Source organism: Crotalus tigris, unplaced genomic scaffold (genome assembly GCF_016545835.1).
Source record: "Crotalus tigris isolate CLP2741 ecotype Arizona unplaced genomic scaffold, ASM1654583v1 scf7180000017536.10889498, whole genome shotgun sequence".
NCBI lineage: Eukaryota > Metazoa > Chordata > Lepidosauria > Squamata > Viperidae > Crotalus > Crotalus tigris.
The window spans coordinates 4,489,820-4,561,908 of record NW_024096460.1 but is presented as its reverse complement, the minus strand read 5'-3'; the positions used below and the strand labels follow the sequence as shown (position 1 = coordinate 4,561,908).

At 38.7% G+C, this 72,089-nt stretch overlaps 2 protein-coding genes across 4 annotated transcripts; one reads left to right on the top strand and one right to left on the bottom strand.

The window, feature by feature from the left end:
- Positions 1 to 40,061: 40,061 nt before the first annotated feature.
- ACADSB (acyl-CoA dehydrogenase short/branched chain) lies at positions 40,062 to 58,049 on the bottom strand. 2 transcript variants are annotated; one of them, XM_039339309.1, is made up of 11 exons: positions 57,892 to 58,049; positions 55,364 to 55,523; positions 54,583 to 54,683; positions 53,791 to 53,997; positions 52,401 to 52,571; positions 51,095 to 51,220; positions 50,572 to 50,664; positions 49,439 to 49,528; positions 48,676 to 48,813; positions 47,619 to 47,718; positions 40,062 to 46,334 (listed from the first exon to the last, which is right to left on the bottom strand). In XM_039339309.1, exons 1-11 carry the CDS (start codon positions 57,934 to 57,936, stop codon positions 46,264 to 46,266), a joined length of 1,302 nt encoding a protein of 433 aa, XP_039195243.1. In that variant the 5' UTR covers positions 57,937 to 58,049; the 3' UTR covers positions 40,062 to 46,263. The 2 variants fall into 2 exon arrangements, with proteins under 2 accessions (XP_039195243.1, XP_039195331.1); XM_039339397.1 differs by lacking the exons at positions 54,583 to 54,683; positions 57,892 to 58,049 and having other exon boundaries at positions 55,364 to 55,493.
- Positions 58,050 to 58,386: 337 nt separating this feature from the next.
- On the top strand, positions 58,387 to 71,633 carry IKZF5 (IKAROS family zinc finger 5). Of its 2 annotated transcripts, XM_039339083.1 has the most exons (6): positions 58,387 to 58,512; positions 62,476 to 62,595; positions 66,634 to 66,720; positions 68,140 to 68,303; positions 68,457 to 68,639; positions 69,390 to 71,633. In XM_039339083.1, exons 4-6 carry the CDS (start codon positions 68,171 to 68,173, stop codon positions 70,331 to 70,333), a joined length of 1,260 nt encoding a protein of 419 aa, XP_039195017.1. In that variant the 5' UTR covers positions 58,387 to 58,512; positions 62,476 to 62,595; positions 66,634 to 66,720; positions 68,140 to 68,170; the 3' UTR covers positions 70,334 to 71,633. The 2 variants fall into 2 exon arrangements, with proteins under 2 accessions (XP_039195017.1, XP_039195107.1); XM_039339173.1 differs by lacking the exon at positions 66,634 to 66,720.
- Positions 71,634 to 72,089: the final 456 nt, after the last annotated feature.

Genomic DNA, 72,089 nt, shown 5'->3' with positions numbered 1-72,089 from the left:
ACGCCCATTTTCTTAGCATCTCATGGAAGTATTTTTTTAAATCAAGATAATGAGTAGTGATATTTGGGCAAGGCTAATAGTATGGTCCCATACTCCTAATATATTTTGTATGCTTGGAGAACATATAATGATATTCCTATTGTATATAATAATTCAAATGCATGTACTGTATATATTGTTATAATGTAATGTGTATATTGTATATAATAACTCAAAACATGTTTATATTGTTATAATGTAATGTATACATAGTTGTATATAATAATTCAAGTATAAATAATGTAATGTATATATTGCATACAATAGTTCAAATGCATGTTACCAGCTGTGGTTGTGCATAAAATTGTGTCATGACGGTTACGTGCCTATATTTTCTTGGATGTGCACTGGGACAATGGACATCCCTTTCAACTCCAGAAACTCTAGGAGGGAGCTGAAGTATAAATAGCAATGTTAGAAAATCTTACTAACAATATTTTGCTACGAACCTGTAAAAAAAAAAATCAGGGGTACAGATTTCGCAGTGATCAATGACTGAAAAAGGGATAGCCTCTGTAAAAAGAGACAGGTAAAATGCACGCAAGCTCAAAAGCCAGCCCGTATGAGAAAATATGAGCAGCCTAAGGCCATCTGGTGTGCTTATAACTCAGCAATGGCTTTACTAGCCAAATGGCTCTAGGGGGGACATTTGGCCTTTTGTAAAATGTGGTGGAAAATTTTGACCTAACAGTAAATTATTTGGATATCTACAGGGGCTGCAGCTTGAAGCTTTGGCTTGGACTATGTTTCAATAGTACCCCAACAGCAAGTCCACACACATCCTGGAAAATTTCAGGCTCTAAGTAGACTCTAATCAATGGATTACCAAGTTCCCTCACACACTCATACCTCCCAAATGTAGGCTCCTATATCAAAGCATTCTCGACAAGAGGGGAAAGGCTATTTAGAAGAGACGACTTATAAACCAAACCCAGGTAATTCTCAGAGGATTCCTGTGAACAAAAATACTTTGGGGAATGGAACCTAAATCTCATTGAAATTCATGGCAGCGTTTCCAACAGTGCTCCCCTTAATATTTTTGAAGAGTTCTTTGGGGAAATATAGCTATTTGAAACTAAAACTAAAGGTTTCATCTTATTTTATGGTATCAATATTTCTCATCAGCAGTCACTGCAGAGTGACAATAATTTATTGTTCACAGGGCAGTATTCCGGAAATGTGACTTTTCCTCTGTACAGGTCCCCACAGAACCAAATTTCTAAAACTGTATATTTGCAAGGTGGGTGGAACTGAGCAAAGGAAGGATTTTACTTGAATTTATGTATATACAGTACAATACTCTTCTTTCAGGGCATTACATATAAATTCTCGATGGCCATCTAAGGGATAATCCTAAACATATTTGCAGATGCCACTTGTTTCAGAAGGACTTCTATGAATGCTTTGGGCTCTAGCAACACATTCATATGTATGCACTTAAACCAGAAACACATTAACCTCTGTAATGGAAATTATTAGTGCTTTCTGTCATTTACATCAGGGGTCTCTAACCTTGGCAACTTTAAGACTTGTGGACTTCAACTCCTAGAATTTCCCTGACCAGCATGGTTGGTTGGGGAATTCTGGGAGTTGAAGTCTGTTGAGTCCGTCGCGAAATGGTAAGACACGAGAAACAGTTGTAGTTCTCAGGAAACCTTTATTCTTCAGTTCAGCTTACATTGGAATATGGTGGCAACGCCCAAAACTCTCGGCCTCCTTTTATAGGCCTTTCCTGGGTCAATCTGCTACTTTTGGCGCGCCAGCACCCGCGCATGCGCACACGTACTGGCGACAGCCTGTCTGGTCCCGGGCAGCTTGCACCTGCCCAGAACCGCCTGCAATGCCCCGAGCCTGCTTGCAAGGCTCAGGATATAACACCCCTTTCCCCCGGGCTAAAACTACGACCAATGCCATAATAATACACAACCCATTCTTAGTACAATGCTCTGCTCCCCCAATGTTCGGAGTTCCCCCCGTTTCCATTGCCTTAGTGTTTCTACCTTTCTACTGGCTCTTTTTAGCCAATAGTGTTATGTAATCCTCTAAGTACTTAGGAGATTTCCTTGCTCTCTGTGACCTCCTAAACTCTGGGTGTCTGACAGGTACCCCCTGACTGAGGGGTGATGTGTGCCTGTTCCCCTTGTTATGCCTTGGTGATTCCCAAGGACTGTGCTCCAATGCCTGGCCTGCTTGCTTGCCCACCGGGCTCGTCAGGCCAGGGCTTCTTCTAGTGTATGACCTGGTTGTCCCGCCTAGCTGTAGCCTCTCTGGCCCTTCTAAGTGACTGTCACTGTTGGGCGTTTCTGTAGAACCTCCTAGGTCCGTCCAAGACCTGTCAGGAGGCTGTCTATTCCCTGAATCCCGTTCTGTGTCCGGGCTTGTGTGGGTTTCAGTACTGTCCCAAAACTCAGTTGTCCCCTGAGTGTAGTCAGAGGTGTTGTAGTCGGGATTTGGTTCCTCGACCACCTCCCTGTGTGTTTGCCCGCTTCTAGGGACAGGGTTTAAGTCAGGCCAACTAGGAGGAGTGTGTGCCAGCTCTCTTGCAGGGAATGGATTGTTGGGATGCTCCCGGGTATTTTCTCTGACTGGAGTACTGACTGATACGGGTGAAAAGTGATCATGCCCCCAGGGTGACTCCCTGGCTGGAGTAACAGGTTCTAGAATTCCTTGTTGGATCAGTTTGTCCAACTCAGTGTCAATTTTACTCTTTAAAGCAAAAGAGACCCTTCTTGCTTTAATTCTAATGGGAGTGACCGTGGGGTCTAACTTTAATGACACAGGGGGTCCTTTGAATGTGCCCAGCTGGGGGCTGAAAACGTCTGCAAATTCTTTGCAGACTTCCTGTAGGTCGAGTGTTTGTAAGCTGTTGAGCCCTGTGACGTGTATCCCCAAGGCCTCAAACCACTCGAGTCCTATGAGACTCGTTCGTTCACCCTCTACTACTAGTAGGTCTAGTGGACTCTCAAAATCCTTATACTGTACATTAAGGGTGGCCTCCCCCTTAACACACACTCTGGAGTTTTGAAAATCCGTTAGCACAATGTCAGAAGGCCTCAACTTGGCCTGGGTTCCGCTGCCGGAACAAATCTTCCTAAATGTGTGCATAGAAATGATCGAAAGTGCAGACCCCGTGTCCAGTTCCATAGTTAATGGAACCCCTTGTAGCTTCACCTTAAGTGACAGCTTTTTCTTAATGGGCTTGTGTGTGCCTGTCCTGTAGATGCTTCTTCGCGAAGCACAAAACCCCACCCTATTCTGGCTGGGGACCCTGGTACCTTTCAGGCGCAATTCTTCCTGAGGTTGTACCTTCTGACGGCCCAGGCACACAGCTGCAATGTGTCCTTGTTTTCCGCACGCCCGGCAGATAGCGGAGCGGAACTTGCAGTCGGCTCTCTTGTGGCGACCTCCACAACCGATGCACTTGGGGAGAGCTGAAGAGCTTCCTCTTGGTTTTCCTTCCTTTGTGGGGCGGAGACGGTCCACTTCCTCGTCCGGATCCTCCTCGGAGTTTCTTTGGACTTCTTCCTGGTGCACGGATGCAGCATCTGGACTGTTTCTGATCGGCCGCATGTTCTTGATGGCGCCGCCCGCTGCTTCTTCTGCGGTGACCTCTCTCAAGGCATCTTGGAAAGACAAGTCCTCCTTGGCGAAAAGTCTCTGTTGCAACTCTCGATGCCTTAGCCCGCACACAAATCGGTCCCTCAGTCGTTCTTCGAGGTCCTTGAACTCGCAATGTTTGGCGGCTTTCCTCAGTGCGGCGATGTACTCCTTGGCCGATTCTCCGGGTCGTTGATCCCTCTGCTCGAAGGTGTGGCGCCACGCGATGACGGACATCTTAGGTTGGAAGTGCTCCTTCAGTAACTTCTTTAGATCTGCGTAGCTGACAGACTCTAAAGGAACAGGTGCTGCGAGGTTCTCAGCGATTTCGAATGCGTCTTGACCGCAAACGCACAGCAGGGTGGCAGCCTTCAAGCTCTCTTCCCTCACCTGGTTCACTTTGAGGTAGTTTTCCACCCTGGCTACGTAGGACTCCCACCTGTCTGGATGTGAGACGTCGAATTCCGAAAGCCTTCCAATCTTCGCCATTTCGTATCAGGAAGGGTCTATCAGCCAGCCTACCCCCGAATGCACGCTGGATTGGTGGGTAGCTGCCGAGTCAACACCGTTCCTGCCGCTCCGGACTCACTCGGGTAAGCTTACACCTTCTCTTTTCCGATGTAAGGCATCCCACCTTCGTCACCAGTGTTGAGTCCGTCGTGAAATGGTAAGACACGAGAAACAGTTGTAGTTCTCAGGAAACCTTTATTCTTCAGTTCAGCTTACATTGGAATATGACGGCAACGCCCAAAACTCTCGGCCTCCTTTTATAGGCCTTTCCCGGGTCAATCTGCTACTTTTGGCGCGTCAGCACCCGCGCATGCGCAGACGTACTGGCGACAGCCTGTCTGGTCCTGGGCAGCTTGCACCTGCCCGGAACCGCCTGCAATGCCCCGAGTCTGCTTGCAAGGCTCAGGACATAACAAAGTCCACAAATCTTAAAGTTTTTAAGGTTGGAGACCTCTGATTTACATGATTCCTTTTGACTCAGCAGTATTGCAGCTGTTTTTTGTATTCTACAAGATATTTTTTTGATTGGTTGCAAGGGCTAATAAGCCCTTTATCTTTAATATTAAGAAAAATCAATGGTTATTGGGAGGCAGAATATTACAGTTGTGAAGAGGTAGAAAATTTTCCCAAAGGCCTAGTTTCTTACAAAGCCCAATGGCTGTGAAACCCACTCAGGACAAAGTTAAAGCTTCAGATCCACTGATCTTTCACTTTGGGGCCCTACAGAAATAAGACCTTTCAGAAATCAGTGATGGCCGAAAAAATATAAAAACAAAAAGGGAAGAGGATATAGGTTTTTACTGCAAGCCATACACAAGGTTCCAAGGTTTGGATATGTCGGCCAAATTTTTAAAAGTACAACTGCCTCAAATTTGTAAAATAATTTCCTACTTCTATTCAGGCATGTGAAACTTCTGGCCCGCAGGCCAGATGCGTCATGCCAAAACTGCGCCCACCCCATTGCCAGCAATGGGGAAAAAGTCGTGGTACATCATGCGATGTCACGTGATGTTGTGAGTTTGACATGCCTGTATTAGGTTATCAGATGTTGTCCAAGGTAAGGGCAGTGGGGGAGAAAACAATTCTGGAAATAAATGGGGCAACTTTTTTCCCCACTCTGAAGGAACTGAATAACTCTCTGTAGGCAATTCCACATTTTTATGGATTGGTTGCAATTATGCATCTCCCTAAGCAATTTTAGAGTAGATATCATTCTCACAATGATCACACAAATAGATTAAACTAAGAGATAGATTATTCTTGATTACCTCATCAGTTTAGCATATGAGGCACAATCTAAAAATGGATTTTCTCTTCAAAATCCTATACTAACCATCTGGGTTCATCTCATTGACAGTAATCCAAGGAAATCTGAAGAAGAAGAAAATGCTACTTCATCCTCTATTAATTTCATATTTTTCTTGGGTCTGTCCCCCTTAGTGTTTGGAAAAACTGGATTCAGAGGCATGTTATGATCTCAAAGAGAATTTTATTTAATGATTTATGGTTGGTATATGATGCCAGAGAAATTATCTAGAATTTATAAAGGCACATGAAATGTATATTGGAAATGTGAACAGCATGAAGTTATCATACTTGGTGGACATTTTAAAAAGGTAAAAATACTTGGATCCAAATAGGTATTTTGATACAAAGAATTTTAAAGATTAATATTTAATTGAAGCCAGAACTTTTCCTTTTAGGATTAATGGATAAACAGTTAGAAAAAAAGCCATGGAAATTATTTCAATATATGATCATAGCACAAAATTACTGTATGAACAGAGATGGAAATATTTGACTCCATCCACTATATAGGAATGGTTGATGAAGTTGACAGATTTTGCTAAAATGGATAAATTAACTTTTCTGATTAGACAAAGGACTTTATATTTATTGCAAACTGGGAGCCTCTTGTAGACTTTTTGAGTAAAAATGAAAAAGTGAACTTGTGACTTACGGTTTTGGTGATTAGGCAGTATAGATTATAGAAAGAAGAATAAAATGATGTAACTAGAGAGAGGTCAAAATATATTTGTATTTATAATTGCTGTGAACAGTATTGAAAGCCACTAAAAGCTGCTAAAAGGAATTTGTCTGTTCCTTGAAGGAATTTGATCACAATGAATAACAGGTACATGAATTTAGATTTAGTATGGCCAAAGAACTGTGAAAAAATATCTGCCAATTAATAGGAAGGCTAAAATGTGATGTGGTTTTAATGGCATCTTGTTATGGGAGTTTAAACAATATGCGTCAGGCTGTTGTTTTTTTCCCATTCGACTTGCATTTTTCTGTTAAAACTGTAAAAAAGAAAGCCTTTTCTGAAAAAAGAGGAAGTCACCACATTTGTTGGCTTCTCATATGAAGTACAAGGCATAACCTGAAAGGCCTTTAGTATTTTATCCAAGCACAGAGGAACATTTGCATTGCAGTAGCATACAGACCTGATATAGAAAAATGTTTGTGATCATTTTTACCTGTTCAGAAAATTGGTATCAAAAGACAAATGATTAGTCAGGCCACAGATCCTCAAAACTTTTACAATCTGAAGCAGCTTCATTCAACCTATTTATTTTTAGGAGTTGGAAGGATATGGTATTATATGATACGATTTTTCGGAGGCAAAGGGAGAGATGATTTTTTTTCTTTGAAAGATCGCTGCCAGATACTTTATCTCTCTGTCCATTTTCATTTTTATTGTTTTCCCATTAACTTTACTCATCCATCTGTTCATCTGTGTAAACCCATTTTTTAAAATTTTAATTTTTATTTATAGACTGACCTTAATAAACTCTCCTCAAGTACCCCGTGTTTATCACTGTCATAGATGAAAACATTATTAATGGCAGGCAAATTGAAGAGGGAAGATGACGACCCTTTAAATTCCTTTTCAGCTGACTGGGCTGGAGCAACTCAGCTGGTTGGGGGGGTGTCGGATCAATAAGGTCAGAGATCAGTCACTGTTCCCAGGGCTTCTATCATCCTCATCATTGCCAGTTAACGATGCCTGCAGGTGGACGAATGCACTTTCTACGTTTATGAATTGCCTGGTTTCATACAGAACACTGCAGGACGTGTGTGTGTGTGTGTGTGTGTGTGTGTGTGTGTGTGTGTGTGCGTGTGTGTATGGAGAATCAGGAATACATAAGAAACAAATGTACAAAGGAACTGACAGTATTTGGGGGGATTGCAAGAGATACTATAGCCCTTTCCTAACTCAGTATTTTTCAAGTGATGTTGGGCTACAACCCTCTTCACCCCCAGGCAATAGAGCAGGAGTGTCAAACTGCTGGCCTGCAGGCCAGTTTCATCATACGGAAGCTACGCCCACCCCATTGCCGGCAATAGAAAAAAAGTCATGATATGTTGCGACACGTCACATGATGTGGCGAGTTTAACACCCCTGCAATAGAACTTTTCTCCTTTGTTGATTTCAGAGTGATGGGTAATTTGAGTCCAAAGTATTTTCTTAATGTATAGATTGTACTTGGCCTTGAAGCCTCTTTGCTCCCAAGCAGTAGAGCCTATTTATGTATTTATGTATTGATTTTTATCCCACCTTTATTACTTTTATAAATAACTCAAGATGGCGAACATACTTATCTCTTCTTTATTCTCCCATTTTTCCCACATCAACTCAGTGAGGTCAATTGGGGTAAGAGAGAGTGACTGGCCTAAAGTCATCTAGTTGGCTTTCATGGTTAAGGTGGGACTAGAACCATAGTTTCCTTTTTTCTAAGCCAGCACCTTGATCACTGGGGCAGCGCAATGGCTCAGTGGTTAAAGATGCTGGGCTTGTTGGCTGGAAAAAGGATAGACTTTATAACATCAGGGTTACATCATCAAATGTCAAGGATCCAGAGGGAGTTAATATGGAAATAATACTGAAAATTGCAAGTAAAAGCAGCAGGAATTTGCATGATGGTAAGAGTGAGAATTCTTCCTTCAGGATGCTGATGCTCACTTTAAAATTTCAGTTTGTGAAATTTTATCTATGCATTTTACTTCTTTGTATTATATGTATAATAGAAAAATCTTTCAGCCCTTCCTCTGAAATGAAGAATTTTGTGTGTGGAAAATTGGTGTGCCTTTTGCAATTTATATTTATGCACATATGTAAATACATGTACTGCATATTTCTACATAAATATGTCTAGAAATAAAATGTACCTTTATCTGGTTATTTCTCTATCCAAAACAATTTGCATGTAATAAAAATAATTAGCATGTTCAGCTTAGTTAATGACCTAACAATTTTCTTCCATATTAAATGAAAAGGGCCTGTTTTCATATCCCCAAAAGTATACAGCAGTCCTCGACTTATGACCACAATTGAGCCCAAAATTTCTCTTGATTTGTTAAGTGAGTTTTGCCCCATTTTACAACCTTTCTTGCCACAGTTGTTAAGTAAATCACTGAAGTTGTTAGGTTAGTAACCTGGTTGTTATGTGAATTTGGTTCCCCCATTGACTTTGCTTGTCAGAAGGTCGCAAAAGAGGATCACATGACCCCCGGGCACTGCAACCGTCATGAATATGAGTCAGTTGCCAAGCATCTGAATTTTGATCATGTGACCATGGAGATACTGCAATGGTCGTAAGTCACTTTTTTTAGTGCCATTAGGTCTTTGAACAGTCACTGAGTGAACTGTTGTAAGTTAAGGACTACTTATAATTATTCTATATTGTGGATAATTTCCAGTTCAGTTTACACCTGGTATATTCTCAGACAATCCCTATATTTACTTATTTAGAACACTATAAAACTGTCAAAAATGTGTTAGCTACTATGTCTTACTATTTACAGGCACACTGTGAAGAAATCCATCTAGGGGACTGTAGAGAGTTAGCAAGACAACCTTGAAAGGAATATACAAGAAGCATTACCTAGGCAAAATGGGCTGAAATGTTTTTTAAGTCCAGAATAGTCCAGATAACATTTGGAAATGGCTCAGGCAGACACCTCTCTCATTCATTAGCTTATAAGAAGGTTTGTATTGATGTGTGAGTTCTGTATGTGTGTGTAGGTTTGCGTACAGCACAATCAGACTTGCAAGTTTCTGTTATTGTAGCCTACTTCAATAAAACTAGTTTTAACTTTCCTGTTGAGTTAATTTGGTCTACCTAGTAGGGTAGAGGAGATTTTAAAAAATTGCATAGTCAGCTGGTCTTAAAATTACCAAGATGAAGAGATAAATGAAAACCACATTCCGTTTTCAGCATTCAAAGAAACACTGGAAGAAGACTTAAGAGTGCATTGCTCAAGTATAAGAGTCTATAATACAGCCTTCAATAATTAGCATTATAATTATTGAGCCAATCCTGGTGGTAACAGTATATTTAACAGCACTCAGATCTAGAACATGTAGCAGGTTGTTATCGCATTACATTTATAATTATATTTACATTATAATTATTATAATTCACAAGTTATTTTTTTTCTCCTATAAGCAGCACCATCATCATTGATGTACCTTCCTCTTTTAAGTTTATGACGAAGCCGGATCAAGCAGGGCCAAAATCCTCCTACTAGACATAATTGTACTACTTTTCTGTTATGCATGATCATAAGTTCTAGAGACTCAGTTATCTCATCAATCCAGCAAGTAAAGCATAATTTCTCTCCTTTGAATCAGGTTTTATTAATGTTATTCCCATTATTCAACTCTACCTCTTAAATAAAAAATAGACTGCAAAAACATTAGATGATAAAAGAGTAGGACTGTGTTTCTACTTATTCTTCATTCAGTTTTTGCAATTGGTAGGTCCAGTAGAAACTGATGCAAAGCTTTCAATATGATTTACAAGTAGTTGTCCACTTATAAGCATTTGTTTAGTAACAGTTTGAAATTACAATGGCATTGAAAAAGTGACTTATGACCGGTCTTCATACTTACAATTGTTGCGGCAGCCCCATGATCATCTGATCAAAATTTTGGTGCTTGGCAATTGGCATGTATGTATGAAAGTTGCACTGTCCTGGGATTATGTGATCACTATTTGTAACCTTCCCAGCCAGCTTCCAACAAGCATAGTCAACAGGGGAAACCAGATTTGCTGAATGACAGTATGAGTCACTTAACAACTACAGTGATTTGCTTAACAACTGTGGCAAAAAAAGTCATAAAGTGGGGCACAACTTACTTAACAATGGTCCTGCTTAGCCACAGAAATTTTGGGCTCAGCTGTGGTTGTAATTTGAGGACTAGCTATACTAGATCTCTGAGAGTCCTATAGCACACCTGGCCATTTGCCTGAAACACATTCTGATTTGCTCTGCTAGCCTTCTGACTATATTGCAATTCATTTACGAATATGACTTTAGAAGAATGACATCTTCTGTCACATCCATAAAGCAGACCCATTAATATATTTCAAAATGGAACAAAATATATGTTGCATTTGTGCAGGTTGTGATTGCATTAGGCTTCTACTACTCTTCTCTCCACCTTCAAAATGGACACATGGATATAATAATAGCTTGACTTCTTATTAATCAGCAAACACATAAATAGACTAACTCAATATATAGCATCTATATAGGTGCGTATAATATCATTAGAAGTTGAAAGTCACATTAATTTCAAAATCATATATTTCATGGAGAAAATTGAGTTCAGATTTATGGAAAATAATGGTTTAAAGGTGGCTATAAATGCTTTATGAGTTCAGTAGGTTGACACAAGAGCAAAGCTTGCTGCATAGACAAAAAGGGATTGTTTTATTCAGACAGCTTAAAATAGCCTTGACAAACATTTGGCAAACATTTACCTTGTGCTTTTATCTTTGAATGTTATAGCTATGTCTTTATTTTTGGTTAGTGATACTGTTTGTTCATGATGTGTGTGTGTTTGTCTCTGCATGTTTAAGCCTTGTATTCATAGTGACATTGAAACCAAAGATGGAAAATCATGAGAATGCCGAACTTTATGGCATGCATCTTAATATTCACAGAGTCACATAAAAAAATGAGCCATGGAGATATTTAATCTAATATCTACCATTCTGACAGTGAAATAAGCAACAGAAGTTCATAAGATAGTTTGTGACCCTTTATTTTAACTTCATTCAGTCACTTTGCTCTTGAGCCATGGTTATCTGCAGGAGAGGGCCATAAAACAAAGATGTAGAAGAATATGTCAAACGTAGGGCTTCCCTAAATTACAGTCAAAGGCACAGATTAATACATTTAATACATTCCAGTCATGAGTGAAGTACTTATAGCAGCACAACGTGCTCCTTCAGTGACATCATTCATAGGAATGAACTACAGCTAACAGTGACAAGCTGGAAAAATGCCCCCACTTTTCAAACCGTACAAATGGCATTTGGACACAGTAACTCAAAACTGGACACTTCATTTCAAGTTTAAAGCTAGTGGCCCAGTCAAAAGCTATTACTCCATCTTCTTTATTTGTAGTCCATGCTTTTGTGCTCTTTAAGAATCAAATAAATACTGGTGTAATGGTTAGCAACTGCCACTTCAACGAAAAATACTGTTAAATTCACCAATAAGTCTTCTTTCTACATGTTCAGATTTATGACAGAAGAAGTGGAGCCATTCCTATTACGATGTCTGGATAGGGTTTCCTTTTCTTAATACAGAGGGAGGCACACTTTAGAGAGAAAGGTTTAATCCTGATCTACTTCTTCTTTGTTTCTTTATAATACATCTTTTTTTCTCTTGAGAACTTTGAAGTAAACAATCAGTACCTGGAAACCAAGTCATAGAGAGCTGATCCACTATGCCTCAAGATTTAGTCCAAAGTGCATAATCTCATTGAGACACCAGTGTGATTATCAAAAAGGGTTTATTATTATCCTGAATACAAAGCTTTGAACTCTTCCATTTATTTTAATGACACTAGAAGACTGCATAAGCTTGAGTGGGAGCAGAACGGAGAGAATCTATATATAGACATGGCTGCTTTATTGATTGCTTTTGACTTCAAGTCTTTGATAGCCCTCTTTTCCCATTAGAAAGGTGCAATGAAACTCCATGAAAGATGAAAGCCACGTGCAGAATAACCCATTTTTGAACGTCGCCTTGTATGCATGCCTGCTGTTAAAAACCTTAAAAAACAGTTGTGAGCCAAGAAGGGGAGTGATTGCTTACAGGAAAGAGCTTGTGGATAGTATTTATTGCAATGGAGAAAGAGGTAAGTACTCTAGAGTTAGTCCTACCTTATGACTATTAGTTTTCTTCCACGACCACATTCCTTTACCTGTTTAAAATGCCCTTATTTGTTAGGGGAATTTGGATCATCTCCAATCTTATGCAAATTGTTCGTTCAGTTGATTCAGTTTAGATGATTTGAGATTTAAATGCAAAGAGAGGGAGGCTTTGGAAGTGGGAGAAAGAGAAGAAAAGCCAAATTAGAAGAAAAATCATGGGAAGACTAGCTCATGATGAAAATCCTGTAGTCTTCTAAGGGATTGGCCCATGACTGGCTTTCTTCCATCTCTCCTCTTCACTCTCAGAGATTACATTTACAGTAGTTCTAACGTGGCCTGACTAAAGTTAGTTTAGGATTAGGTTTAGTTAGTCACATTCTTTGGCTTGAGTAGGCCTATAGGTAGTAGTAATTCTCCCCATTGCAGCCCATCATATTAACTATGCTAACTGCTTATTATCAAATTACCACTAATCAGGTTTGGGGGGGGGGGAATCAGAAGTGGCTTATGAAAGAACCTTGCTATGACATTTATTTGATTGAGTAGGTTAGTAAGAATTCAAGGTAGCCAACCAAATTAAAACACAAAGCATAATGCTAAAAAGTTAAAAATGTTAATTAAATTACTGGTGTAATCAAATAACAAATAAAAGCCTGGTAAAGAGATATGTCTTTAAAAATGTTCTGACTTGTTTGAGAGTAGAGGCCAAGCAGCTACCTGCGAAGTGCATTCCTTAATTGAGGAGCAAAACAGGATCTCTTCCATGTTCCAGAAAGATACCCTGCAACGACAGGAACATCTCCAAAAGAACCTCTCCTGTAGATCTTAACAACTAGAGATATTCAGAATGGAGAGGCAGTCCTGCAGATAATCAACCCCTAAACCTTTTAATGTTTGAAGGTTAGTGCTCTGTCTTTAAACTGGACTGTAAGTACTTGGCAATCCATACACAACTTTAAATATCTCTGTACCTTCTGCTGGTATTCAGCCTAACTACTGCATTTTGCATCAACTAAACTTTTGCATGATGTCTATGGTGGTTCTCAATCATCCAAATCATGGTTGTCCCAAAGATGTTTTTTTCAGGAGGCAACTGGACTTTCTTGTTTTTTTCTTTGAAGATGTTTTGCTTCTCATCCAAGAAGCTTCTTCAGCTCTGACTGAATGGTGAGGAATGGAATGGTAGTTGATCGGTTGGAGATTGCAGGCTCCTGCATGAGACAATCTATGCTATGATTGGTTACTGGATGTAAAGGGAGGCATTCCTTCCCCCTCCTGATGATCATTTCCCTGATGATTTACCTCATGATATAGTGATGTGACTGACTATCTTATTTGATGTAAATATAGATGTTAAATATATTTATTTATATAAAACTGCATCTCTGACTTCATTTGGACATCTGCTACACAATTCTCTGACACTCTACATGGGGCTAAAATGCTACTATGGCCATAAGATGATTTTTTTAAAGAAAAATTGAATTGTTATTGGCAACATTTAAAGCTTTAAACAAGGTTACTTATCCAGCACATTATTCTGTAGTTGGTTTATTTGTCCATTTTCCCTGTTATTATTTGTTTTAATTAGCAGCTGTTCTCTAAGCTGGGGTTAGATGTTTCATCTGCTACTTGTAAATTCAAAATGCTGAGGATTGGGGCCTCAATACACTGGACCAAAAGCTGTATGCCTCTAGATCAGGCATGTCAAACTGCAGGCCAGATGCGTCATGCCAAAACCGCACCCACCTCATTGCCGGCAATGGGAAAAAAGTCATGATACGTCGCAGCACGTCACATGACATCACGAGTTTGACACCCGTGCTCTAGATGGTTCTGTTCCACAAAGTTGCAAGTCCATTTTAAATCTCATTGAATAAACTGTACAGATGTTGTAAGTCAGATGTACTTGCAAAAACTGATTTACACTAGGGTGGGAAGAGGGATCTTTCAGCTTCAGCGCCCTTTCTGATTCATATAATATTAGAAGGATAACGCAATACACAAGCACTGGAGAAATTTATAGGCCTCTTTCTCTCTGATGTCACAGGTATTAAACACATTTCTTCTGCTGCTTCTTGAAGGCATGTTGTTGAGCAGAATGACTCAATAAGTTGTTCATAAATTTCCACAGCAGTTTCGCACAAAGATTTGTATATTTTTTAAATATGATATTTCTGAACTTCCTTAAAGAAAACAACCATCAAGTTTTTATGCCAAACATGAGATGCAATTGTTCATTTATTGAACTATAAAACTGGAATGGTTTTTAGACATGATTATGTACAGTTTTGAAAAAAAAAAGGGGTGGAATAGTCAGCCAAATTATACCACTACATTTTTGCAATGTAACTTCTTAAAAATGTAAGCAATGAATTCACACTAGAAATTTAGGTAAAGTGCCTTTATTCAAAACCATGCATTTTAGATTTTTGACAGTTGAATATTGAACTGCTCCTTCGTAGCCCTGATTAATCTAGTGCATAAAAGTCATAAAAGGACTTATGTATTACGATCAACAAATGCTTTTGTAAAAATCATTATGACGCTACTGTCCTTTTAGATTTTCACCTGCTTGTCAAAATAAGCAAATTAGACTAGAATATATTAAACTCTAAAAGTAACTACTTTTGAATTATGATATGCCCAAAATGTGGTTTTAAAGCCTTCAGAGTCATCAGTGTAGTTTCACGTCAAGCAAAGAAATAAACAGTTGCAACTGTGTTAATTTAAATGTTATGCAGCAGTTTTCCATATTGCCAGACATATAATGCCGTACACAAAGATGAGAGACAATTTGGTCTAGTGGTTAAAGTGCTGGCCTAGAAACCAGGAGATCATCAGTTCTTGTCCTGCTTTATGCATGAAAGCTAGGTAACTTTGCATCACTCTCTCTCTCTCAGCCCAACTCACCTGAAGGGTTGTTATTATGGGGAAACTTGGAGGAGGAAAGAATATAGGTATGTTAGCTGCATTGAGTTATTTATAAAAATAATAAAACTGGAATATAAATATAGGTAGTCCTCAACTTACAACAGTTTATTTAGTTACAACAGCACTGGAAAAACAGCACTGACTTATGCTCATTTTTCACCCTTATAGCCATTGCAACATCCCCCTGGTCACATGATCAAAATTCAGATGCTTGGCAACTGGTTGGCCACTGGCTCATAGTTGCCTGCAATGATTCACTTAACAACTGTGACAAGAAAGGTCGTAAAATGGGGCAAAACTAACTTAACAAATGTCTCGTTTAGCTACAGAAATTTTTGGCTCAGTTGTGGTTGTAGGTTGAGGACTACCTATACATGCTGGCTGGGGAGTTCTGGGAGTTGGTCTTAAAGTGGCCAATTTTGAGGACCTCTGGGATAGATAGCATAAAATCCCAGCTGTTTTATATAATTATTCCTTACTACCTTACAAAAAGGTTAGCTCTGGTCCCTAATTATTAAAAAGGTTTCACATCTTTGGTGCTCAGCCTTTCGTATAACTTGCATTTAAATAATATGCAGTGAATCACACTAATAGTTCTCTGTATTATAAAGTCATATTTAGATCTATGCTGCAATTGTTTATAGGCAAGGTAGGTTAATAGACTCCCAATGTAGAGTCTCGTAATTTTAAAATATTTTTTTTATCTTGTTAACAGTTGTTATTGATAAATACCGAGGATATTTCTGTGGTCCAAGATCCTAACAGTTTTTTAACTGCACTAAAGGGCATAGCACATTTTTCTCTATCCTTTTAAAGCATAGAACTCTTTTGTCTTCCTTCAAACATATAGAGTTGTCTAAAAGGCCACTGACTATGAAGCAGTATCTGAGCAGCTTTGATCCCAGACTAGTGAAGGGCAGTGATTTAAAATTACACCATCCTGTTGGACCTTGATGATGCTCTCAGAGCTGTTTTCTCCCGCTTTCACTCTGAATGCCTCCTCTCACCTTCCCTCATTGTCTTCCTCTGTCTTGCCCTGGGGTTAGGATAGTTATTGTGTAAGATTGAGCAAAAGAAGTTCTGGTTGAGTGACTGCATTCAGTAGTTGAGAAATAAGGGATATCTAGGAAAATGAGGAGACAGCTGTCTTGTACTGTGGTGTTATATTATATCGGAAGCTGGAATAAGAGAAATCTAGCCATACTCATAGCATGGACATAGTCTCTGTCTCTCTCTCCCTCTCCCTCTCTCCCTCTCCCCCCCCCCCTTCTCTCTATGTATGTGTGTATACAGACACATAGCTGAGGGGAAAAGAAACAATGGCAATCATTTCCGATTGGAAAGAAATAACTAAGCATAATTAGGTAGAATTTTATTTTTGATTAAAAAAATAGCACAACCGAACAATACTTACATGGTTTCTCACAAACAGATAGAGCGATGTGTATCCACAAAGTCAATTAATTATAGAAGCTACTCAGTGACAACGGCAAATGCTTTCTAATTTTCCATTTCCTGATATGCTTTGATTATAAACAATTCTCCCCTCAAAGTTAATGTGCCATTGCTACCTAATTCATAGGACTGTTTAGAAATACATGATTTATCAATCTCTGAGACACCAGAATGAGTGATCTTTATACATGTGTACTGGAATAGCCAGTATGGTTCATAAAGTATTTGCAATGTTTCTGTATGCTGCCCATTTTTAGGCTCTTCAATGTCTTATCCTTATTCAGGCACTGAGGGAAAAGAAGCAGACCAATAAAACTAAATAAAAACAAAAGCAGTTAGGTGTAGTCTGGTTAAGAAACCAGACTAGGAACTGGGAGATTGTGAGTTTTAATCTTGCCTTAGTCATGAAAGCTGACCAGGTGACTTTGGACCAGTCATGCTCCCTCAGTCCAACTCGCCCACAGGATTGTTGTTGTGGGGAAAATAGGAAGAGGAAGGAGTATTATAGGTATTGTATGTTTGCTGCCTTGAATTATTTATCAAAATAATAAAGGTGGAGTAAAAAATAAATCTAAAAAAACCCTTAGACTGCAGGAAAATGCACAGGAAAAAGTATGTAGAACTATATAGCACAGCTTCTCCTAAGTTTAGTTTATAAAAGTAAAGTTTCCTTCACCAATATCTAACCATAAATAGTCTGAAAATTCCCTCCAATTATATAGTTACATCATTGTTCTACTTCTTGTCCTTGATTGTCCATATATAGGCAGATAGATATAGAGCAGTGGCTCTCAACCTTTTTAATGCCGCGACCCCCAACCGGTCGTAAGTCGAGGACTACTCAACTGGTGCAGCACCGTTTGCAGAATGGGACTTTTCGCGGGCTAAGCAGGGCAGAGACAGCCTGGACAATTCCTATTGGCTTTTGAAAGCCAATAGAATTAGACTCTATTCAAGAGAGTCTATTCTATTGGCTTTCAAAAGCCAATAGAATAAAAGGGAGTAGCACAGCTAAAGAAAAGGGGGAAAAATGGTGGACTGCGTTATTTGGCAACCCCCGTGAAATAGTCGTTCGACCCCAAATGGGATCCCGACCCACAGGTTGAGAACCACTGATGTAGAGAAAGAGCAATAAATTGATAGTGATAGATAGAAACAGGATTGCTTAATTCAGTTTTTGCATAATAATCATACTCATTTTATTTTGCATCCCATTTCTTTCTGGTTTCATTGTTTACAATTTTTTCCTCTCTGTTCATGGATGAAATATGGTGGCATGAATGCTAGACTACCAAGGTTAATGCCATATGTTTTGTTGGTCTTCATGTTTACGGTCTACTTTATTGTTGCTTATGTGTTCTGCAACCTAAAACCTGACATCTTGTTTTCACTGTTTTATGACACAGCTTAGAATCTGAATAACATTAAATTACATTTTTGTTCCTATATGAAATGTTATAAATTTAAGAATCTCAAATCTCATGCTACATTTTTATGAAGTACAGCTGAAAGATCACTGCATTCTTCCCTTTCTCTGACATTCAATCCAAGAATATTCCAGGAATGAGAAAATGGGAGGCAGGAGAGGACAAGCAAACTCAGGCACCAGTCTACATAATCTGGTTTTTAGTTCATAGTAGAATCAATTCAGGAAAAGAGAGAGTGATTGAGTGGCCTTTCAACAGAAATAGCCTGTTCCTCATTTCAACCTGATAAAATCACTTGAGTAGAGCTCAGTCTTTAAATATTGGAGATATAACTATCCCACATATCGACAAATCATATTGCCTTTTTCCCTTATGATTTGGAGAGGAACTGACTGAAAGATCAAAAGGAAAACAAATTAATAGACAACACATTGAAGCTTGTATACCTGGAAAGGGGGCCTTTTAAAATATTCCTTTTTTCAAAGACTCCAGAGAACAGGAATAGAACTGAAATACAGTTATGAGTATTCCTAGAAAGCACAGCCATTGGATAATCATGCATAATAGCAATAGTAATAGCACTTAGACTTATATACTGCTCCATAAAGCTTTATAGCACTTCTTGGGTGGTTTACAATGCAGCATATTGCCCCCAACAATCTGGGTCCTCATTTTACCAACCTCAGAAGGATGGAAGGCTGAGTTAATTGGGACCCGTGTCAGGAATGAACTCCAGACTGTGGGCAGAGTTAGCCTGAAATGCTGCATTCTAATCACTGTACCATCAGGGCTTCTTCATCCAAGGAGGATTAACCAAGTCCATAATAATCAAGAAACAAAGATTAAATAATGAATGTGACCCCCATATATGTTATTAACAGCTGGAAGACATATAACAAGGGCAGAGGCAAAGACCCCATGAGATGAGAAAAAGAGCAAACTGGCAAAAAAGACATTTAGAAAGATAAGTTAGCCATGGGCTATTTTTATGCCTATAGACTAGAAAGTTGACAGAAGATCTGGGGTGAAACCTAATGGGTAAAGACTTCCATAGCCTTCCTATGAAAGCTTCATGCATGTAGTCAACAGGAATCAAGCAAAATTCTTGGGTAATGTGTGGTTAAAAGAATTGAAATTTACATTATGTTATAATTTAAAAGAGAATTTTTATAAAATGATGTACTATTTGTATATCACTCTATAAAAATTTTTTAGAAGGTATAAAGATCCTTCAAATTTATGTTGGAAAAGTGGACCACAGGAAGGACATTTTATCATGCCTAGTGGACATATCGTTCAAATAATATAATGAAACCAAGGTTAACATTTAACTGAAACCAGAACTTTTCTTAGTGGGATTAATGGAAATCAATTACAAAACAGCCATGGCAGATTATTTTTATACATGATTACAGCTGTGAGAATATTATATGCACAAAAATGGAAAAACTCTAAAATACTCACAAGGGAGGAATAATTGGGGACGATGACAGAACTATCAGAGATAGCAAAATTAACTTGTTTGTTAGAGAAAGATCAACAACTATATTTATCAGTGACTGGAAACCCCTTATGGACTTTTTGCCAAATGAAAAGTGAACTTGTGATTTATGGGTTTGAAGATTAGAAATGGTAGCTTAGGGAAAGAAAAAAAATTATGTAACCTTGGACAGAGAGAGTAAAATATAAATGGAATTATATCATATGTCAAAAAGATGGGAAGCTGTTTCTTTATAATTTTTCTATATTTTTTTCTATTTTCTTTCTTTCTTATTTATTATTCTTGTTTTTTTCTTATATTTGTATTGTTTTTTAATTCTTCTATAAAATTATATTAAAACAGAATCAAGCAAAACTCAAGAAGTTTTTAGCTTTTTGGACTTCTGGTGAAGACATGGCCAACTGCTGACACACCCAGAGAACCCCCACTTTCTGGACTGTCATTTTTCCAACTTAACAACAGAAGAAACAAGCTTCCTCTTGTTTATTTGACATCCCTTGGGTTAGGGAGAGTCCCAGAATCATCCCTCAAGATTCTCCGATAACAGCAACAGTTTGCAAGCAGTTTTAGAAGCCAACCTTCAAAATAGCTGGTGAGCTGAAACTGGAGGGGTGGGGCTGAAATCACATTGTTGTTGGATAAAACAGCCATTTTTTAATATATTTTTCAAATGGACAATAATTTGTGTCCTTCATATCTTAATCAATTTATGAGACTATTATCTTAATGAGCTAAAGGAGGCTCTCTTTAGTTACAGCTTATCACTCCTTTTTGAAGCTACCCGCCATCTTTGAGATTCCTTTATTGTTAAACGACAAGGAAGAGGGTTGCTGGAGGCAGCCAAAATAAGAAACCGTGGAGTATTTTTTCTTTTAAAATATAAGGATAAAAGTTGTGATTTTAATTTACTACTTTTAAAATAAGCTGTAGCCCTGTATTGTGTTGTGCTGGTGGTTGAAATTTTCCAATTTTCATGAACTCTGATTGGCTAGAAAAAGGAAAAAAACAAAAAAATAAAGCAATAAATAACATTTTTGACCACTAGAGGGAACTACAAAGATGTTTACCTCTCAGCTGGAGTCTGTCATCAAAGAAATCCTTGAAAGATCCATACAGAAAATTAGTTATACCATAAACCACATAAGTTTCAAAGATGCTAATTATACAATCCACTGTGTTAACTCTATAAATGCTGGACAATGATGGTTTCAATATAACCCAGTGCAACTGAAACAAGAGTGTCAAGTAAACTCACAACTCTTAAGGGATCAAATTTGGGATTTCATCATGGATACCAACAAGGTCAAGAACTCTTTGAGAAAAAAAGATATGTTAGATACAGAGATGGAAACTTCATTCTACAAGGATTTGCTCCAGGTTAATCTATAATATCTAATAGAACAATCTTGGGACATTTTTTATGACTTTTCTTCTTGAAGAAAAGACACTTGATAAACACCCTCAAGAAGAAAAAGATTTCATTCTATGAAGACAAGCTGGAGGGAGTGACTTAAATTTAATGATTTCATTAGTTAGGATGGATTTTTATAAGTTTGATATATGTATTGAAAGAAAGCATTAAGATAGATTATACCAACAACAACGACAACAATAATAATAAAGTTGGAAGGGATTTTGAAGGTCATCTAGTCCAACACTTGCTCATTTCAGACAACACTTACCATTTCAGACAAATAGTTGTCCAGTGCCTTCTTAAAAACTTCCAGTGTTGGAGCATTCGCAGCTTCCGAGGCAGGTTGTTCCACTGATTAATTGTTCTGTCAGGAAATTTATCCTTAGTTCTAGGTCAGACATGTCAAACATGCGATGTCATGTGACATCGTGCAACATATCGGGACAGTTTTGCCATTGCCGGCAATGGGGTGGGCGCAGCTTTTGTGTGACGCATCCGGCCCACGGGCCAGCAGTTTGACACCCTGTTCTAGGTTGCTTCTCTCCTTGGTTATTTCCATCCGTTGCTTCTTATCTTGCCTTCAGGTGCTTTGGAGAATAGCTTGTGACCCCCTCTTCTTTGTTGCAACCCCTGAGATATTGGAACACTGCTTATCATGCCCCCCCTCATCCTTCTCTTCATTAAACTAGACATACCTAATTGCAGCAACCGTTCCTTATATGTTTTAGCCTCCAGTCCCCTAATCATCTTTGTTGCTCTTCTCTATACTTTTTCTAGAGTCTCAACATCTTTTTTACATTGTGGTGACCAAAACTGGATGCAGTATTCCAAGTGTGGCCTTACCAAGGCATTGTAAAGTGGTATTAACACTTCACTTGATCTTGATTCTATCCCTCTGTTAATGGAGCCTAGCACTGTGTTGGCTTTTTTGGCAGCTGCAGCACACTGCTGGCTCATATTTAAGTGATTGTCCACTAGGACTCTGAATCCCTCCCACAGTTACTACTATTGAGCAAGGTACCACCTATATGTATAAAATGAGTTTGTAAATTCATGTCCTCTTTTTTATGTAATGCTGGTGAAAGCTCTAATGTAGTTTTGTGTTTTGGGTTCTGAGTTTAAAATGAAGAGGTTTTTTTTTCCCCTTCCCCTTCATATATAATATTTGACTATTGTTTAAAGTTAGTGAAATATTCAAATTAGAAAAAGTGTTTTCTCCCTTTAAGGCTAAAAAAAACCCTGAAATTATATAGAGGATTCCCTTAATGTGAATTATGATAAAGATCAATGAGTCAATAGAAGTATATATTATTCCCCATAGGAAAGAGAAGGAGAGATGGTCAAACTGATTCTTTTATCCAAAGAAGAGAATATATCTAACCTTGTTTCTATTTTGAAATTGCTTCCAGATTTTGTGCTTGCAATAAAAAAAATGAAATCTTTGTTTTTTTGCTAGATAGGTTTATTGTTATAGAAATGGTTTGTACATACTGTCGTGCAAAAGTAAAAAGTTGTGATTGTAATGTTACCTTCCACTGTGCTAAAGACAGTTGGAAGTTGGTGCCTTTTTTTCTTTTCTCTCTTTACATTATCTTTTTTTCTCTCTCTACCCCTTCTCCTAGTTTTCTATTACTTTTTGGTATTTCCCTTGTATTTTATATTTTGATAAACCAATAAAACTATTTAAAAATAGTTTTTAGCTTTTTATTGATTCCAATCAATAGTTACTGAGCATCTCATTATGCCCCTTGGAGATACATCTAGCTGTTTAATTTATTACATAATGGTGTAATGTTTCATATTCTCTCTCAGTTCATATGTCTCTGTGTGTGTGTTTCTGTTCTACTATAAAGATAATGTGCAATGTTAGGAAAATAATACTACCACTCCACTCTTAATGTAATAAGTAGAAGTAATTGATGAATGTTTTAAAGACCAAGTAAGGAAACTTTTTTTTTAAAAAAAAAATCATGGTTTAAAAAAAGAGCAAAATTAATTTGGACAATGTAACAGAGGAATGTTATTGCTAGTTGCTCTGACTGTGCCACATTATTTATTTGTTTTCTTTTCTATTGCTATAAAACTAAAACTATTGCAGACCTTAGTCTTAACTAGGCAATGTTTCTTAAACTATATTATCATGAACAATGCTTTCCACTGGCTACATTGCATTAAAAGAGTTTTGATTTAAAAATTAGATTCTATAGAGTGAAATACAGATTTAGAGCTAGCAAAGATGCTCCTTGGCTTCTGATTTCTATGGAGAAGTCAGTTTTTCTTTGTTCCCTATTCCTGAAAAGCTTGTAGTACTTATTTACATATGAAAAGAGAAGTTTATCAAAAGAGCTTTCCTCTTTAAATTATTAACTATTAGACCAAAATCTGCAGCCATTATCATCCTATAGATGAGCACAAGCGGCATATGGATCATTCTGGAGCTGAGGGTTCAGTTTCTATTTTAAAAGAGAATTGTTTTAGTTTTTGCAGGAAATTAATCAGGGGAATGGGCATTGTGCCTCTTGGAGCACATCTAATCTGTCCTTTGTTCAAATTTGCCTTGCTCCAATTCCTAGCAATTGTAGACAACATGGTCTTTTGTTCAGGAGCCACTTGTTACATGCATAATTAGAGACCTCAGTAGCAGTGTTTAAAGAAAAAAACTGTTTTCCAATGTAATGTGTGATCTTGATAATAGTATTTTCATCAAAGGTAGCAATTATATTCATTAAGTAAGGACTGGCATGGCAGCAAGGAAATTAAGTGGAAGGTGAATAAAAAGCTCTCCCATTTCTTTCTTTCTTACTTTTTTTTCTTTTAAATCTCTCTTAATAATTTGAAATACACCACGTTGAGCTGCTACTGCCAAATACATACTGAATATGTTTTTTTTAAAAAAAGAAATACAAAATACAAAAAATAAAGTCCCCTTAACCTTTCTGAATAATGATCCTACAGATATCCCAGGGACAGCCACCACTGCTGCACTTTTCAAATGAAAGGGCTTGAGTCTACATTAATTTCTTATGCAAGTTTTAAACGAGCTCAACATACGATGCAGGTCTCAAAAGCCTCCAGGGCTCACTAGGATTAATTCACTGTTCTTTTCACACATAAATTAATTGTTTTGTGTTCTCAAAAACAGAAACAGCGCATAAATCAGCCAGTTTTAGAGGACAGGCCTGGCTTTCATTATCTGTGTAGAAATTACTATGGGCGTACTTTTAACAGGAGACACAAGCCAGTTCAACACTAGGCCTCATTCTCCCCTAATTAAAAATATCCTGAACATGTAGTTCAAAGTCTTGAGAAGTTTTACTTTGTAAAGGAAATGTTCTAGATCAATTAATTTCTTTAGAACATAAAGGAAGAAAAAGGAATTATTTGTTTAGAACTGAAGAGTTTCTAAGGTTGACTTAAACTAAAGAATCTCAACTTTGTAGCTACTTATAAAAACATACATAACAAAGAATAGAACTTAGATTTATCTACCATTTCATAGTGCTTTACAGCCCTTTATAAGCAGTCTACAGAATCAGCATATTGCCCCCAACGTGGGTTCTCATTTTACTGACCTCGGAAGGATGGAAGGCTGAGTCAATCTTAAGACAGTCAGGATCGAACTGCTGACAGTTGGCAGAGTTAGCCTGCAATACTGCATTCTAACTACTGCGTCACCACATCCCAAGACTATTAAAAGGGAAAATGCAAGTGACGGAGAGGAGTAGAGTTTTGAACACAAAAATGACAGAGGAATGTCTTTTCTCTTTAACTTTTGTTCTACACCAAACTGCTTTGCAGGGACAGTTTTCTACTCTGAGTTTCAACATTTGCATTCTCTCATGATTTGGACTCTCAGAGGAGAAAAAGTAGGATGTCAGAGAAATAAATGCAAAACTTAAAATATTACAGAAGGTGTGGAAGCCTTTAATGGCTGTTCTGTTACATAGCTTTGGTTGTATGGTGCTACAATTTTCTCCAATCTGAGGTAGGAAATAAATAAATGCAAAGCATGGTGTTGTATATACCCTATAGTAATTATTGTTCAGTTGAAAAGAAAGATACTCCCAAACTTTTCCTCATCACATATCTGCCCAGGGAAGATATGACCACCTTCATCTGGCAGCCATCAGTTCCTTCATCATGTATTAAGAGTTACCTGTGGTCATCAGGAGCTGGTCCATATCTATATTATTGCATAACATCTCCAAGGTCATTTCTGAGTTCCTCTACACACACTTTCTTAGATGAGTTGTGTTTTCAAATGAACATGATGGTTCCCCTACTTAACTTCAGAATCTAATCCATGACGATTTTTTTTTTTTTTTAAGAAAAGCAAATGCTCAAACTAGGGAGAAGGTAAAGAAAAAAAATGCCAACTGCCTCCTGTAATGCTGATCATTTTCTGTAGTCTCAATTCAATGAAGGTTTCTCCAGTTTCATTGCAATAACAGTGTTCCAAAGCAACAACTGTAACAGCTTGTCAGTTTGGATAGGACTGGCATATACTTTTGACTCAAGAAATCTAGAAATGCAATGCTCTTGCTTCTTCTGAATGATCTTCTTAAAATGCTGATTTGATACCCAGCATATTAAGTATTGATTTACATTGTGCTGGAGAAACCTGCATGTTTTCATTTCTTTCACTGTAATAGACAAAGGGAAGACACTGAGATAGAGAGACATATGCAATGGGGCATTATACGGTATGAGGAGATCTCAATCTTCTCCTGCATCTGCATTCCTTAGGTCACAATTAAAGGTTCTTTTCAGAATAAGGCAGCTGACATCCAAGAAAACATCTGTAATATACAATTAGTTCTCAGCTTAGCAAGTGTTCAAAATTCCGGTGGACCTACCTGGGGGTACTTATGGCCCCAAATTTGAAATTCTAATGGGTGCCCCCCCTCTGCAGTCACATGACCACACTGAGGACACTTGGCAACCAGGCCACATTTATGGTTGTTTGAAACATCCTGTGGTCCTGGCCAGGTTTTACAATAGTTTTCCCAAAATCTGCATTGATTTCTACTTTTTGGCAAAACTGTGCTCATAGCAAACCATGGGTTCCCTTTATGTGTTCATTTAACGATCACAGTGTTTTCTTAATGACCACCATAAAAAAGTTGTGACATTAGGTCAGTCATAGGGCCGACTTGCTGTACCACCATCATAAATTATTTATTATTTATTTATTAAATTTGTTTGCTGCCCATCTGATTGCCAGGCGACTCTGAGTTGCGACTGTGATGGGCAAACTCTATTATGGTCATAACTCAAAGTTTACCTATACCTCTTTCTTTATGTAAATCTCAAGTGATTATTTCTTCCCTTCCAGGCAATGTTGAAGGTTAACATACTTATAGTGCTGTGCTAAATTTCTTGTTTGCTGCCTTTTTTGTTGTTTTAAAACCAGGCTGCAATGTCATTTATAGCATAGGATAGGATATTATAGGATCATGTAATTGTAGTGTTCCAACCAGATTATTGAACCAAACTTTCTAGTCAATAATGGACTCTAGACTGAAAGCATCTTTAGGAATTGGCAGTCTAAGCTCCATTTGAACATGTCCTCTGAAAGGGATCCCACCACTCTGTTAGGCAATTTTTCTAGTGTCACCCATTGTTACTGACTTTTTCTAACAATCAGAACCTGCCTTTCTTTCATTTTAATCCATGATTCTGTGTCCTGCAGTGTGGAATAACAGACTAGTGTCCTGTGGTATTGATCCTCCTCAGTTTGATCTCCTTTTAGATACTTGAAGAGTGATTTGCATTTGTCTTCTCTTTGAAATTTTCCTATTTTTTTAACCGCTTCTTACGGGATATTGATTTTACTGCTCTGATCATTCTTATTGCTCTTCTCTGAACATGTTCTACTTTGCCTTACTCCTTATAATGTGAGGTGCCCAGAACAGGGCACAATATTTGAGAGGTGGTCTGACTAATACCAAATAAAATGAATTGGAAACTATACTTCATGCTGCTAATTGTATGCAGTTTGTAATCTATAAATAGAAAGGGAAGGGACCTAGAGGGGGGCACTCACCACTGAAGGTAGCTGACAGGGTAAGAATATCTCATCCCCATCCTATTTGTCTCTTGGCTCTTGTAGGCATGGTTTTAGCCCAGTTTTTAATAATATTTTAATGTTGGTTTATTTTAATCTTTCACTCTTTTAATTATTTTTTACCTGCTTTTTAAATCTGTAAGTTGCCCAGAATCACCTTGTAGGAGAGATGGGCATCATAGAAATTTAATAAATAAATACATAGGGAAGATAAATATGTCAGGGAAATCCTTGTCACTACTAATAGAAAATGAAGCTTGTTGGGACACAGAAATAATATCTAATGTAATCACTGAAATGCTATCAGAAGGAATTGTGGTTAGGTTCCTGGTGAGAACCAAACGTTCCTAATATTTTGTGTTGTAGAAATATCTCCTACCCAAAAAAATACAAATCAGCACTGGTTTTAAAGATCAAGAGACAATAGTATACCCCAAAAAATTAAGGAAAATATATCTGGGGGGGGGGGGAGTAGAAGTCAATATATCCCTACCCTTATTTAAATTTAGAATACTGTGGCATGTACTGTATATAAAAGCAAAACACCTATAATTTTATTTAAATTTTTTACCCGTGACCTTGAACTAAGTTTTGGGCAATTTTTTATTATATGTTTTTTTCAACATATTTGCTACCATGTGGAAATATTGAAGTCCTTTCTGTTTTCTGGGATCTTGCTTCTCTGTCAGAGTGCAACCTATAAGAAAACTATCAACTCTTTGTATTTCAAGGTGTCACTTAGATTATTTTTAAAAATAATAAAGCCAATCTTAAGTCTAAATTGTGATTTGTCCTGCTTCAATAAAAATGGATTGAACAACTGGGCAATCATTTAAATATGAGCCAGCAGTGTGCTGCAGCTGCCAAAAAAGCCAACACAGTGCTGGGCTGCATTAACAGAGGGATAGAATCAAGATCACATGAAGTATTAATACCACTTTACAATGCCTTGGTAAGGCCACACTTGGAATACTGCATTCAGTTTTGGTCACCATGATGTAAAAAAGATATTGAGACTCTAGAAAGAGTACAGAGAAGAGCAACAAAGATGATTAGGGGACTGGAGGCTAAAAGATATAAGGAACGGTTGCTGGAATTGGGTATGTCTAGTTTAATGAAGAAAAGGACGAGAGGGGACATGTTCCAATATCTCAGGGGCTGCCACAAAGAAGAGGGAGTCAAACTATTTTCCAAAGTGCCTGAAGGCAGGACAAGAAGCAATGGATGGAAACTAAAGAGAGAAGCAACCTAGAACTAAGGAGAAACTTCCTGACAGTTAGAACAAGTAGCCAGTGGAACAACCTGCTTCCAGAAGCGGTGAATGCTCCAACATTGGAAGTTTTTAAGAAGAAACTGGACAGCCATTTGTCTGACATGGTATAGGGTTACCTGTCTGAGCAGGGGGTTGGACTTGATGACCTCCAAGGTCCCTTCCAACTTTATTATTATTATTATTACAATTCCACCACATATTATTATATGGATCTATTTCTTTATATTTTTTACATATCCTAAAATTTATCCCAGAGTTTTCCTTAATTTTGTCCAAAATTGATTTCAGTGGTTTTCTGTCAGCCAGAAAAGAGGCTTTTATACCTGATTCCCATAATGCTTTAATCAATTTCAAAAGTTTATCTTATTCTCTAACAGAACATTGTACGTTTTAAAAATTCTTCCCTTCTCCCAAGTAGGAAATTATTTCAGCTGAATTTTAAATTTGTTATGGCTCTAGTTGCAAGTAGCTTAACTTCTGGAATTGTAGTGAAATACAGGAGCTGATTATTTAAAACTATGAATGAATAAAATTGCCTAAAATTATTTGTATTTTTTTCTTCCATTATAAGAATTTCCTTATTAAGTAACCTTTTAAATGTTCAGGTTCTTTCATTTCCCAGCCTTGACACTGTTTAATTTTATCTTTGTAATAAAAGGCATGATGAAATATAAAAGGTTGAAGTTAATGGTCTAGAGTTAATTTAGTGGGCCATGTTTTCCAAATTTTGAACATGTTCAGAAGAAATGTTTTAATACTTTGTAAATATTTTTGGCAAAAGGAAATGCCCAAATTTTTGCTAGTGATATATTTATGCATTCCATCTTTAACTAGGGTGTTAATTCTCCTGACTTTATCAAGCCAAATAGGTCACTGATAAGATTAGTATTATAATAAGATTTAGTCTTAGAATTTGAAGGCTACCTTCATTGGCGGTTTCATAGAAAACCTTTGAATATATTCTTGCTTTTTATCACTATGTATAAATGTATCATTAATTTTATTTTTAATAAAAAAATAGAATGTGTTTGCTGTCATTTCACTGCCTACTATACAGTATATTTTAAGCAGAAATAATATTTTGACAATTTAGAAAATAAGCAAGTGTTCATATCAAAGGAATTATATACTTTCCTACCATGTTTCCCCAAAAACAAGACAGAGTCTTATATTTATTTTTGCTCCAAAAGATGCGTTAGGGCTTATTTTCCAGTTAGGTCTTATTTTGGGGGAGATATGGTACTAAATGCATTCGTTTGATTGATAATCTTAACTGGGGCTTATTTTTGGATGGGGTTTATATTATGAGCATCCTGAAAAATCATGCTAGGGCTTATTTTCCAGTTGGGTCTTATTTTCGGGGAAGCACAGTATATAGAGAGCCAGTTTGGTCTAGTGCAGGGGTAGGCAACCTTGGCTCTTTTATGACTCGTGGACTTCAATTCCTAGAATTCCTGAGCCAGCCATGCTGAGGGGAAAGGGAGAGGTTTCCAAGTTGAGCCATGCTGGCTCAGGAATTCTGGGAGTTGAAGTCCACGAGTCATAAAAGAGCCAAGGTTGCCTATCCCTGGTCTAGTGATTAAGGTATCATGCAAGAAACCAGGAAGCTGTGAGTTCTAGTCTCACCATGAAAGTCAGACCTTGGGCCAATCACTTTCCCTTAGCCCAACTCACCTCACAGTTGTTATAGTAGGGAAAATAGGAGGAGGAAGATGTGTTTGATATGTTTGCCATCTTGAGTTATTTGTAAAAATAATAAAGGCAGGATATAAATAAAATAAAAATAGAAACCCTTAACTCATATCAAAAGAACTGAAGATAGATTGTAAGAGAACTTGTAATCAAGATTTGCAGCAAAGAGACGCAGCAAAGGGAGGAACTCCGCCCAGTAAGCTTTTCAGCTCCTCGGAGAACACTTCCAACAGAAACCTGTCCTCGGCTTGAGATGTTCAAAACGGGTATCATAAAGCTCGCCCGCCAGAAGCGACAGCAGAAACGAGAGCTGAGGGAAACTTGGAGCCGTTTCTGAGGGAAGCTTGGAGGAAGCCTCCGCCAACACCAACCCCGGGTAGCTGCAAACCGAGGGCTTTGCGGAAAGTTCTACGACGAGGAGCGGCTCTGCCTTGGACGCCGAAACTCCAGGCTGAGGAGCCGAACTTCGCCTGGGTGCAACGGCCGCTTCTGTTTGTCTCTGAAGACTGAGAGCCCCCAAGCCCAGCGCGGGGGGGCGCGGTTTCTTTCAACCGACAGAGGCCCGTTTGCGCCCTCTTCGTGCAGCCCGCGGCAGCTTGCAAAGGTTGAAGGACGAAGGAAAGCAGATTTTACAATCCACCCCACCCCCGCTGTCCCATCACTTCAGCCGAGAAAACCAACCACCGGTGACTGTAGCATAAGGATTATTTTGCCGGCCAGCGCCAAGGCCGATGCCGCCATTGCTGCACCGGAGTTGAAGATAGGCGGGGACTAGAGCCGGGCTAGCGGCGGCGTTCGGGCCTATCAACGAGTTTGGAAAAGAGGCTGGGCTCGGGCAAAGCAGGCGGCGGAGCTGCCAGGTAGCTTCCTGGGCGGAGGAAAATTTTTCAACCTTCGCCAAGGAGAAGGGCAGGGCGTGCCTCGTCCGGGGCTTTTCCAGCTGCCACTGCCCTGCCTTACCCTGCTACCCTGCCTTACCCCGCCTTACCCTGCCCGCCTTACCCCACCTTACCCTCCCCAGCTCAGCGTTCTTACCCTCATGGCTTCCTTTCCACTGAAGCTTGGTCTGGTTAGCCAGTTTTCTAACTGGGTTTGTGTAGGGCTTTTGTCTTTCGCTTCAGCTGCTTTGTTGTGCCTGGAGGCCGCCACCGCTTCGTCCCCGCTACCCGGCATATCCCGCGTTCCGCATGGCAGCGACCCACAGCCTGACTTTCTGCCGCTGGAGAGTGTCGGCCTGCTCCATCAGCAGCCACAGCCCCCCCCCCATGGCGGCAGGCCTCGCCGCAGCAGCCCGCCTGGGACATAGAGGGGCAATACTATTTTTTAGAGAATGTTTGTTGTGGGTGTGAGTATGCATGTAGATGAATGGTGGCCCTATTATATATAAATTTATTATTGTATTTAGGGCGTATGAATGTGAAATCTTTTTACTTTTTTATGTATATAAACTGAGTGTGAATGTGTATTGAGTGTTTGGGGTATGAGAATGGTGGAGTCGGGGGTGGAGCCTGGTACCCCCTCTGCTGAGTGCAATAGCAAAAGTAGGGGGGCAGGACTTACCCTTGGGCTTGGTTTGTATGGAAAGCGAGTCCAGTCAGGAAGGGAGAAGGCTGGTGAGGGTGGGGATATTCCGGGGAGGGGAGAAGGTCGGAGCATCCCGGTCATGACTGGGATGGGCAGATATGGCGGGAGCCGAGGGGCAGGCCATCTTTGGGGAATGAGGACTCGCTATGTTAGAGCGATTTCTTGTTCCGGCCCCTCAAAAGGCTCATCCTGTAGTACTGGTGACAGGGGAGTACAGGGCCCTAATTGTAGGCTGCTGTTGCTTAATGCCAGGTCCATTGTCAGCAAAGCCCCCCTTGTCCGTGATTTAGTATTGGACAGCGGGGCGGACCTGGCATGTATAACCGAAACCTGGCTGGGCCCTGAGGGGGGTGTTTCCCTCTCGGAGATGTGCCCGGACGGGTTTGTGGTGCTTCATTAGCCTCGACATCAGGGCAGGGGTGGGGGAAGTCCTTGAGTCCTCGTGGGATTCCTGCCCCGGAGGTTGTTGGATGTGAGTCCCTCCTATTGAAGTTGGGTTCACGGGTTCAGTTGGGCTTGTTGCTGACGTACCTACCTCCCAGCTGCATTGCAACAGCCCTGCCTGCGTTGCTGGAGTCAGTAGCCGGGTTGGCTGTGGAGTTCCCCAGACTTATAGTACTGGGGGACTTTAACCTGCCATCACTCGGCGATCGCTCAGAGGCGGCGCAGGAGTTCATGGCTTCCATGGCAACCATGGACCTGACCCAGGTAATTCAGGATCCAACTCATAGGGGTGGTCACACACTCGACCTTGTGTTTCTCTCGGGGCAATGGAGACATGATCTGGAATTAAGGGGAATAGAGATCTCGCCCTTGTCATGGACAGATCATTTCCTATTGAGGCTGGACTTCAGAGCATCACTCCCCCATCGCAGGGAGAGGGAGCCGACTAGGTGGTTCCGCCCCAGGCGCCTAATGGACCCAGATCGGTTCCAGGAGGAGCTTGGGGAAATACCTGACTCCCTTGTCCACAACTCGTCCGGGTCCCTGGTTGCGGCCTGGAATGAGGCGGCGTCCGGGGCCCTGGATCGAATTGCGCCTTTGCGACCTCTCTGTGGTGGTGGTCCCCGGAGGGCCCCTTGGTTTACTGAGGAGCTCCGGGAGATGAAGAGCCACAAGAGACGTCTAGAGCGACGTTGGAGGGCCAGTAACTCTGAATCTGACCGATCACTATTAAGAGCCTATCTTAGGACTTATTTAGTGGCGATAAGGGCGGCAAAGCGTGTTCACTTTTCCGCACTTATTGCGTCCGCAGAATCTCGCCCGGCCGCCTTGTTTAGGGTGACCCGCTCCCTTCTTAAAGTGGAGGAGGCGGAGGAACCCTTGCAGGGGAGAGCTGAGGAGTTTGTTCAGTTTCTTTCGGACAAAATCGCTCAGATTCAGAGAGACCTGGACTCCGACTGGGCAGTGCCAGCCGAGTTGCCAGGGGCTGGTCTTAGTCATGTTATCTGGAGCGAGTTTGAGCCTGTGACCCCTGATGAAGTGGACAAGGCCATGAGGGCAATGAATGCCGCCACCTGTTTATTGGACCCGTGCCCCTCCTGGCTGGTTTCTGCCAGTAGGGAGGTGACACGAGGCTGGCTCCAGGCGATAATCAACGCCTCCTTGATGGAGGGGTCTTTCCCGCAACCTTTAAAGGAAGCGGTGGTGAGGCCCCTCCTCAAGAAGCCTTCCCTGGACCCAGCTGTTTTGAAGAACTTTCGTCCTGTCTCCAACCTCCCCTTTGTGGGGAAGGTTGTAGAGAAGGTGGTGGCGTCTCAACTCTTGCGATCCTTGGAGGAAACCAATTATCTGGACCCTTTTCAATCTGGTTTCAGGCCCGGCTACAGCACTGAGACTGCTTTGGTCGCACTGACCGATGACCTCTGGCGAGCCCGGGATAGGGGTTATTCCTCTATCCTGGTGCTTCTTGACCTCTCAGCGGCTTTCGATACCATCGACCATGGTATCCTTCTGCGTCGTCTCGGAGAGGTGGGGGTGGGCGGCACCGTATTGCGGTGGTTCTCCTCCTACCTCTCTGACAGGTCGCAGTCGGTGTTGGCGGGCAGACAGAGATCGACCCCTAGGCGCCTCGATTATGGGGTGCCTCAGGGCTCAGTCCTGTCCCCCCTCCTTTTTAACATCTACATGAAACCGCTGGGTGAGATCATTCGGCGACACGGGGTGAGGTATCATCAGTATGCGGATGATACTCAATTGTATATCTCCACCCCGTGTCCTTTCAGTGAAGCAGTCGACGTGATGTGCCGGTGCCTGGAAGATGTGAGGGTCTGGATGGGGGTGAACAGGCTTAGACTCAACCCTGACAAAACCGAGTGGCTCTGGGTCTTGCCTCCCAAAGACCAACTGGATGGTCCATCTTTAGTCCTGGGGGGGGCAAATTTACCTCCCTCAGTGCAGGCATGCAACTTGGGTGTCCTCCTGGACTCACAGCTAAATTTGGAACAACATCTATCGGCTGTGGCCAGGGGGACCTTTGCACAGGTTCGCCTAGTGCACCAGTTGCGGCCTTATTTGGACCGGGAGGCTTTACTCACAGTCACTCATGCCCTTGTCACCTCAAGACTGGATTACTGTAACGCGCTCTACATGGGGCTACCCTTGAAGAGCGTTCGGAGGCTGCAGTTGGTTCAGAACGCAGCCGCGAGAGCGATTGTGGGCGCGTCAAGGTACGCCCACGTGTCACCTATCGTCCGCGAGCTGCACTGGCTTTCTGTGGGTCTCCGGACACAATTCAAGGTGTTGGTTATCACCTTTAAAGCCCTTCATGGCATAGGGCCAGGTTACCTACAGGACCGCATTCTGCCGCACAGCTCCCAGAGACCGGTGAGGTCCCATAGATTGGGCCTCCTTCGGGTCCCGTCGGCCAGACAATGTCGGCTGGCAGGCCCTCGGGGAAGGGCCTTTTCTGTGGTGGCTCCGACCTGGTGGAATCAACTTCCCCCCGAGGTGCGAACTACTCCCATCCTGCCGGCCTTTAAGAAAGCGTTAAAACTCTCCTGTTCCGGCAGGCCTGGGGCTGATGTCCCCGGGGGGCCGGGATATGATCGGACTCGTGGTATGACTGGATTATTTTATTGTTTTACGACTGTTTTTAATTTTGTACGCCACCCTGAGTCCTTTGGGATTGGGCGGCATATAAATATTTGTAAATAAATAAATAAATAAATAGGTTATCTGAGCAATATATCCTCTGTTTCTTCTGTTGGATTGATTGATCAAATTTATTTTAGATTAATATTTTATGTATTCTTACCACATACTTTAAATGAGATAAAAAGAATATAAACTAAAAGATAAGACATTTTCATTTTTAAGTTAAGGATTATTGTTCTCAGAACCTATTACCTTTGCAGAGCAACTCTTAAGACTTCAACCTTAACACCTCCATAGGAGAAATAGAGAATCAGAAAATGTGTAACCTATATCAACTTTTTCCCAACAGTTTTTTTCACAAGTTACTATTACCGAGCCAGTTACCCTTCAGTCTACACCTCAGCATTTTTAAGGGAACTGTCATTAACAGTCATTATTGGAAGTATAAAATCCCTGGAGCAGAACTCTTTGGCCTCACACTCAATTTGTCAAGATGACTAGGAATCTCAGCTGAGCACTCTCTGAATAAGGGCTTCCACTCAAATACATCCACAAGTGTACCATCCAGTCCACACTTCACTAGCTTGTAAACCAGAATGCTATGGGATACTTTGTCAAGTCAAATACTTTTTGTCCCAGCTGAAATTGTGTTTTAATAGTTCCCTTTTTTGGAAACCTATACTGAATTCTTTTTCCCATTAATTTTTGCCATGGAATCCTACTTGCCTTTGCATAGGATTCTTTGAACTCTCCTTTTTTGAAGTTACACATATACCTGATTACAGATTTAGTTTTTCTTAGAATGAACAACCCCAACATTCTCTAACTTTCCTGCCGCTTGCAAATCCTTGACTGTGTTTCTTCCTCATTAGTTAGTATCGAATCAATGGTAATTGACTCTATTATCCACTCCTCCACCCTCAGAAGGAAAAAAGTTGTCAGCAAGACAAATCAAGAAGGTCTAGATTTGTCTCGCAGTTGATACTGAAGTAATTAAAAGCTGCCATTTATCATTGCTACTTTATATATGTTTATAGGATCTGCTATTTGTTTTGGGAAAGCATCACCCATATTCTGTTCTTGTATGGAAAATGCCAGAAAGCAATACTGAATTCCAATAGTACAGCGTATCTTCTATAGATCTTATTTCTGGCTGCTCCCTTTTTTCTGCTCGTTTCTTTGATTCTGTCTTGCAAAACATTGATTACTCTATCAGTTCATGTTAGTGGTCTTCCTTTGTTGGATCTAATACAGCTTCATCCTCATATGCTTTATCCAATCTTACAGTTTTTAAAACATTGTCAGAAGTTTTCTCTTGGGTTTTTTTCTCCAGAAATGAACACAAACAAGCCTTTAAATGGCTAGCTATGACTGCATGTTCATTTTTCTTTCTTAAAATGCTACAAATAGAATTATCTCAGGCTATCAGATTATCTAAATATATATTATTGTTTCAGAGGTAACTTTTCAGAGACTCTCAAATTTCACTGATGAATTCTGGCAAATGCATCCTGTTTACTCACTCCATGCTGATGGTTATCGTATTTTATCTAATAAACTGGCCTGTGAAACATAAATGTTAATCAAATAATCAAGCTAAAATGGAATACTTTATAAAGCACAGTTGGATCAAATAAAATGTTTCTATGGAACTAGAAACTCTTCTAGGGCAAGAAGAGTCACACTACTTCACAATTGGTCTGAATCTATCATACCTGTCCTCAATCTGGTTCTTAAACTACAAAATCCATTGGTATCAGTCAATATGACTGTCAGGAAAGATGGGATCTATAATCCCAAGTACCTCGAATCTGTGAGTTTGGGGAAGGCTGTTCTACAATATGCTTGCAAAACCAAATATGTAAGTACTTTGTAAATATGTGAAGTTCTTTTGGATAAAATGAAGACATCGGTTGGAGGAAAAGCTCTAAATTCTTGCTTTTTAAAAAGTTTTGAAACGTTTTCCTTTCAAAATATGCACAATCATGAAAAAAAAATCTGTGAATTGAACATAAGCTAAAAGTTTCTATTCCTTAAAAGATAATTTGTGAGCAGATCTTCTGATCACCCTAGGTAATTAAATTTTTCATATGATTCCAGGAGGCAGATTCAGGCTGAAGGCTATCATCCACTCATCCCAACTACAGTCCAATTTCTTTACCATTCCTTTCACCAACAAGCAATGGATTTACAAGAGAAAGCTTTTCAATAGAAATTATCACAACCAAGTCTTATGCAAGTGAACTGTAAGTCACAAAAAGATAGTTAAATATCTATATGAAACAAGCTTTTCTGAATATTTGGTACAAGAACAATTGCACCAAATGGCAAAGAGAAAAAACCAAAAGAAACTATATCAAAATTGTTGCCAGTTAATATAGATCAAGAGAAAGGAATTTTTTTGTGGCTTGGAGAAAATAAAAATGAAAAATTTAGATAGCCAAGGCTGATAATGGTGGCATGGTGGTAATGTGCCACTGGAAACCACAGTGTTTTACTTTTCATCCCTTTTCTCCCACGTTGTTGGTTTGTAACTATGAAAAATGTGCAGCAGCACAATACTAGAGAATGGGGCTCCAGGGCCACCAAAAAAAAAAAAAAGATGGACAAATGGCCTGACTTCCACTGTGAAAAACAGAGGAGGGAAACATACTTAATTTTCTATTCATGGGGAGAAAAAGCAGCTGCATTTTTAGAATTAATGAAAATTTGGCACCAAACAGTAAGAAGAAGAAAAACACATAATGAACACTGTACTCTTTGAAAAGTCATCTCACTTCAGTGCCAAAGAGAACTTATTATCAACCTTCAAAAAATGTTAACTCGGGAAACAAATACATTTAATTATTCCCAGAATGGCAGGCTTTCTTGGCACTTTTCCCCATGCTTTTCTCCCCTTCAGTACCTTCCATGCAACACAGATTTAATAATTTTGGGATTGAATGGAAGCGCTCCTGTGCCCTCTGCCGTATAGATTCCAGTATGTTCCATTTCTTTACAATACTGAGAAATGCACAGCCCTCTAGTGGCCGGCTTAAGTGGAGGAAAATGCTAAACAACACGGTTGGTTGTTTTCTGCGCAACATTTCATGCTTATGTAATGAGTTTTAGAAATTGTCCCATGAGGAAGAACGTGGCCATGTTAAACTTGAATAACTTATCAGTGCATTTTTTTTTCCTCCTGAAATGGACTTCAGGACTGGGAAAGTCTCTTGGAAAGCTTAGGGCAACTTCTTAAATCACTCTGACAATGACAGAAACCTTAGCAAGTCATACAGATAAAATTACAGCAAGAACAGTCCTAACAACCCCACTTCTAGCCAGTTTCATAGGTGATACTGGAAAAAGATGGCATTAGGCACAACACCAAGTAGTTGGAAGGAAACTGTATTCATCGAAGGACCTAAACAATTCAAAATAAATTTGATCCTTTGGGATTGTGAGTAAATAACTCCAGCAAAAGATACATAGTGATGAGTTATGGTGATGAGTTATGTATTCTTACCTAATTGTACCAGCTAGGATATTGGATATTAAGGCTGCTGTTTACTATTTATTGGGCTTGGATCTCTTTTCAATCAATTTACAAGGCAGGCTACAAGATCATTGAAAACACAATATAACTGGACAAGGTTTTTTGTTTTTTTTAATGCTGTAACTAGTTCACCCTATGCATTTCTTTCAAACAAGGCTCACAGACAAGAAATAATATTTTGGAAATAACAGCTGTTGGTGAGCATAAGAAAAGGTAAAAAAGAGTTCTGATTCTTTTGTTTTCCCAGCCACGCTTCAGAACTACAACCTTCCCTACAGAAAGTTAACATATATTATGTTATCCTACAATAATTGTTAACCTGGTTTTTGGTCTGCAGACATCCTGATCCTGATAGACACTTTGTTCAATACTGTATTTCACTCTCTGTATTCCTCTAAGAACTGACCCAGCTCTTCCAACCTTTAGTTATCAAGCTTAACAGGATCTTCTTTCCCTGTCTGCCCTGATCCTGTGATATCCAAATATTTTATATCAAATGTAAGTTAGAGGAACAATAGCCCAACACCAACTGACACCAGTAGGTTGGGAAAGAGAATTTGATCAGAGAATTAATCAGAACCTTTTTAGGGGTCCAAGTAAATAGTGTCAATGAATCACACCAATTCACATACGTCTTGATGTGGTCAAATTTAAAAAGTTAGTAATGCAAGATTTATTTTTATTTTTATTTTTTTAAGAAGCAAGTTTTCTTCAGCAAGCTTTCTCCTTCTATAGAGTTTTATTTTACAGCACATTTCATCAAAAGGGTCAGCAATTTTATGCATCACCCCAGTTCTTTATAAAAAAATATTATAACTACATTTTAGTGTTTTGGTAAAAATGCCAACCTTAAGAATACATTATTTAAATATAAACCATTTTATATTTGATCTCAATATTTTGGTTAAGATTATTATTAAATCTATTTGCCACCTATCTTGCTACTCTAGGCTGTTCACAACCATAAAAAATGAAGAAATAAAAAGAAAGTTTAAACAAAGCAAAAGTAATAGAACAATAAATAGATAGCACAAGAAAAAGAAAACAAAATGCATCAATATGACTAGTAAAAAAAACTGATAGCAACTGGATGGATTTAACTGGTCGAAATAATTCAAAACCTAATGCTCAATATGATGATGATGATGATGAATGTTGCTTTGCATGTACACTGAGAGCTTCTGCACCCGAGACAAATTCTTTGTATGTCTAATCATACGTGGCCAAATAAAATATTCAATTCCATTCCTGGGATAATTTCAGTTGAAGTATCTACTTTGCAATTTCCATTATAAAAATTGTTATTGTCCATTAATATTAATGTATATCTTTGATATATTTATTTGGTTGATGTTCTGTTATATATATATTGTAAGTTTATTGTAAAACTATCTTGGAGGTTTTTAAACTGAGCAGTATACAAATCTGTGGAAGTAAGATTTGTAGTTCAACCATCTCCCTGATGGGTTTCCTAGTTGTGATGCATTTGAAGCTTTTCCAGTTGTTTTGTTATGTCCTCTTCAAAAACCTCTTTTTGGCGTCTCTTTTCTACTTGCATCTCTTTGGTGGATATGTTGCTTTTATTTTGTGAAGGAAAAATTTCCTTCTCTAATAGCTTCCTTGGCACTATTGCCACTGCTTATTAACTGCATTGATGAGCTGGTGGACTTGTGGAGACCTTTCCTGACCTGCAATATTTATCCTAGCTGAGTTTCTATTCCTGCGGTTTGAGTAACCCCAGATGCAGTGGAGACATTTGACCTTTTTGGCTTTAATTTCATTTTTGAGAAGTTTCCTTTTCTGAAGTCAAAAGGAACTATTTTGGATTTACTTGGCAATTTTCCACATAAATATACATTAAGTTTGATAATGTTATACTCATTCTTTCCAATTGATTCAACAACATTCCCATCTTATATAAGGTCAGAGGTGGGCTACCAGCAGCCCTCAAGGGCCTTTGATGTAGCCTTTGCTCTCTGTCATTTGCCAGCCCTTTCCTGACTTACTGATACTGCAACTGCAGCTGATTTTCTGGAAAGCTGTTTTTGCAAGATCCAGTTTCCAGAGTCTTATCCATACTGACACCAACAATGCTTTACTTCTGTAATAAGAATATTCAATGGTCAGCATGTCTTGTTAAGGAAAACTGGCATTATAGCAATGGCTGCAGCAATGGTAAATCAGAAGATGACAGAGAAGTACAAAGGAACAGAAAATCTTTAAATTTTCCTCCTAGCAGACTAAACTGTATTGGGATCAAGAGAGGATCAGGCTTCAAATAACTTCAAACATTAAAAACCTTAATATGGTATTTTTGCTTTTCTGTAAACATCACTCAATACACCATATGAGAAAGACACACAATAACCAACTCAGCTATCCACTCAACTGGAATCAATCTTTTTTCATCCACGATACTAGTATCAACTGCTCTTTGGAAAAGTTCCTATAAGTTAGTTTTAAAATATTTACTGTACATTTATTTACAATACATTATTTTTATGGGGTTTTTTAAGTATCCCATTAAAAATACATACATAAACCAGCAGAATTTGAAAAGAAAAATGCTATCTACCTTCTTTGCTGCAACTACGTGACTGAATATATGGATGCCTGATAGGCTGCCAGCATGGATTTGGGAATGGGAATGTAGCTTGAACGGCCATGTTGTGCAAAAATAGTTAGCCTGCAAACCACTTCACTCTGTGTGTGCATGTGTCTGGACTGAATGAATGTAACCTCCGTCCTACCATAATAGCAATAGCATTTGACTTACATACCGCTTTACAGTCCTTTACAGCCCTCTCTAAGTGGTTTACAGAGTCAGCCTATTGCCCCCAACAATCTGGATCCTCATTTTATCAACCTCGGAAGGATGGAAGGCTGAGTCAACCTTGAGCCATTCAGAATCGAACTCCTGGAGCCTGCAGTACTGCATTCTAACCGCTGCGCCATCACAGTTCTAATTACCATACAGTATGTTGTCCTTAACATAAGCAAGTTTCCCATCCTGCACCAGGATGTTATGTCCAATGTCACTTTCTCTATGGCTAGTTGTGTGTCGGCTATTTCAGGATACAATAAACTAGATGAGACATCTGACACGTATTTGATTTTTTTATGAATACCTGGCAAGAAGAATGGAAGAGGCAAATGAGGTCTATGCCATAGGAAGAAGGTAAAGGAACATGGAACTTTGTGCTGTTTGTGATCCTTGTGTGTGAGAGACCACATACCTTATATGATTTCATTACTCTTTTACTTTTGCACTTAATTACCTTTTCAGATTACAGCATTATTTTCCAGATGAAGCTTATAATCACTATGTGAAAATTACAAAATACATATCCAAGAATCAAGTTTGCATCACTAATACAAACATACAAGCAATACAAACATATTGCCCGTATTAGATGTTCTGTTTCAAAAATGTACCTCTAAGTTGGAAAAAAAATCATCTTTTTTTTTTAAAAAAATGAATACAGTTCATTACATGTAGCCCAAAGTAAACAGGATAATATTTATCCAAGAAAGGAATGCTTGATACAAAATCATTTCAAATAAAAAGTTAATATGTTGGATTTAGAGTTAGCTGTCTAGGTCTAGAGGAGATTGCCTGTCAGCAGTACAAACCGGGTACAGCAAGAAATTTTGTTAGTATCTTCTCAATTGCCAACCACCTTCAGCTACTCCCCCACACAGTATAGAGTTGTTCAAACTTCCAAAATATTGAGTGGGAGGACGCTGATGCCTACAACAGAGAAGGAAAAATTGCTTTTGCACATACGATCCATCCGCTGACCATATTTCCCACTTGGAAAATATTTTTTGACTTTTACAGATAACAACAGAGGTAAACTTCTTAAAAAGATGTAAAACTCTCCAAAATGGCTATCTGACACACCAGTTTAATTTGTATTTATATTTCTGTTATTGTTGGGCTCAGAGCTACTTGAGAAGGGGAAGGCAAGCAATGCCTTTTCATGTAGCATTAAAGATTTAGAGGAAAAAGTAGAATACATATGTGTGTACTATGTGCACATGTATGTATGTATCTTTCCCAGTCAAGAGTAGGATGTTACTCATCCCGAAGACAATTTAAAAATGAGACAAAGTGCTGCAGCACTTGACATTTAAAAGACATAACCAATAGGCCTGCATATGTTCTGGAAAGTTTGCGTTCTTATCCTTAGAACTGTCTCTCTCCTACCATCCGTGGGACCTCTAAATACATCATGACTCCATAGCGCACCACTTCTTCCTAGCCAGGCATATAAAATGTCAGCACAAGCTAAGCAACTTTCACAAGTGTCATTTACAAGAGATTATGTTACACTCCCTGTGCAAATCATATCTCATTTTCACTCCCTTCTCTAAGAGGCTTGGGCCAATAAGCATTTAGGAATGTTGAACGGCAATAGCAATAGCACTTAGAGGTTAAATACTGTCCCATAGTGCTTTATAACTATCTAGGGACAGTTTACAATGTCAGTATATTGCCCAATGTTCTACGGTTGCTTCTTTTCTCATGTCCTTTTTGTCTTCTTTGCTCCTCTGTGCAAATGTGATGAATAATCCCCTTTTCAAGTGATTAGTCTTACTTACCGGGTTTTCCCGAAAATAAGACCTGGTCTTATTTTTTTATTTTTTTTTTGTCTCCGAAAGAGGCACCAGATCTTATTTTTTGGGGGGGGGGTGTTGTCTTTTCCATTCATCTCTGGCACTGACAGCCCTGCCCAGCCGGCCCATTCCTTTTGCGGCCAAAGAAGCAGCTTCATTCTGCAGCTAAGAATGGAGCTCTGGCTTGCATTTTGCAATCAAAGGCCTTTCCAGAAGGCTACTGCAGCTGAGAACCAAGCTATGGATTCAATCTTACTGCAAAAAACAAACCAAATATGAACACCAGGAAAAATTTAAACTAGAAAAGTTTAATAAATAACCAAGCTTTCGTCGGAAAACTACCGACATCGTCAGGGTTTAATGCTAGTCAATGGGGGAAACTTTTATAGGATTAATCCGAGTTTGCATCCGGCTCCTGGACCTCGTCACTGGTCCTAGCTGATTGGGTTGTGTTTTTGATGTATCCTTAGCATCTATATCTTTTCTACTCCCCTTAACTGTATATGTATCACCACTCACCCCCTTGTCACAGGTTCTTAAGTCAGAAGACACCCTTCCCCCCCTTTTTTGGCTGTTGCCTCCATATTCTTTGTCCCCTTTTCATCTAAGCTCCCATTATTTCTCACCCCACTAAACTACGTATTGGGTGTCTCCCCCTGCTCTTTTCCTTCTGTTCCCCTCCCCCCACCTACATGGGTGTGATTCATGTGTGTATCATTGCTCCTGGCCTCTACTCTCTTCACCCTTTTTTCGATGTTCCCTGCACTCGTATCATCTCGGGCGTCGCCTCGCAATTCTCGCTGGGATCCGCAGTTCTTGCTCAACACCGGGCATCCGTGCTTGCCTCTCACGGAGGCACCGTTGCGCCGCGCGCATGGATCCACATGCTCTTCGCCCGTGGTCCTGCGCCTACACACCAAATGGGTTGGTGAGGTGACTTTCCTTCCTCTTGGGCGCAATCGTGTTACCATCACGGGTAGAACCTTGCATAACCAAGCTATGGACTGAATCCATAGCTTGGTTCTCGGCTGCAGTGTCCTTCCGGAAAGGCTGCTGATTCTGAAATGCAAGCCTTGGGATGCCATAGAAGTAGACCAGCGAGGAGAGGTAAGTGGGTATAGGGCACATGGGACACCTTCACACCCCCACCCCAGCTTTATTTTTAGGTGTGTGCCTCACCCTAAAACTAGGGCTTATTTTGGGGGAAGGGCTTATATTAGGCCAACCCCCCAAAATCAAGCTAGGGCTTATTTTCGAGGTAGGTCTTACTTTTGGGGAAACACGGGTACTAGTAAGGGCACATATCATATACAGGTGATTTAAATATGTAAGACACATCTATATTTCAAATATGGCACTAAATAAAGCAGGCACTTTCATCTGATAAGTCTGTTGCCACAATTCCTCCCAATGAGGTAGAATACATTCTATAATCCAATAAAGGCAAAGATTGTGATGGCAGCTAAGGCAAGCTCACTGATTTAACTGTAACTTTTATCTTTTCTTATCTGCACTTTCAAGAAGCCAACATTTCCACACATTGTTCAATGTAAAACACAAGTTCTTGTTGACTTTATATATCATCTATGCTTTCTAACACAGGGGTCCCCAACCCCTGGTCATGAACCGGCACTGGGCCTCAGCATGCCAGAAACCGGTCCATGCAAACAAGCAAAGCCCATCCACAGGATGCAGGAAGCACGTAAAACCACGCCGTCTCTGGTCCGCAGAAAAAACTCTCTCCATGGAACCGGTCCCTGGTGTCCAAAAGGTTGCGGGCCTCTGTTCTAACACATTATTCTAGAACACATTGTAACAGTTCATATGTCAAAATAAATAGAATTCTTCAGAAACGAGTGTTCTGTTAATTGGGAATACTGGTACTTATGTTTAATTTATGCAGAATGCTGAGGATCAAACACAGAGTGTTGTATAGGGATAAAAGGGCTGCAATTGCAGGACTGTAGTAAAGACTGGGAATCCCTCTTTGAGATTTAAGAGAGAGTTCTGAATTGAAAGTAGTATCTCCGCTCCCTGCCTTCATAGAAAAATCTCTGGCATAAGGAAAGGAGAAACAGGATAAAATTGGCAGGCTTTTGTATACTGTATATAAGAACCAAAATTTTCCCTGTCCTCAACTATGTCCCTGATGGAGAAAATTTAGAACTCTGAAGCTCCTAGAAAAAAAAACCCAAACCCTACAATATTGGTTCTACTGGGTGGGATTAAGAAACCTGGAACAAAGCGATAAAACTGCTGCTTCTGAATGACTTTCATCTTGTCATTAAACACTGGATACTTCAAACAAAGGTAACAGGGTTCCCGTTAGGAAATCTACCATACTACTAACAAATATATATGTGTGCATACATGCATACATACATACAGTATCACTTTCTGAACAGCATAGGATAAAAATCTGCTTCATCTCCCCAATTACCCAATCATTGAGTAGCTGGCAGTAGCACGTAGATTTATATACTGCTTCACAGTGCTTCACAGCCCTATCTAAGCAGTTTACAGAGTTAGTCTATTGCCCCCAACAATCTGGGTCCTCATTTTACTGATCTCGGAAGGATGGAAAACTGAGTCAACCTTAAGTCGGTGAGAATCAAACTGCCAAACTGCTGGCAGCCGACAGTCAACAGAATTAGCCTGCAATATTGCATTCTAACCATTGCACCACCACGGCTGTTAACTATTTACTTTGTCATTTTCTAAATAGTAAAATAATCTTTTCAAGGACTGATTGTTACTATTAGCACTAACATGCAAGTGCTGCAGAGTATTGGAACATTCTTGAATATGCTCAGGCTTATCACTTTGATAAACAGAATTATAAAGACGTCTTAAATATTTGATAGGCTAATACAGTGGTTCTCAACCTGTGGTCCGCGGACCTGAGGGGCCTCAATGTCGTCATGGGGTCCACGAAGGCTTAAAGAAATGTTATGATTTAAATCTTGAGTTAAGTCTTGGGGGGATCCGTGGCCACAAAAGATATTTAAAGGGGTATCCATGGTGAAGAAAAAGTTGAGAACCACTGGTCTAGTACAAAAGCAGACGAGATTGTTTCTTTGCTTGTTTAAAAGGGAGTGTGGAAGTGCATAACCTCTTATTTCACAGTGATTGGAAAAATAAGTAAGAATTCTTAGGGTGATTCCAAATAGTCCAGCCATTTACATTGTACACTTGTACAGAAAGTTGCACGATGATTAAAAATTACTGTAATTTGTTTCCTTGTCCTAAAACCCGCAATCTGCAATCCCACAAAGAAGTAAAACCAGATTTAACTTTCTGAGAAGTAATCAGGTTGGCAACAGTCACTTAATTCCTGGAATTTCAATATTCTTGGGCAATGCATTTTGCAATAGTGTTTAACTGGATATTTGAAGTTCCTTCGTATATGGTACCTGAAACAAACCATCAGGGGGAAAAAAATGAATCAGGGAGGCATACAAAAACTGATTAAAGCACTTTCAGCAAACACCCTTCTGTAAAGATTCAATACGTAATCAAGGGCGAGCTAAACATTCTATAATGTATTTTAATAGGAATGTTTGCAACCTGCGGTTTGTTAGCCTTTCAGTAGATACATAAAACTTTATCACAAGGTAAATGTAAGGGAGGCAATCAATTGCTGTTAGCCCTTTGTATAGTCCAGACACAAAGCTCAACCATGAGTACAAACGTTATCTTTACTGTAAGCTTACATTAACATAATTTTGCAAGACTGAACATATTTCTCCTCTATGTTCCTTTTACTCCCTGAAAAACTAGGGACTAGTTTCTGATTTTCCATTCTCCCTCCTGGCTCTGAGAAATCTTCTACATGCTGTTTGTCTAGTCTGCAGCTCCTCCTCCTATCTCTCAACGTTATACTCACAGGCTATTACATTGATATGGATGAAATTGTTATATTTATTTCAGTGACAAGCTGTATAAATGACAGTTCAGTGGAGTTAGGGATATATTAATCACTAAGTCGTTTACTGATGAAACAATGATTGGATTTATACATTGTTCTAAAGCGTGATTTATTTTATTTTGATTGATCATGTATCAGCTCAGCCATAAGCCATGATTTAAAGCATTATGTGTGAACAAAACCATCATGGCTTACTTAACAAGGATATGAATTAATTAATTAAATGAAAGGAAGAAAAATAAATACACTGTGTGTGAAATTAAGAGAAAGGATGTAGTTGAACTGAATGAAGGTGGTGTAACATTTATACACAGAATTGATGAGGATATTCAGGGAAGTGAGATGAATGAAAAGGCTAAAATGGATGTAATAAGAGTATTTGGTTATGTTCACCACCTTGAGTTATTTATAAAGTAATAAAGGTAGGATAAAAATCTAATAACTAAATCTAATGAATAATATATGCACATAAACATGCCTACAAAGGAAAATTACTGTGAACTTTAACTACTCCTCCTCTAAGAAAATTAGATAGAAGAAATGTATCAGTTTTTGTTACCATATTTTCAACTCATCTAAGCCAACCATTATATTTTAAAGGAAAATTACTAAGGAAAAAGAAAAGAAAAATTCTTCTTTTCAGATAAATGAAGAATTTGTCACTGAATATCTATCAGAAAACTCTTAAAATTGATGTTTAACAGCTTTGCAATAATTAAATTCTGAATTCAATATAATGCAACATAGAAATGCATCATACATAACTTACCAATCTTGCAGTCCCTGTAAAATTTTTCAACCGGATAATCTTTCGTGAAGCCAACTCCACCCATCCATTCAATACATTTACTTGTTGTTAGAGTTGCAACCTTTAAGATATACAGTAAGACTATTCTGAGGGTTTATGAACTCTTTGGTTTCTACTATTAACCACCCCTCTAATAAATACATTACAAAAAATACAAAACATTAATCAAATAATGCCATGTTCAGCTAGTGATGCATAATTAAAGAGCTCTAAAGCTTATGGATTTTGGTTGGGGAAACTATAATTATTTTGATCATAGCAGTTTATTATGAAATATAATTTGCCATATAACCTGGGAAGAATCTGACAAAGATCTTTGATATTCACATGACAAAAAAATTAAATGGGGATGCTTAAACCAAACCAGACTAAATGTTTGATCTCATGTCAACCTGCAGTTGAATTTTATTTCAGAGATAACAATTCTGTATATGATTCAATTTACACTCTTCAGTAAGATAAAATTTGCAGTGATAGCACATTCTAATTTGTTTGTATTTAATTTCTTACTTTAAGAGGGTCTATTAGCCATTGAAAGCCAGTTTGGTGTAGTAGCTAAGGCATCAAGCTAAAAAATTAGGAGACTGTGAGTTGTAATCTTGCCTTTCGCGCAAAGCTAGCCAGTCACTTTCTTTCAGCCCTAAGAAGGAAGCAATGCAAACCACTTCCCAAAAAAACCTTACCAGAAAAGCTGCAGGGAGTGGTCCAAGGCAGCAAAAATATCTCCCAAAAACAAAACTCTACTCACAAGTCCTTTGGGACCAGAGCAGCATATAAGTCCTATCAAGTTTGCAGAGAAACACACACAAAATCGAAATTTATAATATAATTTCTGTCTTTTAAAGTAGGAAATAATTTATTCTTTCTTTTTTAAATAATCCTATAAAATATATTTAAGGTTCCATTTTTCTCCTCTACATAGCTGGCTGAAACAAAGAGAGTTGAGATCTGAAAGAAACAATAATTCCCCTTCAGTTCTGCTTAAAATTTAAACAGAAAAAAAAAAAATAGAGCGTACCTCTGCTGCATAATATTTAGCCATGCTTGCTTGTTTTATAAATGGTTTCCCAGTTTCTGCAAATCGGGCAGCATTATAGACCAGCAACCTTGCAGCTTCAATCTGAATGGCTACTTGAGCAATCTGATGTTGTAGTCCCTTAGAAATAAAACTTATATTGAAACATTAGCTTCAGGAAAAATTAAATCTTCTTTCATGACCATCAACTATACATGGAGTTCTCAATCTTATGGTAGCGTCTTTGCAATTCTTAAGCAATCCTTTACTCAGTTATAAATCTAATTGTGCTTGAAAGTGCTTAGTTATGAGTGAGTGTGTAAAGGTCAGTGGCTAGAATGGCCAAAATTGAATTAAAAACTGGACAAAGAAGGGGAAATCACTGTTGTCACTGTCATTCATCAAAATGTGTTACATACAGTACTATATATAATATGTATTACAACTGCTATCAGTATTGACAATGCAGATGAATTCTGTAACAATTTTGTCATGATATATGAAATAATAAAAGGTAAAGAATTTTCATCTGGAACGGTAGTCACATTTTAGATATGTTGTTCAATTTAATACTTTGTGGTTATTATTTATTTAGTTTATGGCATATCATACATGGACTAGCAATATATTACTTTGTGGTAAATACTTAGTATTAACTGCTGTAGAATAGTAACATTACAGTATGGTTTATAATGTTTATCTCTATCAGTCATAATTATTTATATTTTATGTTTATATCTCTTGCACAGAACACATCAATCAATACCTGAAAATCAAAAATGCTTTTTCCAAACTGGGTTCTTTCCTTTGTGTATGGGATAGTATGATCAAAACACCCCTGTGCTAATCCCAGCATCTGTGTGGAGATAAACAAACATTAAAATTATTGCAAAGCACCTTAATTCACACATAGCGACTTAATTTCATAGAAACTATTGAAATAGGTTTATAACTAAATAGCGGTTCCAGAAGGCCAGGTAACTTAATCCTAGATTTGTTCATTCTAAAATAGTGCTGGCATGCTGTCCTAACATAGTCAGCTAATATGACCAGCTATAAAATGTCTTCTGTTAAAAAAGAATTAATGAGGAGTAAGAGAAGTACTGTGGCAAAGAATAGATTACAGAGTTATCTGCTTTACTCCAAAGGTTTGGATTAGTATTTTTGAAACATTCTGCACAACAAAAGACATCTAATCTGCCAAATAGGGGACTTCACAAAGAACCCAAACATAGCGCAAGAATGATAAACTGTCTTTCACAAGAATTAAATCCAGGAAAAAGTTACAAGACTTCAAATGGACTATTCAGAGCAGCTATAGATACATATTGGAATTTCTAGGATTGTCTTAGCAGAATAATTATTCTATCAATGTCATTTTGATGGATCTCTTATGATCATTTATCATCCATACAAAGAGTAACTGTAATATTTAATATTAAGATTAGACAGCAGCTGTGATTCAACAATTTATGCAGCTAATTCCATGCCCTCAAAGAAGCTATGATTTCATTTGATTGAAAAATAGTTCCCTTCTCTTTTGTTGATTATATAGTATATACGAAGAACAGAGTCATGGCATAACTTTATGGAAAGAGGTAAATGTACAATTGTATTTGTGACCATCATAAAGAAGATCAGAAGTCACAACTTGATATCATTTTTTTCTTTTCTAATTTTCATATATTTTTTCTTTTCTTTTTCTACCTTGGCTTTTTTTCTTTTTTCCCCATTTCCCCTTCTTATTCTATTTTAGTCTGAACTCGTTTTTCCTTGTTTCTAAAACTTTCAATAAAATTACATTAAAAATAAAAATAGTTCCTTTTTTCATAATAAGCGATTTCTGAAACAGATGGCATTTTCAAATAGTTGATGGCAACTATTTTCCAGTTTACTCACCTGCGCAGCTATGCCAATTCTTCCTGTATTCAGCATTCCAATAGCATACTTATAACCCTGACCAACTTGTCCCATTATATTGCTTTCAGGGACCTACAAAAACAAAATAAAAACAAAAAACAAAAAAAAAATATAATCAGTATTGACTCCTTTTTTTGTTGTTTCCAAAAATAAAAAGGCCATTATTATGACACTGCATTCAAAAACAGTTCTGGGAAAATCTAGTTTTAAATGGCGATATCCAAATTTTAGAAATAAATAAATAAAAACAAAGCAGAAAACCAAAATGGTGCAGTTTTTGATATTCAGAAATTGGCTTTAAGCTTGGTTAATTATAAATTATGGCCATGTGCCTTCCAATTGATAACATGTTTAATATATTAGGCTATCACCCATCTGTACAAAATGCAAACCTGAAATACATCATTCTCTTTCCAAATTCATGGGCTCCTATAACTTTAGCCTACTGACTTACTTCATAGAATTAGAAATTCAGAACACTGCTTTACAGGTTTTATTCTACCTTCACATTTTCAAATGTTACAGGACATGTAGATGCTGCTCTGATTCCCAGCTTATCTTCTTTCTTTCCTACATGCAGGCCATCTGTATTACGGTCTACTATGAAACATGTAATTCCTTTATAGCCCTGGGAAAAAAAGTAGATACAATAATACATTAACCATGCGGTGAGTATATGCCAGATAAATATATTCCAACCCTTGCAAAATAATTCATACTCAAAGTTCTATTCAAAAAAGGGGATCCTTCTTTGAGCATCCATAATTGGGAATTACTTTTTCCTACAGTGGTGATCCAACTAAAGTTCCTGCCATAGCATCGTATTTTATATCAAGACTCGCATGGATTCTCTAAGCACCATGGTTAATATAATAAATAGTGTTTGGTTTGGGGACACAATGCCCGTACCATTCCACACCACTTGTGGATCATCTGTACAGATATACATACAAACCTCAAATGAATAAAAAACTACAAAATTTCGTGAAACTTCAGGGTAAATTGCTCATTCAGGCAAGGAATCTGAAATTACATAAGATTTTGTTTCATTAAATGAGATTCAAGGAGTTATCTCTCATGAGGTTTGGCATTTTAACGAAACTTCAGCTGCATTAAAAATGTGTGCTTGTCAATTTACAGCAGGGGTGTCAAACTGCCGGCCCGCGGGCCGATGAATCATAGCAAAACCGTGCCCACCCCATTGCCGGCAATGGCAAAAAAGTTGCGCTACGTTGCGACATGTCATGTGAAGGTGTGAGTTTGATACCGCTGCTTTACAGCATAAGATCTGCAACATTCTCCTGGATAGGTGAAGAGATTACCAGCCTCTGATTAGAAGCAAACTGTTTGAGACCAAGATAGCTTGAAAACATTGAAGCAAAGAAAAGAAAAGCAGGCTATTTATTGTTTGCATTGTAATTGGATCAACTCTGCCTTCAAAGACAGTCTGTTCCCGAATAATCCTTTAGGCCATCTGCAAGTGGTCAAAACTTCAATCTTCAGTGTGGTCACAAAGTACCAACACCTTATTTTCAAGCATAGTAGGCTTTGCTGTTCACCATTAGTCTGAACAAGCAGGTCTCCTCAGATTAAGGGGGAAAAAACCCTGGAACAGAGGCAAAGATCATGATTTCTGCCTCTATTTGTCTGTTGAAGTTTCCAAGCAGGTGAAGATAGTCTATAAGCTGAAGTTTTATGTGAAAATGGCAACTGGAAAAAGCAAGATGAAAGGTTGGCATTATCCTATATTTTTAACCTTAGTATTGCAATACATGTACAATCACATTACAGTGATTTTAACTACTTACTGCTGAAGGGTTTGTATTTGCCATCACCAAAAAAATTCCTGCTTGTTCTGCAAAGCTAATCCACATCTTTGATCCATTGATGATGTAGTAATCCCCTTGCTTTTCAGCCTGAGTCCTCATGGAGAAAGCATCACTGCCAGCTCCTGATTCAGAAATGCAGATGGCGCCCATCTACCATTTAACATAGAATTCAGTTGTCAGCTAATTCCACTGGACACTGAACATCTAGGTTTGGCAAAGTAATCAGAGAAATCTTTCCTTTTATGGTATTGGCCTTGAAAAAGGTCAAGACAATTTATAAAATACAGAGGCAAAGGCTTGGATACTATTGTATTGACACAATTAGCCATTGATATAATGATAAAGGCAAGTAGTCAATCAAGAAAAACATTTGAAAAGCTTTCTCTTTATAATAGTTTTGAAGGATATGCTATTTAAATGTAATTAGCCATGCCACCTTTTCTATTTCACACATATATTTACTGCATATTTGATCAGGTCAAAGCTATTAATTTAAATTTGTGTAAAGATGCTCCCTCCTAATATTTTTAAATATTTTTTATTTATTTATTAATGTTTGGTTTTTTATGGCCTGTTTTTTATTGTATGCCATTCAGAGTCATGTTCATGAGATGGACGGCTATATAAATGTGATAAATAAAAAAATGAAATATTTAATAATTTAATAAAATGTAACATTTAAAAGTAACGTTTCAGACTTCTGTCAAAAACCACTAGACTGACCTTGGTTTTCTAGTCAGTGAAATACGCTATAATTTTGAACTTCAAAATTTGCAAGTATCCAAGACAGTGAATCTAAGTAAGAGATTATGTTTTAAAATACAGACATTTAATATCTAATAAATCAGTAGCAACTCTACGTACAGTAGGCAGTCCTCGACTTTCAACCATTCATTTAGCGGCCATTCGAAGTTACAATCACACTTTAAAAAGTGACTTACAATGGATCTTCACACTTACGAACATAGCAGCATCATGTGATCAAAATTCGGACAGTTGGCAATTATGATGGTTGCAGTATATTGGGGATAACCTTTCTAACTGGCTTCCCACAAGCAAAATCAATGAGGCAAACTGGATTCACTTCACTGCAGGAGTTTAACGACCATGGCAAAAAAAAAAAAGATCGTAAAACTGGCTGCAACTTACTTAACAACTGCCTTGCTTAGCAACAGAAATTCTGGTTCTAATTGTGGTCATAAGTCAAGGACTGCCTGTGCAATTCCAATTGGGAGTATGCTAATGTTAACTTGAACATCACAGTGTTTCAGTGTAACCTGCATGTTGATTGGGATCTTAATTTCATATTAATAGTAATATTACTCACCAAATTTATGTTTTAACTTATTCATGAATGTACTTTACCTACCATGTCTTTTGCCAACCTGGGCAAATAGGTTCTCTTTTGTTCTTCTGTGCCATATGTTGTAAACATTTTATTAGTGAAAGTATTCTGGAGTTCACACGCAAGTGATACCGATGGGTCAACTTTGGCTAACTCCTCAACAACCAGAATGGTAGAAAAGAAAGAAGATCCGGTTCCTCCATATTCTGCTTCAAGCTCAATACCCATTAACTAAGAAAAACAGGATAATTTTTTGTTATGGAGAAGAAAAGTGTACAAGTCAAGATTTATACCCCAATATCAAAAATTCTAGTCAAAGCAAGAGCCACTGACATCCAATTGAATTTCTAAATAATTCCACAATTAGTTGTATAATTATTTGGGATTAAATCTAATAAGTCAATGGACTATTAGGCAGCAGACTTTGAAATCAGTGATACATAAACCACTCTTGTTGATTGCTGTGAGATCTTTATTCTTATTAAAGAATAATCAAAATGCTTGTTGCACACCACACAGGTATCTTCCCCAATCTATTTCCAATGAAGCAATTTGCTAATTGTCTGCCCTTTAAGTAGAAGATAAAGAGTAAAATCTACAGAAAAAAATGAAAACCAGCATTCTGTCCCAATGTTCACTCAGCAATGATCATAATTCATTTTTAGATTATAATACTCTAATATATATTATTATAGCTAACAACCAATATACTGCACGTACATATTCATATTGTATAAAACCTAGCATGTTCACATTGTAGTTAAAGTTGAAAAAGAAGCTTAAGTCATTTTTAAGGATAAAAAATAATGTACAAACCCCGTTTTCAAATAGTCCTTGCAATAAAAAATCATCCATTTTTGCATCTGCATCCATTTTTTGTACTAATGGAACAATTTGCTCTTGAGCAAATTTTTTTACTAAATAAAAGAAACAAGGATATAAAGGAATCAAGATTTAATGTATATATATATATATTTAAACAGCAGACTGACTGACTGCCAATACACTGCACAAACATTTAAGCTGAGGGATTCAAACAACAATATATTGGCATGTAAGGTAGTCTTTAGATCAGAGGTGTCAAACTGCCAGCCCATGGTCCGGTTACATCATACAGAGGCCGTGCCCACCCCAGCTCCGGCAATGTAAAAAATACAATACATCATGACACGTCACGTGACGTGGTGAGTTTAACACCCGTGCTTGTGAAGAACAGTGCTAGAAGAACTGAATTTATTGCACTCATATTATTAGCATGCCTTTAGCATAAACAGTCAGTGTTCTGTCCTTCAGAATTGCACAGACTGCTATTTGCACAATACCAAGGTAGGAGCAAATATTTTACAAATTAACCCATTTACAAACTATTATAAATACTGGATTTGGGGTATTTCTCTATTAGGTACTTATATAATCTTTTAAAATCAAGCTTCCATCACTAAGGTTTTCCAAAATCTGATCTTGTTACTGTTGTATCAGCACAAAAAAAGTTGAGCAATTCTAGAAGTTGTTTAAATCACTGGTGGAAATCGTGCCAAATTTATAGAGGAATTTGCTGAAAGAATTTGAATCTGTTTAATTACACTGGACACATTACCTGATTCTTTAATCATTAACTCTTCTTCTGTAAATGTCTGAAGTGGAGCACAAGTTAATCCTTCTTTGACTATATGTGGCAAAGCTTCTGATTTGAAAGATTTAGAGAGACAAGAATGAGTCATCCAATGATTTATGCAGACCGGCATGTTCCATCCTGTCTATGGGCAAAAATATTTTAGGTTGGAAAAAAAAAGAAAATATTTAGTTAATATTAGATTCAGCAAATAATGATATTTCATATAAAATCTGAACTTCTAATTTGTTCCACATGGCTGTGTTATGGATTATATATATAAGCCTTAAACATATGGGTAATATACAGGTAGTCCTCGAATTACAAGTGTAATGGAGCCTGCCCATTCCATTCATAACTAGAAAACTCGTGAATCTGAATCTGGTACGAGATCACTCCCTTGCTCGTTAAAACACACACAGCTCGTTAAGTGAACATGAGGTATCTCAGGGTGGGGAAGGCCATGGAGGGCCTAGTGCTGGAACAGGCCCCCAAGGCTTCCCCAACCCACTAAGATACCCGATAACCCGGTTGGGCCTGGAAAAGGCCTCCGAAGCCCGGATTGGGCTGTGGGGTGGTGGTGGAAGCGTTCCCTGGTCTCAAATCTGGGCAGCAGCAGCCTGGAAATGGCCTCTGGAGCATAGATCGGGCCACGGGGGGGGGGCACAGAAGCTTCTCCCGGCCTTAGATCCAAGTCGCAGTGGCCTGGAAGAGGCCTCCAGAGCCCCGATCCAGCCTCCAGAGGTACGTGGAAGCGTTCCCCAGCTTCAGTTCTGTTCTCCATTGCAGACAACAGATGCCTAAAGTACCATGAGCTCACACGAGATCAGTAGCATGAGATATCACCCCACTGATCTTGTGTGATCTTGCATTACTTTAGGTCTCCATTCTCTGCGAAAGCACTAAAGGCCTGGAGCAGCCAAGAAAGCGAAGGATCTTGACCTTCACAGGGTGAGTATTGAAGGCCTGGTGCCTAACGAGACCTGGGGTGGGGATGGGGAGGGAGGGAATAACCAGGGTGAATGTTGCAGAGCCTCTGCGGTCGCTCATAAGGGCGAATGACTTCCTGGTGCTGCAATATTCGTAACTACGGGACTTGCTTGTAAGCACTAAGAGGGAGCTCATCACATAACTTTGAACAAGTGTTAAGTGAACGCTAGTCACTTGGGGATTACCTGTATTTATTTTAAAAGGTGCTAAAAGTATCTTAACTTACGATGACTAAATATTTTCTCTTATGCCTTTTACTTCATTCTCAATTCAACTATCTTGCTTAGGTCTATGTAAATATATTAGAGTTCCTCAGTGAACTGGATAAACACAAGGTACGGTATATTTAATGTATTATAAAATGTAAACACTTTTATTTTTAAAATGAGATTTATAACAAAATCTTGAGCCTCTTTACTCAGAATTAGGTCTGCATGCAACAGGGCTCATTCTTAAGTGCAATACTGTAAGGGTTCACTTTTGCAATTAATGAAAAATGAAAAAGAATATAATATGCTGCATGCCTTTGATGTCCCAATGTGGCATATGCTTAAAGCTTGCCTATTACAGATTCCTCGCTGTGAAAAGAGCATTGGAGAGAATTTACTCGTTTCAGGGCCACATCAAGCAAATCAAAAATACTTCTGAATCTTTAATAAGTGCACAAGGAGAAATTTCAGCAACTGGACTTCTATGAAAATTAGCACAGCCATACAAAAGTTCTGATATTCCTTTCAACTTATTATCCTTGTAGTTTCTCGTTGAACAACCCTAACCTTATCCGTATCCCTTCATTACATACAACATCAATACATTCTTAATTTTAAAAGGTGACAATGCTTTAATGCTGTATCCCCTGAACACTGCAATCTCGGAGCATAAAGCTGTGGGCTGCAACCAAACGCGGCCACGTCTTGGAGCAAACACAGAGTAAGGGAACTAACTCTACTCTTAACATGTCCCCTTTGGATTCTCATCGGTTTACATACTCGGTCCAATAAATACAGCTTTTGTTCCTTGTCAAGGTTCATTTATTGCTCTAGTGCCTATAGCCTAGGCCAGTGTTTCCCAAACTTGACAATTTTAAGGCATGTGGACTTCAATTCCCAGAATTCCACAGCCAGCAATGCTGGCTGTGGAATTCTGGGAGTTGAAGTCCACATGCCTTAAAATTGTCAAGTTTGGGAAACACTGGCCTAGGCAATTAATTATGTGTTGCAAGCCACAACGTTTGCTTCACACAACACCCCAAGCTTAGAGTCTACATCTCAGAATTTATCTCCGCGTAGGCAAAACAGGCTTCATAACTTCCTCGTCTCCTTCCCACGGCAAGAACACGGATTTGTCTCGATCGGTATATTTGGACCAGCAACTTTTCTCCCCAATGCCCTAGTTATTTGAACATCTGGATGTGCCAGGCACCGACCGCGACCCTTCAGCGCGTTAAACTCGCGCTCTGCCACGGCGCCATCAAGGGCGGCAGCTCTTTGCATCTCGCCCCACCAAGTTTTACAGTCCCTTACTTTCCTGCAGCATCTCAGCAAAGCCAAAGCTCCCGCAGGTGCCATCGTTGATATCTCTAAGCTCTCTCGCTACTGCTTTATCCCAATCCGCCTTCAAGGTTGTCCGCCCACCCAGCCGCGCGAGGTTTGATAATCAGAGATTTGCATTGAGGACATCAAAGAGACAAGAGATGGTGCTATTCTTTCTACTTCTGGTTCCCGTTGGAATCCAGCATCAGCGGGGCAAGAATGATGGCGGCTCCACTCGTGTCATCCTTTCCAGAGGAAATCTTGCCATCTGCCCAAGAGACGAATCTTTGCTTAAAATTATGCTCGGATAGACGGTGTTTATGCCAACCCAAATGACTAGTTAATGCGTTGTTTTCCCGCACGCTCCGGAGGCAATCTGCGTTCGAGAGCCGGAAACTTTTGTAAAAACCATGAACCAAGCGAACTCTTTGGGAAATCCTCCTTACGGCCCCTTCCCCCCCCCCTTGGCCTAGCGGGACAGACCGTACCGAACTCTCGCGGGACTTTGTTAAGGAGAAGCGATGAGTTACGTTTAGCTCCGAGAGACACAACAAACATGGAGGCAGTAGCGACGAGAGTTGGGGGCCCAGGTGACTGCAAAGTGCAGCGGCGGTGAGTCGGGGAAGGCAGCGTCGTCCTCCTTGTTCCGAGTCTTTTCCTTCCTTCCTTCCTCCTCCTCTGTCACGTTATTTGTGAAGGTGGCAGGCTCTACTTTCTTGTGGCTGGCGGGAGATAGCGAGTCAAGGGCAAAAGGCTGGTGGCCGAGAGAGGCGCCTTGAAGAGTCCTAGGTCCGGGGGCAAAAGGACGCGGGAGCTCCGGGATGAGTTTGGAGCGTAATTTTTAAGCGCTTCCGGGAGGGAAACGGCCAGCTGCGGGCAGCTTCCATCGCCCCGCCGTGCAAAAGAGGATCCCGGCAGTTCGTCGAGCCCTGGAAGCGAGGAAAGCCGAAAGGTCTTTTCCCCCCTTCGGTTGCAAGGCAGGCCCTCCCCTCTCTGTTGAAGGCCCCCCACCCCGGTCACCCTGGTGACTGCATTCTTGGGAGGGGTTTTTTGTGTGTGTGTCGAGAGAGAGGGAGGAAATGCCCAACTTTGGAGGGAGAAAACTGCCGCTGCCAGAATTTAAATCCCGGAGAGCTGCAAACGTTGAGAGGGTGTCAGGAATATTTTTTTCTTCTTTTAATGTCTCTATGTCTCTGTAGGGGTCTACAACAGCGTCACTAGTTTGTGTTAATAGGGGAGTGTGGTCGTCTGAGGTGGGCTAAGTGTCTGAGAAAGTGAAGGTCTAGTGGTTAAAGAAAAGGCTGCTTTATAAAAATGGCTGGTCAGTAAGGAAATGAGAAGGCAAACGAAGTGGTAAAAGCATTGACTGTAGGTTCATTTTTACAGAGTGGGGAGAGGAGGGGATAAAGAACAGTGATAAAGATGCAATGGACATTTACCACGGTTGCTTCTTATTCGTATGCCTTTTCATTTCCTTACTGATCAGCCATTTTTACACCACCTTTTTTTTTAACCACTAGACCTTCACTTTCTCACACACTTAACCACCTCAGACAACCACACTCTCCTTTCTGTGAACAAAAACGGGAGACACACAGCAACGCTCCAGCCTTTGGTTCTGTTGATTATATGTCCACAAATTTGTGCGTGGCCAAACACGTGGTCTTGGCTGGCAGCTTAAGCCAAAAGGGAAGGAAAGTACCTGGTGATCTTAGTGATGAGAATAGAAGCAATAGGAATTGCTTTCAATGTTAAGCATAGAGCTGGTAAGGTGGAAAAGCAGTAGTAAGTAAGCCAGTTTTTGTGTGGGCCTGAAGAAAGGAAGACCAGAGGCTAAGTAAGTCATAGAGAAGGCCTTTGGAGTTCTGGTGAATGAAAAATCTGAGTTCTATTCCAACTGCCTACGGATCCGCTATATGGTCTCCCCAGCTTTTATGTAGAGTAATTATATGAAAGTGACTGTAACCATAAACTGCACAGGATTGCACAGACAAAGTAACTGAATAGGTGCTAGCAAATGAAGTGTTCTTTTCTAACAGGATTGCACATAATTCATTCAGCAGAACTCTCAAGGTACTGATGAAGGTACAGTAGGTTCCTCTGGTTCCTATCCTTTCAAGTTTTATTGACTATGTTCTGTAAGGAAGGGAAATAGGCCGAGAGTTACCAAGAAGGGTAAGAGTGGCAGCTATTAGGGCTGTGCAAAGGGGTGTTTTGACTACTACAGTTTTCCTGGAGGCCAAAGAAATTAAAGACATGAGCTTGGAAAAAGAAAAAGTTAGTTTATCTCAATATCATTTACTTCTCCCAATCCTTGTATCCTTGCTTCCATCATCTCCATAATCGTTCCATATATTGCCTTTTATTCTTTAAAGTCACTATTCTGTCTTGCAATCTCATCAGTTCCATCCAGCCATGATTTTCTTGATCTTCCCCTTTCTCACAGCTGTTCAGTTTTCTTTTGTACATTTGATATGCAATTTATTTATTCAATGAATATGATTAGGCCACCTCTATATTTTTCTCTTGGTAGCTTACAACCTTAGGTTTCCTGGTAGTCTCCCATCTGTGAGTTGTTGTTTTTTTTATCAGCCAAAATTGTTAGGTGTGGCCCACCAGCTAGAGTAGTAGTTTTAAAAGTTGTTAGTGAATATTATGCCATAACCATCCTAGATCTTGTAGGTAATTTCACGTAAATGGTAATATTCAGTTCTTAAGGTTTTGTGCATAACCTCTTTTTGTTAGATCACAAAATTTATGATTTACTCCATTTGGATTTTAACTTTATAATACTATAGAAGTATTTTTTTGTGGAGGTGTGGATAAAACATGATAGTCTGGAATTACGTACTTGTTCCAGGGTAGAGACAGGACTTCCAATCCCTTTGGAAATCCCTTCAATTTATGGTTTGCTAATATTAGGAAATGCAGATCTATTAGGGGGAGAATCTGGATTGGAAGAAATATCTCAACACGGAAAGAATACCTTCTCTATAGAGCTGAAGAAGTTTCTTGGATGAGAAGTGAAACATCTTCAAAGAAAAATAAAGTCCAATTGCCTCTTGAAAAAGCACCTTTTGGAAAACTATGACCTGGATGACTGAGAATCTCCATACACCATCTCTATAGATGGCACAATTCATCCTCGTTCCCTCCTGTACCAACTTCTCAGATTGATTATAAAGGAAAAGAAAATGGTTTTAAGAAGTAGAAGCTCAAGGAAGACAGGAAAGTACCTGTCCTTCCTTCTGTCCTGTTTGTATATACCCAGCATGAAGCTGTAGCTGTGTTTTGTGAGCTTAAAAAGTATAATACTTTTCTTCCATTTACACATGTATTTACACATAACATTTTCACTTTTTGTTTTGGCATTATTAGGGGCTTTAGATTAAAATCAGGAATGCAGCATACTTTTATCAGTTCTTGGTGTTTATAGGCTACATTCTGGTACAAGGATCACAAACAAGGTGTTCCTTGACTTTGATAAGAAATATCTGTAATTGTATGAAGTTATTGAAGATTAAATACCATAATTATTATTGGGGGGGACAGTCAAATGATTCTCCATGTGTGAATTCAGATAATTGCCCTTCTTATCAGATGAGCTATTTCAATTATTTCAGGAAAGGTACTATAAAGATGGCAGTTTGTCTTTGCTGGGAACAATTCAAGGATCATACACATTTTTATCTGCTAGCTATCTGCTATAACTATGAATTTCTAATACAGAAAAAAAATCATAAGACAGTATCATGTCTGAACAAGGATAGTGTCAAAGGATAATCAGGAAGATCCAAAATCTAATCTTACTCAGCTGTGAATCTCATTTAATGACATTGAGCTATCAGTCACCTAGCCTAATCTATTTCATGCTAAAATAAAATCAAGAGCAAGGGAACTGTTAGCGATATGAAATCCCTTGGAGAAGAATGAATAAAAATATAATAAAAATAAATTTTAACTGGGATGTGTTTGAACGTTAGTAGCTCAGGTTGGTAGTTGGGCTGTTGTCTCCATGGGGGGGGGGGGAATCTTCAGTGCACTTTGAATTGTGCTAGCCTGTGGGGACACTGGCCTTTAAATACCCTTTTGTGTGATGTAAATTGGTCTGAGTGTTATTTGTCCCGACTTTTCTGAGCCATGGTCTGGTGTCCGGCTGTTTGATTGGTTGGTTTTTGTTGCTGGGCCATAGTCTTTGGTGTTTAAGTATCGTCTGTGTGATGCAAATGGTGTTTGTTCCTTTGGTTGCCTCTGAGTCATGGTCTGGTTTCAGGTTGTTTGGCTGGCTGGCTGTTGTTGTTGAGATTAACTGTTGTGGAAAAGAATGGCTTTTCTAATGTCTTTTTGTAATTGTCATACCAGAAGGTATGAGAGACATGAGATATACAGCATTGGAATGAATGAATGTTTCTTCCAGAGTAATGGAAATTTTCCTTTTTCTGAGACCTTACTAACATTCCCTAAGTTATATTAAAAGCTTGATTAGTAAAAATACAAGTTATCCTTCTGTTAAATGTACATAAAGCAAATGTCACTTTTAATTAAAATATCTGTCCTGGTTTCATTTTCTTGCAGGTTGATTGTAGAGGCATTAATGAGAAAAATGTATGTCCAAGTATGATGGAACATAAATCTCAGGAGTGGATTTTTGCCTCTGTAAGTGCTTTGAAGCTGATTTGGACTAAAGTAATTAAGGTAATTTATATAACTTTGAATAGTTTTTTAATTTTTATTTGTTTTATTGTTATAAGACAAATAATAATACTACTATATATTATTACTATTTTAATGTTTAGATAACTTAGGCCAGGGATCCCAACCCCCGCGGCATACCAGAAACCGGTCTGCGTAAACAAGCAAAGCCCCATCCACAGGATATAGGCAGTACATGAAACCACGTCCCCTCCGGTCCGCAGAGAAACCTCTACTAGCTTTTTTAATCTTTTAAGTTAAAAAAAATACACCAACAGTATAAAGACTAGAGAATACAGATACACACAATCCTTTTTGAGTTTCAAGCAGTATTTCTCAACCTTGGCAACCGTTTAAGGTGTTTAAGAATTCTGAGAGTTGAAGTCCAAAGTGTGGTCTTACCAAGACATTATAAAGGGGTATTAACACTTCATGTCATCTTGATTCTATCCTTCTGTTAATGTAGCCTAGAACTGTGTTGGCTTTTTTGGCAGCACACTCTGGCTTATATTTAAGTGATTGTCCACTAGGACTACAAGATCCCTCTCACAGTTACTACTATTGAGCCAGGTACCACATACACTATACCTGTACATTTGGTTTTGTCTTGCCTAAATGTTGAACCTTACTTTTTTAACTATTGAATTTCATTTTGTTAGATAGCGCCCAATGTTCAAGTCTGCCAAGATCTTTCTGTATCTTAAGCTTATCTTCTGGCGTGTTGGCTATTGCTGCCAGCTTAGTGTCATCTGCAAATTTGATGAGTTCCCCATCTATCCCCTCATCCAAATTACTGATGAAGAGTACTGGGCCTAAAACAGAGCCTTGGGGTACCCCACTGCATACTTCCCTCCATGTAGATGCAGTTCCGTTGAGGTCTATACATTGAGTGCAGTTGGTCAGTCAGTTATGAACCTATCTGCTGGTGATGCTATCTAGCACACAATTTTCTATCTTATCAGGTGGTAGATTGTAGTCTATTTTATCAAATGCTTTATGAAGTCCAAGTAAATTATATCCATAGCATTTCTCTGGTCCACTAATTTCGTCACTTGGTCAAAGAATGTAATAAAATTGGTCTGGCATGATCTATTTTTGACAAACCTATGTTGGCTTTTGGTTATGACTTGGTTTGCCTCTAGGTGTTCGCAGATTCATTGCTTATCTTTTGCAGAATCTTCCCAGGTAGTGAGGTCAGGCTTATAGGTCTGTAGTTTCCTGGATCTATTTTTTTTCGTTTTTTGAAGATGGGAACTACATCAACTCTTTTCCCAGTGCTCCAGGATTTTTGAAGTTTGTAGTTCAGTGGTTCTGAGTTCACGTCTGCCAGTTCCTTCAGAACCTTGCAGTGTAATCCATCTGGACCTGGTGATTTGAACTCGTCTAAAGTGGAGAGATGTTCTCTTACCATTTTCTTGCCTATTTTAACTTGTATTCCTATGAAACAGGAATACAAATATTTCATTCAAGTGAAATATTTTAAATGTGAAATAATTCAAATTTAAAAAGTTTAATGCTACCATAGTAATGACTACTTCATATTTGTCTTCATCTGGTGTTTGTAATCAGTTCCTGTGTTGTGCATTTTTCTGTTGTTTGTTAAGAAGTCTGATCATAAACCGAATGTTTGTATAAATGTGTCCCTATTGAGTCCAGCATTGTAATTGATAAATCTTTATAACCCATATAATGTTCACTACAGAATGCTCTAAATTAGAATTTTTGCTCTCTAGATAAGCCAATCGTACTAAAACTATAGGGCATGCAACAAATGATATCCTATAAATATTTAAGTTTACAAATTTTTAACTGATATAAATGCTTTGTGGATTCAAATGTTATATAATATTAACATTTAATAATAAAAAAGAACTTTAGCCGTATTTGAACATACCACTGATGAAAGCTTTACATAATTAAGTAAAACATTTTAAGAAGCGTGAAGAAAAATATTATCAGTGTCATGAAATTTTAGCTGAAGAACGGAGCATAATGCTGAGGAGAAATGGCCAATCTTTATTCAGTGATCATTGGGTGCCTGCTCTGCAAGAAAGAAAGATCCTGAATAATAGAAAGGCAGAGATCTTTATACATTTTGGGGTTGATGAGCAGAAAATCTCGAACTGATTCATGGACACATTTTGAGCAAGAAAGATAGATATTTAAACAAAGGAAAATGTATTTGTAAAGCAAAGCTGCTAAGAATTCCATTGTTAAGAGGATGGGCTATCTGTGGTCTCTCTTCTTATTTTAGGTGAGAAATTTTCATTGTTTTGTGATAGGATTAAAAGGCAATTTTGGTGGAAACATAGCCATGTCTAAGTTACGCATTAGCCTGGGGCTGGTCTAGTTTACATATGCAAGTTGGAGGGTGAGCAGGGACAGCAGAGGAAATGGATAATTTGCAATTGGAGATGCAGAGAGATGGGAATGAAAAAGAAAGAGAAAGAAAAAGGAGGAAGGAGTTTGGAGAAGGGTTTGTAGCTTTATTTTATTATTTTCCTTCACAGTCACCATCTGCTTCGTAATGTTTAGTTTTGTTTCTTTATATTGGGATTAAATCAATTGTAGCTGTTCTAGGCACGATTCTATGAAAAGGCAGCTTAAAGATTAGACTGGGACTTGCAGGTAATCATGTTGAAACAGAGCCAGGTTGGTCTATTGAAAAGCTGAGAAAAAGTAAATCCCAAGGAATTTGCTTATAAAAGGGAACAACTGAAGAAGAAACTGAGAGAGCATAATGTGAGGTGATAGTGAAGTTTTAAGAAGATAGCAAAATGTAGGATCAAAGTGAAGTCCGACAAGACAAAATTTCTGATGGTAACATATATTGCAGTGGAATAAATAGATATAGTTCAGTCTTGGCATGTTGAATTTTTGCAGTTTCCAAGGTTGGCTTTGGGTTGTAGGTATTTCATTGCCCTACTAGATAACATCAGCACTGGAATTTTGGATAGACAAGGTTCATTGATTGACTGAGGTTATATATCTTTCTATCTTGCCTTCTTTGTGTGTGCTAAGATAGAATATGGTAGGTGGATATTGTTTTGCATGTGATGACTTGTTAGTAAATTATTTAACTGGTATTCTATCTTATTTGTATGTTGATTGTTTCCTATGTTATAGCTGTATGAAGGGATAGCCTTTTGGGAGGATAGCATTCTTTTTTGTGTATGGTTTTTGAATTGTAATTATAATTGTGATAAGGAGATGAGTCTAGTTTGTAGGTGCTGACCGATTGCTGTGTGATGAAAGGAATGTTGTTGGGTGTTGAGCTGGCCTACTATTACTGGACCTTGATTATATTTTTTGACAGGTCCATAGCTAAGAGTTTCATCCTCTATGTCAGAGGTCCCCAAACTTGGCTGGCTGGGGAATTCTGGGACTCCACAGGTCTTAAAGTTGCCAAGGTTGGGGACCCCTGCTCTATGTCTGTTGCTGGGTTGGAGTGACATATTTCTAAAAAAACTCTTGCATTTTTCAATCTGGCTTGTTGTAATAGTTTTACTGTTTCTAAGAAGTTATCCTCCAGGAGCGTGATTAATAAAATCGAGTCATACCTTTTAACAGCAAGTTGGCATTTGTGGATATGTTTAGCTATCTTTCGCTATTTCATCCAATATAGTGTTGTTTGCCTACATTTATTTTATTTTATTTTGTAGATAACTTCTGATTTATTTTCCTTTGTTGCAGGGTTTTTCGGTTTGCAACAAAGTGGTGCTTTGTGGTGACTTCATTGCTTTGTAAATTATTATTACTCCAAATGATGGGACTGATCTAGTAATGATCATTCTATGAGATTCCTTATGTATAAAGGAAGGTTACTTTTTTGTGGATTGTGATCTTTCTGTTGTTGGCGGTTGAGTTGATTTGTACATTTTGATGAACTTTCACAAATATTCATTAAGTTGAAAATTATGGTGTAACTTATTTCTACTTTCTATAATTTTGATGTGATATAGGACATTATAGCTGTTGAACTACAAAGAATAGATGTGCTAATTTAGCTAATATGTTCTTGCTGATTTTTTTTTCTGTTAGGAAAAGTGGGACACATTTGCTTTATATCTCATAAGAAATCTTGTAAAATGTGAAGAATTCACAATGTTTTCAACATAACAAATTCAGGTATGATATTTCTAATAGGAAAATTGTCATTTTAGAAATCGTGCCTTTAAAAGCACATAACCACCATTTTAATTGTTAGTCAAATCATGGGTTTCTTTTTTTCATAGCACAGAGGTGGGCAATATTCAGCCCTTATTCAGCCCTTCTAGTTCAGCACCAGCTGGAGAGCCAGTCTTGTTTTAAGGATCCATTTTAATGAAGTGAAATGCATATTTGGGGATTGCGATGAATTTTTAAGTGCTCAAGGAATGTTTAATAATTTTATAGTAACTTATATAATCATAAAACATATATGCGAGACTTCAATCATTGCAAAATGTTTTGTGTTGAAGAAATAGAGTTAATAATTTTATAAAGATCTAATATAAACAATCTTATGTAGTGGTAAATCACTGGTTTCATGTACTACACTAAGCCATGATGGGATTGCTTTTTATTGTGACTTAACTATTAACAATTGTAGTTTCCAGTAAATCACTACTACAAAACTGACTTTGCTCTGCAAACCCAACCAGTTTCTGTTGGGTGGAGAGTTTATTTGGGCTTGTTTAGAATGTTGAGAGTAAGATGTGTTCTCACCAAGTAGCAACCAGTGGAACTTGCTTATTCATAAAATGATTGTCATTATGACTGGCCCAGTTAGAAGCAGCCTATTTACCATAAGGCAAACTGGTATGGTGGCACTGCAGCTTTAGTCCTGTAAGCATCTTTACTAGCCGAGTTTGTCCATCTCTTTTTAATTGGTTAGATGGACATATTTACAAATGAATTAACAGAATAACAGAGTTGGGTGGGAGTTATAGGGTTTCTAGTCCAGTGCTCAAGTAGGAAACCCTACACCATTTCAGACAATCTCTTCTTAAAAACCTCCAGTGTTGGAGCACCCATAACTTCTGGAGGCAAGTCATTCCACTGATTAATTATTCTCACGTCAGGAAATTTCTCCTTAGTTCTAGGTTGCTTCTCTCCTTGATTAGTTTCCGTCCATTGCTTCTTGTCCTGCCTTCAGGTGCTTTGAAGAATACCCCTTCTTTGTGGCAGCCCCTTAGATATTGGAACATTGCTATCATGTCACCCCTAGTCCTTCTTTTCATTAAACTAATTACTGGAGTGCCCCCATTTGTTTAATTTTCTAAGAATGTCTCTATATAAACCAGAAGGATTACGGAAAATGAAAATGGTGCTAGATATTGGCACATTGCCTTTCAAAATGTTAGCTCTTCATTTTGTTGTTTTTCTTTTTCAAATTAAAATGTCTTAGGAAAAGCAACAAGGAAGTATATGCACACACGACACTTATATTTATCTTACCACCTTCTTTTTTTATTGTGTTAGATAGAATGGTACTTTTGCAACAAATTACTGTACTAAATCCTGAAACAGTTTGGGTATAAATTTTAACTTGATGTCCTGTTTTAGGTTTGCAACATTGTGGATTTGTAGTGTGACTATGGGTGAAAAGAAACCAGAACCTTTGGATTTTGTAAAAGATTTTCAGGAGTACCTAACTCAACAGACTCACCATGTGAACATGATTTCAGGCTCTGTTAGCGGGGACAAAGATGCAGAGACACTTCAAGGAGGTAGGTTAACACGGTGCAGCTGAGCTTTTATACATCTGTATAAATGAAAAGAGGCTCAGTGTTTAAAAAAATACTCCTTTTTCCTCTTTCCCTGCAACCTGTAGAATGTTTCCCAATAAGAAGCTTGATGTGCCTTTCTGTTGTTAATTACAGCAGGGACAGAAGGTGATCAAAATGGATTAGATCATCCTTCAGTAGAAGTTCCACTGGATGAAAACTCAGGAGTGTTAGTAGATGGTTTTGAAAGAACTTTCGATGGGAAATTAAAATGCCGATATTGTAACTATGCCAGCAAAGGAACAGCACGACTCATAGAACATATCAGAATTCACACAGGTATCATTGTATCTGTATATTTTATATTTTTGTAGTGCACATTTCAATACATTGCATGTATTTTCCTGTTATATTTTCCAACAAATGCTTAAAATTTAAATATAAGTTAAGCCAAGAAAAACACTACATTATATTTGTCATGTGGCAGACTTCTTAATTTTTTTGCAATTTAGATTTTGGATCTAATTGGTTCTTGTAATTGCTATGTGTCTTAACTGCCTAGAACAGTGGTTCTCAACCTGTGGGTCGGGACCCCATTTGGGGTCGAACGACCATTTCACGGGGGTCGCCAAACAACGCAGTCCGCCATTTTTTCCCCCCTTTTCCTTAGCTGTGCTACTCCCTTTTATTCTATTGGCTTTTGAAAGCCAATAGAATAGACTCTCTTGAATAGAGTCTAATTCTATTGGCTTTCAAAAGCCAATAGGAATTGTCCAGGCTGTCTCTGCCCTGCTGAGCCCGCCAAAAGTCCCATTCTGCAAACGGTGCTGCACCAGTTGAGTAGTCCTCGACTTACGACCGGTTGAGTAGTCCTCGACTTACGACTGGTTGGGGGTCGCGGCATTAAAAAGGTTGAGAACCACTGGCCTAGAACTTGCTAAAAGTAGAAGTCCTGACCTTAGAACTCATCTCATTTCAATGCCTTCTTTCGGCCACTGATTTATTTGTAGTTACTTGCTTCCTTTGCTTTATTAGGGTGCTTTGCCATAAAAAAGTGATCAAAATAAAGCCTTCTTCTTCTTTCTCCAGGTGAAAAGCCACATAGATGCCACCTATGTCCCTTTGCGTCAGCCTATGAACGTCACCTGGAAGCTCATATGCGATCTCATACTGGTGAAAAACCTTACAAATGTGAACTGTGTTCCTTCCGCTGTAGTGACAGAAGCAACTTGTCTCACCACCGGAGACGCAAACACAAAATGGTGCCAATAAAGGGTACAAGGCCTTCCCTTAGTAGCAAGAAGATGTGGGGTGTTTTGCAAAAAAAGACCAGTAACTTGGGGTATAGCCGAAGAGCACTAATTAACTTAAGTCCACCTTCCATGGTGGTTCAGAAGTCAGACTATCTTAATGATTTCACTCATGAAATTCCAAATATTCAGGCTGAAGCCTATGAAAGTATAACAAAGCCAACAGAGACTAGTGGATTGCCGAGAGATTCACAAGACCTTATGATAGATAACCCTTTAAACCAGCTATCTACTTTAGCAGGACAGTTGTCTAGTCTCCCCCCTGAAAACCAGAACCCGCCATCTCCTGATGTTGTACCATGTCAAGATGAAAAGCCTTTTATGATGCAGCAACCTGCTGCAGCAACTTCTGTTCCAGCTGTAACAACCAGTATTCCCCAGAACTCATCCCCCACAAGTCCAGATCCTCGTCCTGTACATTCGCAAAGAAATTACAGTCCGGTGGCTGGTCCAAGTAGTGACCACAGTGCCCAGGCCAGCACACCAAGTATCAGTAACAGTCAACCAAGTACGCCAGCACCAACTCTTCCGGTTCAAGATCCTCAGCTTCTGCATCACTGCCAGCACTGTGATATGTATTTTGCTGACAATATCCTGTACACTATTCATATGGGATGCCATGGGTTTGAGAATCCTTTCCAATGCAACATTTGTGGTTGCAAGTGTAAAAACAAGTATGACTTTGCTTGCCATTTTGCCAGAGGCCAACATAGCCAGCATTGACTGAATTTTTAACGTACACTGTGCTTTCTTTTATTTATTTGTTTAAACACATTTCTGTTTCTTACATAATTGGAAAGTTGCCTTTTGAGAAATCCAGATAATAATTTAATGTTGGATGCAGACAATATATCGTCATAATTTTGCCGATGATATGTTTGCTAGTCATGGTGGTATTCTTTATACTGAGCTCCTAAAACAAAAGTGAAGCTTACAGTGCAATCATACCTTCTAAACAGGTTTGCTGGAACAACAAAATGTGGATTTACTTTATATAATTCGAAATCTTGGATCAGTTCAAGCACAGCTACAATTCCATATGTTAGCCTATGCCACAAAATAGCCTATAGTTCTGCTTTTCTTAAATTAGCCTAATACAATCAGTATGGGGGCTATAAGATTGTATGTGTGGGGCCACATGCTAAACTGCTAGAAAATTCTCTAAGCATTACCAGCAAATATAAGGTCTACAAGAAAATCTAGAATTCCCTACACCCAAGATCTTGCAATTGCAGTCAGGTGTTTAAATGATGTTCCTTTTGTAATGGTACATTGTGGAAGTAATAATGTGAAATAAGAGTACAAAAATATCCACCTTCCAGTACTACTATTCTGTTCTTAAGGGTGGGGGGCAGAAAACAACCAAACAATGCCTGGTGTTAAAACATTTGCAACTTTTCAAAACTCTGGAAAAAGAAAACTTTAGAACAAAATGGGTAATGTGTTAAAAGAATGTACCATATTTTTTTTGACTAGCTTTGCAGCACATTACAAATATTTCATTGCCTTTAAGTGCAGATGTCTGTGCTATTTTGCCTTTGCCTTCTAAGCAGTAACGTCTTTTAATGGAAATGAAACAGCAAGAAAGTTATATGATTTCGATGACCCATTCACGTTTTGTGTGGTCATTTTAACCATAAACCATTTCTTTTTTTGGAAACAGCAGTCTAGTCATAGAGGTAACAATGGAAAAAGAATAGTCTAGACTTGGTTTTCTTGAAAGATTCTGGACATGGTAAGGCAAAATGCAAATATACAGAATCACATTAATGAACTGCAGTGGATATAAGATGTACAATACTTCTGTCTTAAAAAATACTTAGGAAAAAAATAGGCACTTTAAACAAATTATGCTAGTAGAGACTACAGAATACTAGTTTATAGCACATAATTCTTTAATAGCATACAGAAGAAAAACACTGAAATGCACTTTTATTGTATATTTTTTTATTTCACAGGAAACAAAAATATACTTTATATTGCTATCCCTTGCATAACAAGTAAATATGCACATACAAACCCATTTCAAATATGATAGAGTGCATTTATTGAACTGTTTAAAACCCTGCTTCTTTTCATGTTTGGGAATGTGATTACAAGCTTCATCTTCAAACCTTTTGGTCCCTCTGAAAAACGGACCTTTCCAGACCTTGAGGAAAAGCTTTGGAAGAAGGAGTACAGGGTGTAAGGAAAGAAGGTATCATATTCTTACATGCAGTCTCTGGTCAGAGCATTTTTAGAATTTCCTGATTTTTTTTTTTTATTAGACGTTTTGCTGGTTACCACAGGTACCAGTGGTGTTTGAAATCTTTTGCAAAAGGATGTCACAAACAGCCTGGCACTGAAATTCCCATCACTGCTGGACATATCTGCTAATGGAAGTTGGGTTTAGATGTTGCCCATCTGCAGTAAAGCACGAAAGGTAGAAGCATCTGGTAAGTAGCTATGATTCGGGCAGGATAGCTGTTGATGACCCCAT

What these genes read in the sequence shown, in the direction of transcription:
- ACADSB (XM_039339309.1), bottom strand. Translation starts at nt 57,936, where the DNA reads ATGGCACCTGCGGGAGCTTTGGCTTTGCTGAGATGCTGCAGGAAA. An exon ending in CCAGGTTGGCAAAAGACATG is followed by an intron (nt 52,572 to 53,790) that starts GTAGGTAAAGTA and finishes GTTAAATGGTAG; the next exon opens with ATGGGCGCCATCTGCATTTC. An exon ending in AAAGCATTTTTGATTTTCAG is followed by an intron (nt 48,814 to 49,438) that starts GTATTGATTGAT and finishes TTTATTTCTAAG; the next exon opens with GGACTACAACATCAGATTGC.
- IKZF5 (XM_039339173.1), top strand. Translation starts at nt 68,171, where the DNA reads ATGGGTGAAAAGAAACCAGAACCTTTGGATTTTGTAAAAGATTTTCAG. An exon ending in TGCAGAGACACTTCAAGGAG is followed by an intron (nt 68,304 to 68,456) that starts GTAGGTTAACAC and finishes TGTTAATTACAG; the next exon opens with CAGGGACAGAAGGTGATCAA. An exon ending in ACATATCAGAATTCACACAG is followed by an intron (nt 68,640 to 69,389) that starts GTATCATTGTAT and finishes TTCTTTCTCCAG; the next exon opens with GTGAAAAGCCACATAGATGC.